At 38.3% G+C, this 72,089-nt stretch overlaps 1 protein-coding gene and 1 long non-coding RNA gene across 3 annotated transcripts; both read right to left on the minus strand.

Moving 5' to 3' along the window:
• Nucleotides 1-23,697: 23,697 nt before the first annotated feature.
• On the minus strand, nucleotides 23,698-39,859 carry LOC121382024. Of its 2 annotated transcripts, none has more exons than XR_005959102.1 (4): nucleotides 39,840-39,859; nucleotides 28,204-28,325; nucleotides 26,060-26,162; nucleotides 23,698-23,760 (listed from the first exon to the last, which is right to left on the minus strand). It is a non-coding gene; the product is annotated as an uncharacterized LOC121382024 (long non-coding RNA). The 2 variants fall into 2 exon arrangements; XR_005959101.1 differs by lacking the exon at nucleotides 39,840-39,859 and adding an exon at nucleotides 35,363-35,382.
• Nucleotides 39,860-40,310: 451 nt separating this feature from the next.
• Nucleotides 40,311-46,829, minus strand: LOC121381785. The gene is made up of 6 exons (XM_041511139.1): nucleotides 46,696-46,829; nucleotides 45,633-45,763; nucleotides 44,601-44,715; nucleotides 43,960-44,087; nucleotides 42,514-42,634; nucleotides 40,311-41,724 (listed from the first exon to the last, which is right to left on the minus strand). Exons 1-6 carry the CDS (start codon nucleotides 46,827-46,829, stop codon nucleotides 41,580-41,582), a joined length of 774 nt encoding a protein of 257 aa, XP_041367073.1. The 3' UTR covers nucleotides 40,311-41,579.
• Between the last annotated feature and the right edge of the window lie 25,260 nt (nucleotides 46,830-72,089).

Here is a 72,089-nt window from a genome sequence, read left to right on the forward strand (position 1 = left end):
AGAATACAAATACTTAGGAATTACTTTTACAAAATTAAACAACTTTCGAGTTACTATGAATAGACTTAAACAACAGGCTACCAAGGTCATGTACTTTGTGCTATCAAAATCAAAGGACAACTATCTATCAATCGAATGTAAACTTAAAATATTTGACTCAATGGTTGTGCCAGTTTTATTATATGGATGCGAAATATGGGGATATGAAAAAGTTGATATATTTAATTCTGTACAAATAAACTTTCTAAGACACATCATACCTGTTAAGAACGCAACACCAATATTTATGCTTTATGGAGAGTTAGGGAGAACGCCTATAGAAGAATGGTATGTTACTGGGCGCGACTGATATCAGGAAAACAATCAAAATTATCTACTCTTTTAAACAAAAGTATGTTAAATGACCACCTTACTAACGGAACTAACTATAACTGTATTAAAACTGTTAAAAACACACTGAATAACTTGGGAATGGGTGATATCTGGATAAGACAATCTTTCATATCAGTAAATTGTCTCTCACAACAAATTAAACAAAGACAATGCGATCAGTATTAACAAACATGTAAAAATAACATATCACTGTCATCGAGAGGCAACACTTATTGATTATACAAAGAACAAGTATTTTTCGAAAGCTATCTCAATAAACTACCAGAAAAACTGTGGACAGCACTCTTAAAATTTAGAACGTCTAACTATTACCTACCCTTTGAAATTGGACGTTGGAATAACATACTCATAGAAGATAGAATTTGCACATTATGTAATGTAATGGACATTGGCGACGAGTTCCATTATCTTTTTATTTGCCATTTGTTCCATAATTCAAGAGTCCAGTTGCTACACCCATATTATTATACGCGACCAAGTACTTATAAATTTAGAGAACTAATGAAGAATAAACGAATTAGTACCCTAAAGAAATTATCATATTTCATAAATATAATAACTAATTAATTCAAACGCCCTTGACTACAAACACCATCAAAACCAAACATATTTAACAAAATATTATCATTATCCACTGTACCATATACAAGTTTAACAATTTATTCGTTTATAAGTACTTGGATACCCGTATATCTGTATTAAATATCTGTAGTATTACATAATATATTGATGTGCGTGATTGTATGTGTTTGTATATGTGTTTGTGAATGTATTGTAATTAATGTAATTACTGTCAACCATCTTTTCACGTGTATATAACAAAATGTTTATGTATATATTCCTCCTATGCCGCTGTGTAACGGCCCGAGTGTAAATAAAGTCTTGTCTTGTCTTGTCTTGATACAATGCAATTTAATTGTTGCCACGGGTATTGCAGGCGTCTGAACGAGTACACCATGACAACTGCATATTTTATAGATACGTGTTTAATATGTATCTTATAAATAAGGATACTGTATCCATGAAAGACAGACTTGGGGAGAACACATACTGTTCACCTGCCTTGAAGTTCTCTCACAAAGAACAAACTCTACTGGAAGATCCGAGAGACAGTTTTGTAACATAAGCAATGTCAACTCTATCGGGAGACCTGTGTGTCATTCACCCTAGAGCTCTGACTTGTATATTATCTGTATCACCATGTTGTTAACTTATTAATCACGTTTCATGTTTGGAAAGTACAATACAAGATACTACATCATCAACTTGCGACTTCTCTTCCTTCATGTACATTCCAGTAAAACAAAACTAAGAACAATTACGCTGTGTTAATATCATGAACTAGTCCGTTCCCCCCTTATATGAGCAGAAATATCCGCATTGTAAAAATATTGCTTAAAACCAATAAACGCCGATAACTTGTTGATGAATGTATAAGAAAAGTACAGGCAACTATATGTAACTGGGTCAATCAAGTGTGGGATTTATTGTTCAACATTTGCATCACGGTTAACAGAAGTGCTGAGAAATGTCTTTCTTCACATTTAAAACAGAGGATAGCAGTTCAGTTTATCCGGTCTGTGTTACTGTCGTGTTGGGAATCGTATTTACACCAGTTCCATCGTCTGAACTGTAGGAACAATTATTGTTAACATTTTCATCGACAATCGATTATGAATTTTATAATCTATCATCACATCGGTACAGCCAAACCGATCAGTTTTCAGTTACAATAGATCACTGGAACTTCACTAGTTTACTGTACTAGGTACGCCACCGTAATGAATTTACAAACATATTGCTAATAGTGTATCCTTTAAATCTTATCTACAGACATCTACTGCATTTAAATACAAACAGTTTTTGTAAATACAAGATACCTGCATGTAGCCTTTCTATATAAACAGCAGATATAATATAGACATAAATGGTAGATTCAACTCTCTGTAATATCAATAGTGTAAAGAACAATTACCATTTCATCATCGTTTTAGAGTATTTATGAGACATATACATTAAACCAAAACAAATCATATCTCTGCACAACGCAGTCGAAAATATATTACGCAAAGTATTTAATAGATTATTGTTTCCATGATCCAGTATCAAGGAAAACTTTAGGAGATTCGTAACATGTAGAATTACTGCCACTCCCAAGAGCAGCTTAGAAAACCCACATTTCCTTACAATAAACCATCAATATATAAATTAAATCAACTACTGCCCATTGATAACACGACAGTTGATTAAACTGTGTGGATTTCTGATTAAGCTACCAAATACAAAACAGACCATCATACGTGAAAATGGAGTGTATACATGTGTAAATATTACATAAATGTAAGCTACACATTTGCTATTGATGTACAATACATTAATTTATATATATTTCTTAGTGTATATCGTACACGTTTGTGAACACCATTATAGTCTGTATATAATATGTTCATGTCGTGATCGAGATCGGGATGGACGTGCACGAATTTCAGTCGATTTAGGCACGTATGTTGGGGCCCATTTTGTAATAAACTACCCATTTTGTAATAAGTACCCATTTTGTAATTTAAAAAAAGACCCATTTTGTAATAAGTACCCATTTTGTAATAAGTACCCATTTTGTAATAATAAAAGGCCCCTTTTGTAACAAAACTAGGTGCCCATTTTGTAATAAAATTGGACCAATTTTGTAATAAAATGGGACCCATTTTGTAATCAAAAAATAGATACCCATTATGCGTGGACGTATAGACAGACATGGAATACCCCTTTTGATATACTGGGGTGATATTTAGCTCGCCTGATGTCCTTAGTTCGCAGGGTTGAACCTTCTCGGCGGACCTGATTACCGTTAGTTTTGTTTCATTCCAACCAGCGCCGCACGATTGGTATACCAAAGGCCGTGGCATGTATTGTGCTGTTTATAAATAGGAAAGTGCATATAAAATATCCCTTGCTGCTTTTTGCGGTACGATTAGCCCATGAAGTGGCGGAAGCGGGTTTCTTCTCTCATTATCTTTGTGGCCCGTAACCATGTGTCTAACCACATATAACAGTAAGCAAACGAGTTTAGTGCGTCGTTAAATAAAACATTTTTCTTGTTCCTTTGAAGTTTTTCGCCAATTCTGTAATATTTTCAGGATGTAAAATCTAAATAAAATTCCAATCCAAAATGCATTAAATAAAAGGGAATTGGCTGCCGCCACCACATCCACACTCAAAACCCAGGTTATATGTTTTTAAAGGTATACCCTTGTAGGTTGTATTTTCACCTCTTGTCAGCCTGAGTTAGGATGGGATTTTTATGACAACAAAACGAAAAAACAAAAACCCAGTTACCTTTCTAAATTATTTGTTCTAGCATATTAAAGGTTTGGATATAATTAGCCTAACTGAAAGGATAAAGAAAGTATAAGTTTCCTTCAAAACAATGGTAAAGGGTTGATTCTGAACAGGCAGTTAGAAACCAGGGAACCTGGGTGGGGGTGGTGGGGGGGGGGGGACAGGCTTCTTCTCTACTCCAGGAGCATATTAGTTACGTTACGTTCACGTAAAACGGGACCGCAAGTATTTTTCGGTACATGCAAGTACAAGACCAATCTAATTTTCTGACATTAATGGAGGAGTTGGTAATTGCTTTTGTCATGGGGATCCGATCCTCTGCAAGGATGGAACCAGGACCTGGTGGAGATAAAACTATAAAACAAATGTAATCAGCACATTTTGGTTTAACTAACGAACTAGTTGGTGGAGATATACAAATTGGACTCATTCATTCGTTTACCCCTTTCTTCTACCTTCCTAGAAATGTAACAATTGGAACAAAAATGTTGAAATCTGTCCATATACGGTTGCAACGATCATAACTACAAAAAAATACTCACAACTTTCTTTTAACCTTGTAATTGCGAATTATTGCGAGTTGGTTTTAATTTTCGTGGTTTTAATGTAAGACGCATGTGCAAGTAGATTAAGGTATATCATAATAATTACTCGTTAACTATTTAATTCAATTAAAATACGTATTCGTGATATTTCGTGCTATTTCAGCCATTACTAAATGTTGTATAAAACAAAAGAAGGCTTTAAATCACAGCCGATCAATTTATTAATTTAAACACTAGGAACATGTTGTCAAACTGAAAGTTGTAGGCCGAACTGGCAACTTATCCAAATACACAGGAAATTCCTCCTTATACCAGAAAAAGAGACAATACATAATAAAGAATTCGGTTTTTTAACTCAAAAAAAAAAAAAAAAGGAAAGAAACCAATTCAAAAGCCTTTCGGAAGAGCCATTGAAAAACGTTGCCATTGTAAAACTGATCAATGAATGTAAAAATAACGTGTATAAGGTTCGATCCTGCGAACGAAGGACATCAGGCGAGCTAAATATCACCCTAATATATCAAAAGGGGTATATCATGTCTGTCTATACGTCCACACATAATGGGTATCTACAGCGCCGTAACAAAAGTTTTCGCGATAATCCAAAATGGCCGACGTAAACACGGGTCAGTATGTAAATTTAAAAACAAAAATTCGGCTAGTAGAATTAATAACCATACCTCAATATTTGGTTACGTGTCCCTTGTTACGAATGCAAGCCATAATGCGACGTGGAAGTGAAACATATAAACTTCGAATGTATTTCACATTCAGATTTTCCCATATGTCAAGAACTGCAGTGAACAACTCTTCAGACGTTTTATGGTTAGGGCCTTGTTTTGCAGTATTTTGTTCATTCTTAACCAAATATTTTCCATTATGTTCAAGTCTGGTGACTGAGCAGGCCATGTCATACCACGAATATTATTTTCACGTTTATATGCCTCGATTAATCGAGCTCTATGACAAGGTACATTGTCATCCTGAAAACGATATGGTTTATCGATAAAATGTCGTGCTAAAACAGGCCAGAGATGATTGTCAAGTATTTCAGGATACTTTTCAGCATTATTGTTTCTATTAACCATACATAAAGTTCCGACACCATGCCATGTAATGCAGCCCCAGATCATAATCGACACCCTTCGTTGACTTGGAACAGACATGCATTGCTCGCCAAACAAAAACACGGTGGTTTTTGCCAATTACTATCTGAGATTCATTTTAAATATCACTTGACTCCACTGGTTATTAACATCCCACCATCTCCTGTCCAGTCACCAAGACAGTCGCTTTTTTTTTTGTTCACTTCACGGATACTCTTTTTTTTCGAATAACTCGCCTAAAAATCTTATTTTTGTGTAAAATTCTTTGAATTGTCACAGGATGAACTTTCACTCTCCTACCTTGATTAAAATCAGCAGTTGTATCTCTAAGAACTTTCCCGCGATTTTTTTTTTTGACACTCCGAAGTAAACATAATTCTCCTCTAATTGTGATCTTTCGTAGTCGACCAGTTCTTTTGGCGTTCTCAACACTGGTGGATAAGCGCTTCCATGTTACTGACGTCATTTTCGCGAACACTTTTGATACGGCGCTGTATTTTTATTACAAAATGGGTCCAATTTTATTACAAAATGGGCACCTACTTTTATTACAAAATGGACCCTTTTTTTATTACAAAATGGGTACTTATTACAAAATGGGTATTTTTTTATTACAAAATGTGTACTTATAAACACAGTTTTGGTTAGTTGGTATACATGTCTATCTTACGCCTATAAACTGGGGATCTAGCCTGGATGAGAGTTTAATCACATTTACTATATAACGAACCGGCAGTTTCTCGCTCAATAACAGTACCGTTTATTTATGTATTCATTTATTTATTTATTTATTTATTTGCCTATTTATTGAATTGGATGAATAATTCCATTTACCCAGACCGCAATTCCGTTAATTATTTATTTATTTATCTATTTATTTATTTGCCTATTTATTGAATTGGATGAATAATTGTAAATAGTTTGGGACATGGTAGGCCTACTTTGATAGGCAAGATGGATATCAAATCAGCTTTTAACACTTTCAAAATTTCCATCAGATATTTGTTGATAATATTAAATGTTTGCCAATAGGCTGTTTAGTATGTGCCTTGTTCTTCATATTTAGAATGAATATTTAAATTTCATTAACAAAAGGAAACTGATCGAATATTTATATGATTATTTATTTAGTGGTCGAAAAATACACAGAACCAATGGCGTAGCCAGCATGAGGCAGAAGAGGCGCTTGCTTCTTCTGAAATTTCCTCAGATTTATTTTATTTTTCCCATGACATTTTACAGGTCTGGGTTTTCCTCGGCGTTTTGTCCTCTCTGGCTACGCCCCATGTATGTATTCCATCAACGTAATAATATACTCTGTCAAAAAAGAAACGCAGAGGCAAAATATTCCGGTAACAACTGCACATTGTTCAGTGCTTTGTAACTACCACCGATAATGTATGTCATTCATGTGGAGAAGTCAGTCCATTGCAGTTTTGTGGGTAGCCGCTGGCTGACATGACATTATATACAATTGACCACGGCGCGGTTCTGTTGGCGGTGGCTGAGATCCGCATGGTGACGCTAGATCTCGCCATGTGGCAGTTTCTCGCTCAACAACAGTACCGTTTATCTATTTATTTATTTATTTATTTGGATTTTATTTGGATTTTATTTGAATTGGATTTTGCTATATTTTCATTGATGATTTATTTGCATATTTTCGACATCTGGTTCCAGTGTACACTGTTGCTCAATTTATCTATTTATTTATTTGTGTCCATTCATTTATGTTTGGGTTGCCCAAATGCCCTATTTTCGGGTGGTAACCTTTAATTAAGCCGTGGTATGGGCGTACATAGGATTTTGAAAAGGGGGGTTCCAAAATAGATTGCAGAGATATTGGGCATATATTTCTATGTTGAGTAAATATAATAATGTCAGATATCAATGTCAGATATATTAAATTATAAAAAAAAAGCGATTTCGGGGGGGGGGGGGGTTCGGTCGAACCCATCGACCCCCCCCCCCCCCCATGTACGCCCATGCGTGGCCAATTCAGCCAATAAACACATAAACACAATATTTTGAATTGTTATCTTTGATAATAACATTTAATCTTTCTATTAAATGAAGATATATATATATATATATATATATATATATATATATATATATATATATATATATATATATATATATATATATGTAACCGGATGTTTTCCTGTGTCTTTGGTATTGTCAGCTTGGGTTGTGTTCACCCTCAACTCAGTGTTCAGGCCAGGTAATCGTTCAGTAGTAAGCTCATCTATTGTTTCTTTTGTTACCTGGTGTTCTCTGGAGTCAGAGACTTTTAAACATTCAAGCAAGACAGGTGGTTTTCAGCATTGCAAGTTTTATAGTTGATCAAGTTCTGCACGGCACAGTTATTAACAGCACATGTAAATACAAACATATATTTTAAGATATAACCATGTGTTTTAAGTAGTAAACTAGATTAGTGTATGCATATTTTATGATAAGCCTTAAATTAGAACTTAGCATGTGTAAGCAGTTGATAAAACTTATTCTATAGCGAACGAGTTAAAGTATAGTGTTTAATAATGTTTATAATTATATAGGAATATTTGTCTTCTAAGACGAATATTTGATTAGGTTTGATAATACAAATAAGTAAATAACTAAATTAGTTATTAAACTACTTTATTAGTAAGTGTATATATGAATATATTCTATGTGTATATTGTATGTGCTCCTATTTATAAGTGGTATTTATTTGACAGGTTATCAGTGATGTAGCACAACCAGCATCATTATTCAAACGACCTGGCCCACAGTCGGTAGGTTAAATATTTACTTATATGTGATGTCGTAATTCTGTGTGTTATAGAATATACACACAGGTATTTATATAGTTTTATGACGTGCTTAGCACATGCTTATAGCAATGATGTGATAATTAAATTAACCTTTGAATTATAATTATATTTGATTTGAGTCTGAATTGAAATATATGTGTGTTAAATGTACATTAGTAATATAATATTGAAGTAAATTGTACTTAACCTGGAAAATGTAACTGATTTGATGTTCTTTTGTTATTCCAGGGTCGTTATAGAGATATATATTTGTGTACGAATGTTTTTATAAATATCGGGATCTTCACATCCCTCCAGGTGATCCCTGAATAAAGACCTTAAACCCCAGCTGAAGTCTTCTTTGCTATATATAGAACCTTCGGTAACATATATATATATATATATATATATATATATATGCGTTAATAAAGTTAAAAGAAAGACTGGTCAGCGCACTGGTCATTCGCTTTAACGTGTAGCTTAAAAACAGTCTATAGTTCGTCCCATCTTACTACAAAAAGGTTTATTTGTCAATAATTTCAGTTTCATTTGACTTAAGAAAAAATATATAAGTATTTTGGAAAAAAACTACAAAAAACCCACATTGTGTGCAATTTAGAAAACAATCGGCTCAGAGCTAAATAACTTGTAAATTCCATAGTATGAAAAAAGCGTTCCCTATGGGACGGACTATAGTAGCTTTCTCTGATATATAAGTGGCGTAGAAATGGTTTCATTTAAGAATTGAACGTGAAAATGTTTGAGTTTCATGCTAGTATGAAACGCAAAACCGCTTTACACACTGTATGAATGGCGTAGCATTATAATTCCAAACACATAACCATGTCATTAATGTAAAGCTCTTTGAAATAAAAAGTGAACTCTATTTTCCAACTATTTACTATTTTATTAACACGAAATTCATACTCAACATTAGCGGAATCCCTATGGTGGTTCGCCTTTTCCCGTCAATAGCCGAATGAGAGAATGACAATGTTACAATCATTAATACAATTCATATTAATTTGTTTGCATTAAATGTCAATACCAACTAGAAACATTTTGAATTCACTATAAACATATAACGTAAGTAATTTCAATAACTTTTAACCTGTAATAAAAATGTCTGAAGCGACCTATTTTGTATGGTATAATTTATATGTGAAGCGGTTGGTGTATGAATATTTAACTACGAACTGCATGGGCGCCATTTTTTGATTACTGTCCAGATTTACCAATTACGACGTTGAACTTACAGTTATCAAATTTTGAGTGCGTGAAAATTCAATATGTTGATAGATTTGACATGGGTAAAGTGGTTTCAATGTTTCCGGAAATGGATGAAACAGGTGTGTCGCGAGTTTCTGTGTTTACTGGCCTTGTAATTGTGGAAGTGGCGACAACACAGGATGGTTTTGGCGTGTGTGTGACTTCAAGTGGTGCGACACAAGTATTCGTGAGATTTAACGTGTTTAAATTAAAATCTCCAAAAAATTGTATAGGAACATCTGACATGTTACGATGTCTAACGCTGACACTTGGAAGTTTGACAGCAGACGATTACTGTTTGATGTCTAAAAATAGAATCTCAAGGAAATTCCTCGGGGATTCCTTTGTTGACATAATTTATAAAGTAGTTCCGGCTATAAGCCAAAAATAGCGCTAAACTGAGATTCATGGTGCTATGAATGTCAGTTTTTATCATCACGTGATACGAATTTGACCAATCCAAGGGTTTATAACAAAGGCATTTTTAGAGATTGGAATTATTGGTAAATAGCTAAACGAAATCGCTACAATATGACGTCACTTTGATAAATGATGTCATTTGGTAAGCCACGTCATTTTCACGATCTTTAAAGCTGCAGTGTCTGGAATATTTTTATTATTTAAGCATTTAGAATAGATGATCCAGTTCTGTTTGGTACATAAAAGGCCCACCACATCGCTATAGTGTCGTAATGCTCGCTTATCTACATTATCTAGATCAACTGCAAACCCAATGGCCAGCTTGTTTTTCTTTAATTAGCGGGACGCCAGTAGAACTGAGAATGTACGCGATTTGCGCAGGCGCTGAGCTTCTCACGTGATTTAACTGTCTTGATTGAGGGGTCGTCTCATACCTCCAAAACATATTTATATCTACAGAGGTATGGTACAATACCTTTCCAGGGGGCGGTGGAGGATTTGCCTTGAAATTTTGACAGTGACCAGCGGTTGGCATACGCGTTACATGAAAGGGGGTGTTAATAATTACGTAACGCTCTAGGGGTAGAGGAAGAGGGCGGTATGTTCGATATACGTAACATTTATGAAGACTATATGTTATTTCTATTAATTACGTAGACCTAAAAAGGTGGTGGGTTTTTTTTTTTTTTTAATGCGCGGTCGGTCTAGGATCGATCCCCATCGGCGGGATTGTTCCAGCCAGTGCGCCATGGTATGTGATATCCCCTCTGTGGGATGGTACATATAAATGATCCCTTGCTAAAAAAGGGGGTTGTAGACTGCGTTGAGCGAAGTTTATATGGGGCCATGTTCCCCCAGAAAATATATTTCAATTTTTAATTTTTTTTGGTCAGGGAAGGGTTTCGACCCCCAATACCCCCCCCCCCCCCTCCGCACATGCGCCCGTTTCCTCTCTTAGATTATATGTCAAAATTGCCAAAAGCAGATGATTATTAAATCAATATGCTCTAACACTGATGTCGTTAAACAAAACAAACTAACTTTACCCTTTCCAAACGAAATAATATTTATTTGAATTTGTCGATTTTACCACACGTAAAATTAAAAAGTGAAAACGGTCATTTTCTACTTTAGTATATTTTATTAAAAATATACGTATACATGATCAATGTGTTATACAAACTAAACTTTGAAAGTTCTACTAACAACTTATAAAATATTAATTCTTAAATAGGAAGGTACGATTGTCGATAGTACGTTGTCAAGATCAAAACCGGTTTTAACGAAAGAATAGTACGTATCCTCAACCGAACGTTCTTTGTACAGCGCAAGAATTCTCATTTCATTTTTTGAGACGAACCCTACAATTTCAAATTCGCAAACACACCTGTAAACTGAAATTGACAACAGGCTGTCGTTTGTGGTTTGTCGAGCAATGGCCGCACAGGCGACGAATCGAGCGTATACTTTTGACGTTCTCCGTTCATACCGGCTTCGGCGGCGTCGTGGTTAGGCCATCGGTCTACAGGCTGGTAGGTACTGGGTTCGGATCCCAGTCGAGGCATAGTTTTTTTAAAATCCAGATACCGACTCCAAACCCTGAGTGAGTGCTCTGCAAGGCTTAATGGGTAGGTGTAAACCACTTGCACCGACCAGTGATCCATAACTGGTTCAACAAAATCCATGGTTTGTGCTATCCTGCCTGTGGGAAGCGCAAATAAAAGATCCCTTGCTGCTAATCGGAAAGAGTAGCCCATGTAGTGGCGACAGCGGGTTTCCTCTCAAAATCTGTGTGGTCCTTAACCATATGTCTCACGCCATATAACCGTAAATAAAATGTGTTGAGTGCATCGTTAAATAAAACATTTCTTTCTTTCTCCGTTCATAGCGAACACACGAATTTTGTATTTCATATTTGTGCATATTATTATATGGTAACCAGACACTGTAACTTTAATCTGTTTATTTTCATGTCTTCTTTAGTTATTTTGGAAAAGAAAGAAAGGAATATTTTATTTAACGACGTACTCAACACATTTCATTCACGGTTATATGGCGTCAGACATAAGGTTAAGGACCACACAGATATTGAGAGAGTAAACCCGCTGTCGCCACTTCATGGGCTACTCTGAATTTATTTACAAAGAACATTTTAATAGAATGATTCGACAGACTATAGGTTCAATCACATTTTGACAGGACTAATAAAGGAAGGACATGTTTTATTTAACGACACACTCAACAGATTTGATTTACGTTTATATGGCGTCGGACATATGGTTAAGGACCAGACAGATATTGAGGGAGGAAACCCGCTGTCGCCACTTCATGGGCTACTCTTTTCGATTAGCAGCAAGGGATCTTTTATATGCACCATCTCACAGATAGGGTAGTGCATACCACGGCCTTTGATATACCAGTCGTGGTGTACTGACTGGAACTAGAAATAGCCCAATGGGCCCACCGACGGGGATTGATCTCAGACCGACCGCGCATCGGGCGAGTGCTTTACCACTGGGCTACGTCCCGCCCCTTAGTTATTTTGGAAGTCAACAGACTACATTGATTTATTAATCACCGGTTATTGGATGTCAAACATTTAGTAATTCTGACTCGTAGTCATCAGAGGAAACCCGCTACATTTTTCTTAGTGCAGAAAATGATCTTTTATATGCACTTTCGCATAGACAGGAAACCACATACCACTTTGTGGTACGCTAGTTGGAAGGAGAAAAAAAAGAATTCAGTTGAATGGATCCACTGAGGTGGTTCGATCCTGCGACGTAAGCACATCAGGCGAGCACTCAACCGACTGAGCTAAATCCCGCCCTAGATTATATATAATAACAGCACGTGTTTAAAGTGATTATCATTTATTGCAGTATACAAATGAGGCATGCTAAATAATATTTTAACACATGCAAATAAATGTTATACATGTATACACACACATGTATAATGTATGTATTATTATTATTATTATTATTATTATTATATTATAGACATACATACGTATACATAATATTTTATCTACATATTCTGTTATCAGAAAATAACATAAGGGCAGCAACATGAGTAACAAGTTTAACACAAAAATATATTTATACATAAGATAGCTATTCTATAATATTAGACACTTGTAAGTCGGAGGGGGCCAAGGCATCGGCGTATGTCACTAAGACATTCCAGTGTGTATCCAATATAAAAATAGAACAAGCATTCATTCGTACGCACACACGTAGTACACATAATTGTATTTAAACATATCGGGCCGAATTTACAAAGCCTGTTTTTCACTTACTCGCATGCAACTACATGGATGTTCAATGCTTAAACACAGCCTTTAAGAAAAACAGACTTGGTCAATTCCACCCATCGTCTTATAAAACAGACTTGGTCAATTCCACCCATCGTCTTATAAAACAGACTTGGTCAATTCCACCCATCGTCTTATAAAACAGACTTGGTCAATTCCACCCATCGTCTTATAAAACAGACGTGGTCAATTCCACCCATCGTCTTATAAAACAGACTTGGTCAATTCCACCCATCGTCTTATAAAACAGTTAAGCACAACACACAGCAGGCAGATATATTAAGAAAAACAAACTTGGTCAATTCGACCCATCGTCTTATAAAACAGTTAAGCACAACACACAGCAGGCAGATATATTAAGAACATTCAAAAGACTTTTTTTTTAATACGTGTATATTTACAGGAATATAATTTTGTTTATAAAGGCACAATTGCTGTCCGGAGTCAGGCCCCCGATCATATCGGAGGTTGGACTCGGAATGGGCGTATTCAAAACCCTAGTGGTATATGAGCACGTTAAACTAGTTACCTACCTACATGGGATGGGCGTGTTCGAAACCCTAGTGGTATATGAGCACGTTAAACTAGTTACCTACCTACATGGGATGGGCGTGTTCCAAACCCTAGTGGTATATGAGCACGTTAAACTAGTTACCTACCTACATGGGATGGGCGTGTTCAAAACCCTAGTGGTATATGAGCACGTTAAACTAGTTACCTACCTACATGGGATGGGCGTGTTCAAAACCCTAGTGGTATATGAGCACGTTAAACTAGTTACCTACCTACCTGCTTTTCAATGGTCTATTTCTCGTTCCACTCAATGCTATCTGTGGCATGGTGCATACAAAAGATCTCTTGCTACTAATGTAGCGGGTTTCCTCTCTAAGACTATTTTTCATAATTACTTTGTTTTATATTTAATGTTGACTTCGTCCATACATCTTCTCTTCCAGTATTGTACTGTATTGCCCGCAAATGTTTTATTTTTAACATCAGGCCTACGCCTTCGGTCAAAAATGACATTTGCGGGATCAAACAGACAATGACACCCGCAAATCTGAAAAATCCATATGGTTATCTGAAAAGAGGAAACCCGCTACATTTTTCCTAATGGAGCAAGCGATGTTTTATATGCATTTTCCCCATAGACAGGAAATCACATACCACGGCATGTTACCACTTGTGGTGCAAGCAAGCACCGCAAGCGAACACACAACCGACTGAGCTAAATCCCGCCACCCTCGCTGCAATTGCTTTGACTATACTTTTCAAATCATATATGGAGGGGAGTATTTTCTTCTTCCTTTGAAAAAAAAACATGTTTTGTTTAATGACACCACTAGAGCACATTGATTTATTAATCATCGGCTATTGGAATTCAAACATTTGATAATTTTACATAGTCTTAGAGAGGACACCTGCTACATTTTTCTATTAATACCAGGATATATTTTTATGCACCATCCCACAGACAAGACAGCACATACCACGGGCTTTGATATACCAGTCGAGGTGCACTGACTGAAACGAGAAATAGCCCAATGAGCCAACGACAGGGATTGGTCCAACACCGACCGCGCATCAGGTAAGCGCTTTACCACTGGACTACGTTCTGTCCCCACCCCCCACCCCCCCTTTGAAGTGCAAATCACTAGGGTGTGTTTCTAACAGGTGATTGCAAAAAGCCACTGTATGATACAGACTCGCATCAATACGTCACACCAAGACTCTGTCTCGAGGATCTATTAGTGAATTGGTTGGAAATGCAGCATCGATCATCGATTGTAATCGGTTGACACCAGCCGATCAAGTTTCCAATTACACAATCGGTTGGAATGGTATGGCTACGCAAGTTTTCAGAGATCGCTACACAGTTTTAAAATATTAAACAGTTAATTGCTAATCAATTTTCAACTGACCAGAAATGTCGAACTAATCACGATTTTTAAAACTAAATGTTCCCCGAGTTCTTGTCGTGTTCTCCGGGATCAACTCTCAAAAAAAAGAGGTTTATTTTACCTGCAATAACTTTAATAGCTGTTTTCTTTATGTACACAAATGCAAAACAAACCCCAACCTCAACATATATACATTAATTACAGCATCTAAATTGAAGAATCAATTATTACAGTAAAAAAAAAATTCCGCACAAAACCGATTATGGCTTTTTATAATCGATCATCAGATTGGTCGAGAAAACCGATCGATTTTCGATTATAATCGATCACTTGAACATCACTAGCTTCGTTAGACATTAGGACAACCACAACATACAAAAGGTGCAAACATTAATATGAGAGGTACCAAACAATATTTTTAATATTGCGGGAAAGAATAAATGCACCAAATAACAACCACGGCAATCGGCAATGCCGTGGAGTTTTTAATTCTCCACGGCTCTTTTTTGTCTTGAACTATTTTTTTACCTTTTCTAATTTCAACGGCATGTTTTTCATGGGGCTTTATTTTTGCCGTGGACATTTTCTTAATTGCAGGGATTGAATAAAGTAGTCTCAAACCAATTACAAATATTTTAAATTGTTGAAATTTGACAAAGATGATGACATCACTATAATTGTGATAAGCGTCCATGTTTGTGAATGACCAATAAATAATTTCTTGAAATTTGAAAACAATTTATTTTTCATTATATTATGTACCTCGGGTACACTGGCGTAGCCAAGACTTTATATTGGGGGCCAACCAATATGGGGGACCCACATTTTGTATATATGATTTTATAAAATTTAATCGTTTTCTTGTTGTATATTTTGATTTTCACGAGTCACCCCCCCCCCCCCCCCCCCCCCCCCCCCCCCCCCCACCCCCCCCCCCCCCCCCCCCCCCCCCCCTACCCCCCACCCCGGCCTACGCTCTGCTCGTGCGATGTATGGACAAAAACCATTTCCCGTGAGTATACCGTATATGGATGGAGGCCTGACTCGACCCGAAGCAGAGTCTCGGAGTGTCTCGGAGAAACCGAGACCTGTTTTGAATAGAGGCCTACCTAACACAGATAATAGTTCGTTCATATAATAATTGTATTCTTCAATACCACACTGTCTATAAACAAAAGAATGTGAGATAGGCGATCCACTTTGTTATACTTTAAATAAAATACCGGTATTTTTAGATCATTTTGCATTAAAAACAAATAATAGAAGCCTGACTTGAATAGAGGCCGAGTATCAGAGCGACGGATAGAAGTCTAGACCTCTTTTTAAGAATTTTAGAAGTTTAGCCCTCCATTCAAGGATTTTCGAAGCCTATGCCTTCATTCAAGGATTTCCAAATCCTAGGCCTCCATTCAAGGATTTTCGAAGCCTATGCCTCCATTCAAGGATTTCCAAATCCTAGGCCTCCATTCAAGGATTTTCGAACCCTGGGCCTCTATTCAAGGGTATTCGAACACAGGGCATCTAAGGATTTTCGAAGCCTAGGCCTCTAAGGATTCTCGGAGCCTGGGCCTCTATTTAAGGATTTTCAAATCCTAGGCCTCTAAGGATTTTCGAAGCCTAGGCCTCTATTCAAGGATTTTCGGTACCATTAAGTTTAATTTGTTATATATTAACTTGAGCGTCGTCTTCGGACATAGTTGATCAAAGGTTATTCATTAAGAACATTGTTGTTATTACGTTGACAGCAACCACAATGGATGCAGCAGACAGTGGTTCCCCGGCTGTGTCTGGAAGTTAATCAGTAGACAGAATTGTTACAGCAAAATATTATCTTCATATCAAAAATATACACTGAACAATTAAGAAAGGCTTTTCTTAATAACAATTTTTCATGACAAAATTGAAATTAAACTCCAGTAAATTGACTGTCAAAATGGGCCTAAAGTCTTCACATGATTTTGATAATGATAATAACTGAATAATTCTTTAAAAAACCCAAACAATTTAATTAGAAAATAACTACGTAGGATATCGGCTTTATCCTGCGAAGGTAAGAATGGGAAATTCCGCGAGGTTTGCATCAATAAAACATTGGTAAGAGTGTAAAGTAATATACCCGTATCTTTTGTTGTTTGATATATTTTAACAATTTTAACACAATTTCAGTTTCATATAATAAATAGTTAATCAACATTAATACATAATTACATACATGTTTCATCTTGAAAATAGTTAAACAATATCGACACTGGCGCGTGTGTAGATGGGGTACGGTTTTGGGGTGTCGAACGGACCGCCCCCCCCCCCCCCCCCCCCCCCCCCCTCGCTCCAATCGAATTTTCTTGTCACTGTTTTGATGAGAATGTTTGGTATAGTTTCGGTGCCCGTATGTCCCGAACACCCTCCCCACCCCCACACACCCTAAACCTTCCCTCGACTCTAGATGCCTCTCTGCACGATTTCCTGCACACGCCCATGTGACCCTCATGATTTAGCTTCATCTAACATGGGTTGGTTCACGATAGTGTGAAACAGTGGGGCGCAATTTATGCTGAATATAATTAACATGACAAACATTTCAGTTCAAATTCGACTTAAATGTAAAGTGTTTTCCATATATGATTACATGGTAGGCAGGCGGGATACATTTTCTCATTATGCACAGGGTTGACTTTTAATCAAAGAGTCGTAGTAAAATAAGCATTCTGATAGTACTGTCAATGCAAAGCAATACATGTCCCCAACCGGGTCCAACAAAATTGGGTATCTCCTAAGTTCAAGGGCTATAACTCTGGCAAAGATGGTTATATATTGAGAGGCATAAATAACGCAATGGGTATTTCGCTGATATTTTCTTATAGAAATATTATGTCATCAGTATTAGACATGCAGACAAATGACATACAGGTAACAACTGTAACTGAAAGAAGATATTGTTCAAATCGGGATTTTTTTTATAATATGTGGTTTTAAACAAAAAACAACTGTGGTTTTTTGGCAATAAAACCGCAATTCTTTAACATTACTTACAATGGCACATTAACAAAAGACAGAACTTTTATATGGAGACGAGAGCAGGCATTCACATGCAAAAATATTTTCATATGCAATGCTGTATTGTTGTAATAAACACACCAGTTATTGTTGTAATAAACACACCATGTATTGTTGTAATAAACACACCAGTTATTGTTGTAATAAACACACCAGTTATTGTTGTAATAAACACACCATGTATTGTAATAAACACACCAGTTATGCTTTTTGCTAAAAAATCATTTTATTTAAAAAAAATCTGATTTGAACAAAATCCTCTTTTACTTACAATTATTACCAATGTGTTATTTGTCCACACACTTAATATATGTGATTTGATATTTCTATAAAAGATTATTCAGTGAAATACCCATTGCGTTATTTATGCCTCTCAGTATATTGTCATCAAATTCAAACTTGATCTATAACAGTACATTGCATACACAACATTTCAGCTAAGTACCTTGAGGCATTCCGAAAAAGAAATATCCGGGGAAAACAATTCGTATCTCCTAAGTACAAAAGAGTTAAAAATGGGTAAATACCCATGAAGGTAAAACTTCTATAACAGTACTTGATTCAGCTATATACTAAATTTCAGATCAATATCTGCAGGCACTGTGGAAAAATGTCTGGAAAACTATATGTGGGACAGATGGATGGACGGACGGACGGACAAACAGATAAACAGAAGAATATATACGAAACCTATAGGGGAATAAAAACAAAAGTCCCAGAATAACGTGGGAAAGAAATAAATATACTTATCTTCCTCCGCGGTGTCCCTTTCTCGTGAGTGGGCTACCCTTCCGTGTGAGATTTCTCGTTGGAGGGCTGATACTGGTGGGTGAGAAACTTGAGAAGGCGGCACAGTGCTAGTTGTGCCATATCGTAACAAACAACAGACATAACGGGGCATAGGCCAAGGAGGAAAAGGTGGGCTAATAATTTAGCTACAAGTTAAGGGGACAAATAGAGGAGGTCGAAGTGAGATAGAAAATGGTCAAGAGGTAAGAATAATTAACAAAGGGGAAAAACAACAAAATGAACGAAAGAACAATGAAGATAAGAAAGAGAAACATCTAGAAAAAAAGGATGGTAGCGAGATATATTATTAACCTGTCAAAATAGATCCTCGCCGGAGAATTCTACTATACTACTTTATAATCTTATTATCATATGATTATCTCGTCATACATAAAATTATCTCTGTATTCATCTGAAGTCAAATAATATTATCCCACGATCTGTTATCTAATGATGATAATCTCTCTCACTCATCAGCCTAACATAATCTGTCTCTCTCTCTCTCTCTCTGTCTCTCTCTCTCTATCTCTCTCTCATAGTCTCTAGACAGCTTATCTCTCTCTACGTATTCTCTGCCTCATAGACCGCTCATACTCGTTCCATAGTATTGAATACTCTGCCTAATATCAACCTATCTAATCCTATCTCCCTCTTATCAGGATCTCTCACTCTATCTGCTCTATCCTATCTCTCTGTCTGTCTCTATATATCCCTCTCTATATCTCTCTATCACTATATCTCAGCTAGTCTGTGATGTAGCTCGCTATCGATCGTCTAATCATCTCTCTCTCATCTCATCTCGATGCTCATCTCTCGCGCGCTCTCTCTATCTTTCTCTCTCTCATAGCTCTTATCTCTAACACACAATTACAATCTGCTGTGTACGCCAAGCATCTCTGTCTCTTTTTCTGCAAGAGGGCGGGACGTGAATAGCCCAGTGGTATAAAGCAAGCGTTCGCTCAAGCATGCGACGGTACGGTGTCTGGATCGACTCCCCGGCGGTGGGCACCATTGGGCTCTATTCCTTGAATGCTCTAACTCAGAAAAAAGGAGTAGCCCAACCCGTAAGCTAGAATGAAGCAAAGTAGCGGGTTTCCTATGTCAATATCGGTGTGGTCATTCCACCATATGTCTGATCCATCATAACCGTAGAAACTAAAATGTTGTTGGGTGCGTCGTTTAAATAAAACATTTCTTTCTTTCTTTCCTTTCTCTCAACACACAAACTCTCTCTAGCTCTCATCCTTGCTCTCTGTATCTCTTTCTCTCTATGTGTCTCCCCTCTCCCTCCCCCAACCCTCGGTGATCTCTGCCCTGTCGGCAATCTCGCTAAAGAATACCCCTGTCTAAAGCGATCACTTCCTTTACCATCTTAAGTGGCTGTATAACCCAAGTTTCGCTGTTATTAATGTGTAAGGCTTACCAGGCGTGCACGTGGTATGCATCATGGACTCGAGGGGTTCGAAATGGTGTGCGGTATGCTCACTTTGTGCAATTGGTTCGGACACCGGTTCCGGAATTGTCATTCTCTGACGGCACGTCCATCGCCCGTTTGCAGATATCTACGAACATAAGTTCAAACACAGTTATCACATATACAGAGACAGGGACAGACATTACAAAGGCAAAGCGAGGGAGAGAGAGAAAGGAGGAAAAAGGGATGAGGAGAAAAAAAAAAAAGAGGAGAAAGAGGAAAGGAGGGGTTGAGGGAGAGAGAGAGGAGTTTAGGGAAAGAAAGATGGAGGAGAGAGCTGATTAAGGAGAGGGAAGAGGAGAAGAGAGTAAGGGAAGGGGGGGAGGAATGGGGAGAGAGGAAAGAGAGAAGACAAAGAGGAGAGCCCAGAGAGGACAGAGAGAGAGAGACAGAAAGAAGAGAGAGCATAGAGAGGAGCAGAAGGAGAGAGCGAGAGAGAGTCCGGAGACGAGAAAGTAGAAAGAGAAGACCAGAGGAGAAAGAGGTTAGAGAGAGAGACAACAGAGAGGAACCCCCACACAGCGAGGGGAGAGATGATTGAGAGTGAAGGAGAGAGAGAGATGGAGACGAAGGGAGATGAGAGAGAGACGGAGAGGGGGGGGGGGATGGGGGGATGGGATACAGAGAGTAGAACTAACATCGGAATACAACTAATGGGGGGTTAAAAAGCTGGAAGTTCCCTGCACCCCCAGTACCCATCATCCAATGAGCATGGCGGGGGTTGCTATCGTCATGTTGTAGGTTGACGTGACAAGTCAAGCAGGTCGGCGCAGTGGACCAAAACTGCGGAAACAAGATTAAAATCATAGACAGAGGCAATATTTCACGCAAACCGTTTCTTCTGTTGGGGTGGTGTGTAGGGGCTGGGTGTTATGAAGAAGGTTGGGTGGTGTAAAGGAGTTGGGGTTATGAAAGGTGTGTTTTTTTGTTACAAGTTGGGTTTTTTTTTAAGGAGGGGTTAAATAATATGAAGGAGTTGGGTGTTATGAATGAGTTCGGTTTTTATGAAGGGATTGGGTTATATGAAAGAGATGGATTTTAAGGACGAATTGAATGTTTTCAGGAGTTTGGTGTTATGAAGGAGTTGGAGGGGTTCATGAATGGGATATTATGAAGGAGTCGGGTATTATGAAGGAGTCGGTATTATGAAGGAGTTGGGTGATATGAAGGAGTTAGTTCACTGTTGTTTTGATGGAGTAAATTTTATGAACGAGTTTGGGGTTTTAAGGAATTGGGTGTTATGAGGGAGTTACGCATAAATTGGGTTATATAAAGGAGTTGAATGTGATGAACGACTTGAGTTTTTCAGGAGTTGGTGATATGAAGGTGTTAGGTAACATGAAGGAGCTATGTGCTATGAAGGGGTTGGGTGTTATAAAGGTGTTAGGTAACATGAAGGGGCTATATCTTATGAAGGGGTTGGGTGATATGAAGGTGTTAGGTAACATGAAGGAGCTATGTGTTATGAAGGAGTTGAGTGTTATAAAGGTGTTAGGTAACATGAAGGAGCTATGTGTTATGAAGGAGTTGAGTGTTATAAAGGTGTTAGGTAACATGAAGGAGCTATGTGTGATGAAGGAGTTGAGTGTTATAAAGGTGTTAGGCAACATGAAGGAGCTATGTGTTATGAAGGAGTTGAGTGTTATAAAGGTGTTAGGTAACATAAAGGGGCTATATCGTATGAAGGGTTGGGTGTTATAAAGGTGTTAGGTAACATGAAGGAGCTATGTGTTTTGAAGGGGTTAGGTGTTATAAAGGTGTTAGGTAATATGAAGGAGCTATGTGTTATGAAGGGGTTAGGTGTTATAAAGGTGTTAGGTAATATGAAGGAGCTATGTGTTTTGAAGGGGTTAGGTGTTATAAAGGTGTTAGGTTACATATGAAGGAGCGTATGTGTTTATGAAGGGGTTAGGTGTTAAAAGGTGTTAGGTAAGAATATGAAGGAAAAGCTGGTGGGGTATGAAGGGGGGGTTAGGGTGGTATGTATGAAGGTGTTAGGTAATATTGAAGGGGAGCTATGTGTTTGATGAAGGGGTTAGGTGTTATAAAAGTGTTAGGTAACACGAAGGAGTTTACTTGTGTTATGAAGGGGTTTAGGTGATATGAAGTTTTTAGGTAATATGAAGAGGAGCTGTGTTTATGAGGTGTAGATAGTAGGTATGAAGGAAGCTATGTATTATTGAAGGATGTGTGGATGATAGCATAAAGGTGTTTAGGTAAACATGAAGATAGCTATGTATTATTGAATGGGGTTAGGTTAGATGAAAGTTTTTAGGTAAATATGAAGGAGCTGTTATGAGCGGTGTTAGGGATAGTATGAAGGAGCTATGTATTAGAAGGAGTTGGATGATATAAAGGTGTTTAGGGTAGTATGAGAGGAGCTTATGTATTATGAAGGGAGTGCGGTGATATCAAAGGTTTGGTAGGTAGTATGAAGGAGCTAGGTGTTATGAGGGTGTTAGGTAGTATGAAGGAGCTATGTATTATGAAGGAGTGCTTAGTAGGTTAGTGGTGATATAAAGGGGTTAGGGTAGAGTATGAAGGAGCTATGTATATGAAGGAGTGCGGTTAATATAAAGGTGTTAGGTAGGTATTGAAGGAGGCTATGTGTAGGACAGGGGTGTTAGTGAAGTATGAAGGAAGCTATGATTTATGAAAGGACGTGCGGTGAGTATAAAGGTATTAGGTAGTATGAAGGAGCTAATGTATTATGAAGGAGTGCGTGTTGATATAAAGGTGTTAGATAGTATGAAGGAGCTATGTATTATTGAAAAGGGAGTGCGGTGGGATTAAAGTAAAAGGTGTTGAGGGTAGTATGAAGGGAGTGCGGTGATATAAAGGTGTTAGGTAGTATGAAGGAGATATGTGTTATGAGGTGTTAGGTAGTATGAAGGAGCTATGTGTTATGAGGTGTTAGGTAGTATGAAGGAGCTATGTATTATGAAGGAGTGCGGTGATATAAAGGTGTTAGGTAATATGAAGGAACTATATGTTATGAAGGTGTTTCGGTGATATAAAGGTGTTAGGTAATATGAAGGAACTATGTGTTATGAAGGCGTTCGGTGATATGAAGGTGTTAGGTAGTATGAAGGAGCTATGTGTTATGAAGGAGTTGTGTGATGGAGGAGCTACACGTAATGACGAAGTTTGGTTTTATTAAGGAGTGTGCTATAAAGGAGCTCGGTGTTTTGAAGGAGCCGATCCTATCTACGGACGTACTGTTTCTACAGTTGTAGCGTGATGCCCACTAGGCACCAAATCTTTGAAAGGAAAATACTCTTTTCAAGGCTCAGGTCAGGGTTACCACGCAGTAACAGCGTGGTCAACACATTCGAAAATAATGTTATTCCAGAACTCTGAAAAATAACAAATAGGCATAGTGTATGGAAATATATTAATTATACAACCGTGATCGTTTTACAAGTGTTTCAAGGTTTCTAGTTGTAAAATATTTGTAATAACCTGTTTTAAAGTTTACATTAGAAGAAGCATAAAATTGTGGCCGGTTTGGACATCATTATAACTTTGAATGATTCTAGTCTCATTAAACCTCAATTCAGGGGCAACACACACTGCATGATACAATTTAGTTTTAGATACAAAATAAAGTAAATAAAACTTGTTTTATTTAACGACACCACTAGAGCACGTTGATTTATTAATCATCGGCTATTTATCATTTTGACATATAGTCTCAGAGAGGAAACTCGCTACATGTATCCATTAGTAGCAAGGGATCTTTTATATGTACCATCCCACAGACAGGATAGGATTGATATACCAATCGTGGGGCACTGGCTGGGACGAGAAATAGCTCAATTAGCCCACCGACGGGGATCGATCCCAAATCGACCGCGCATCAAGTGAGCGCTTTATCACTGGGCTACGTCCCGCCCTTTCTAGATACAGGAAGCAGCCTTGTTTTTTACGCCATGGTTATGGAACTTGGACCTCTCTTTCAATACTGCATAGGCTAACAGTCAAATAACGCCATCTTCATTTCTACTTATTTTCGTGGCTATATCCAGTTATGATTCAACCACGCTGTCCTGGACCCACATCTAAATTGTTTAATTGTCCGTGGTTAATGATAGATGAAAATGGTGTAGTGGCCTTACACCTACCCACTGAGTCGTAAAATTCGCTGTGGGTGGGAGCCGGTTCCCGGATACGAACCCAGTACCTACCAGCCTTAAGCCCGATGGCTTAATTTACTTCACCACCATCGAGGCTGGTACAGTGAATTAGTTCTAATTCCAACAAAATAAAATAAATAAATGGAGCGCTTAGTGGAAGAAGGAAGGCAATGTTTTATTTAACGACGCACTCAACACATTTTATTTACGGTTATACGGCGTCGGACAAATGATTACCGTCCACGCAGATATTGAGAGAGGAAACCCGCTGTTACCACTTCATGGGTTACTCTTCTCGATTAGCAGCAAGGTATCTTTTATATGTACCATCCCATAGAAAGAATAGCACATTCCACGGCCTTTGATGTACCATTCGTGGTGCACTGGCTGGAGCGAGAAATAGCTCAATGGGCCCACTGACGGGGATCGATCCCAAACCGACCGGTGCTTTACCATTGGGCTACATCTCGCCTTTGCGCTCAGTGGAATTACATTCACGATTAAAAGTTTGCTTTGTTTAACGACACGACTAGAGCACATTTTAGTAATCACCGGCTACTGGATGTCAAACATTTTATAATTCTGACATAGTCTTAGAAAGGAAACCCGCTACATGTTTTTCTATTAGTAGCATATTTTATATGTACCATCCAATAGACAGGATATCACATCCACGGCATTTAATATACCACTTGTGGTGCACTGTCGAGAACCAGAAATAGCCCAATGGGAACACCGACTGGGATCGAGCCTAGACCGACCGCGCATCAGGCGAGCGCTTTACCACGTAGCTTCGTACCGCCCCAAACAAAAAAATATGCATTACAATGAAAATTTATAATGACACAGCTTGTCGTTTAATAGGTTGTAAATATTTATAAAAACAAGGTTTTAAACTTCTATCTTAGAAGAAGAAAAGTGGCTCTTTGACCGACCGCGTATCAGGCGAACGTTTAATCAATGGGTTACGTCCGCCCTTAGATTGACGCTTACAATTAATACCACAAGTCCTGACATTGGTAATAAACGTGACAATGTTTGTTGGCCAATAAATAAAATGTATGCATTTTTATTTAATCTAGTACGACTGTGTCAAGTATCTGTAAAACAAAAGTGTTACAATTCTGAGCAAAACTAGAGGTGTTGTAAAACAAACATCAGAAAACTAAAACATCAGAAAATGAGCCATGAAAGGTACCATTTTCATCAGTTAATACTTATAGTACTAATATTTATGGGTCATAGTGTGGTTGATATATTGCATATAGCACTGGCGTAGGAAGCGGTGGGGGGTGGGGGTGGGGGTGGGGGTGAGGGCATGGCCAGACACTTTTCTTGATCCAGTATATATATATATATATATATATATATATATATATATATATATGTGTGTGTGTGTGTGTGTGTGTGTGTGCGCCCCCCCCCCCCCCCCCACCTCCCCACTTTTTGGCACCTTCCTACCCATCTGTATAGTTTTATGGGATTTTATTCGGTATAGTACAACCAGCGAAATACACACGAGCACATGGAGGACATTTCGCTATTCATGCCCGTCGTGATGTTGCCTATCAGATTCCGGTTGCACTGGATCACCACCGAACAATCCATCATCTTCTGAAATTCTGAAAACAGAACGAGCCATGCATTGCCAAATTATTACATTGAAGCGGAACTGATTTTCGAAGTTATATATTAAGCTGAATATGTATTGAATATGTAATATTTGTACACAAGTATCACACAAAATGTTTGTTTTGAAAGTAGTTATCTTGTTCATGTGGCCTCAATAACTGAATAAATATCTTGTCAGGTCACGTCACGTCACGTCACGTCACGTCATGCCATGTAATGTCATGTCATGTCATTCCATGTTATATCATGCCATGACATGTCTTGTCTTGTCTTGTCATGTCTTGTCTGATCATGTCTTGTAATGTCTTGTCTTGTCTTGTTTTGTCATGTCATGTCTTGTCTTGTCTGTTTTGTCATGTCATGCCATGTCTTGTATTGTCTTGTTTTGTCATGCCATGTCTTGTCTTGTCTTGTCATGTCTTGTCTGGCCATGTCTTGCAATGTCTTGCCTTGTCTTGTCTTGTCTTGACATGTCTTGTCTGGTCGTGTCTTGTAATGTCTTGTCTTGTCTTGTCATGTCTTGTCTGATCATGTCTTGTAATGTCTTGTCTTGTCTTGTTTTGTCATGTCATGTCTTGTCTTGTCTGTTTTGTCATGTAATGCCATGCCATGTCTTGTCTTGTCTTGTTTTGTCTTGTCTTGTCTTGTCATGTCTTGTCTGGTCATGTCTTGTAATGCCTTGTAATGCCTTGTCTTGTCATGTCATGTCATGTCATGTCATGTCATGTCATGTCATGTCATATCTTGTCTTGTCTTGTTTTGTCATGTCATGTCTTGTCTTGTCTTGTCATGTCTGGTCTTGTCTGGTCTTGTCTTAATACCAGGATGATGATGTTGGTGTCAAATGAAAGCTATGATAGTGTAGACCTTGACGGAGAAAGGTGACAGACATTTGATGTGTTCTTGTGAAAAATATTTTCTTATTTTTTTATTGGAATATTTTATGGGAACCCGCAAGGGGAATTGGGTTATGATCACTTAATGGTGACTGAGTCATTGATTCTTAGTGGATATCCGACGTTAAAGCATGTCAAGTGGTCCAGTAGATCATAAGTTTGATTTGATACACATGTATATAATGGATGCCAGTGACGCATGTGTGGGTAATTTGGTACAGATTATGGCCTAACGTCAACAAAACCATGACGTTTATTAGGGTACCCTCAAACACTGCTGACAAATGAGTAGTGGACCCCAAGTGTTTTTACTGTTACACATGCTCAGACAATAGTAGCGCCTCTAAAACATAATGTAGTAGAATTGTGGCGGGTGGAGTCCACGAGTATCCTATGTAGCCCATGGCCTATAGACAAGACAAAAACAAAATTATCTCACGACTGCAAACGGTCACATCAAAACACGCCTTAAACTTGTTTATTACCCCAGCAGGCACTTATAACGGGGAAAATAACAATCTCACTGAGAAATTATCATGCACTGGTCTAACGAAAATTTACTATTGGATGATTTGACGCTTACAAACAATGACCTTGTCGGTGCTAAATATGACTCATGTAGTTTAAAGAGTTACGGCTGTCTGTTTTTGGTGTTAGATTTATAACAAAATGTCATTTTAATGCAATTCATTATAGATTTTGTACCAGAATAAAGAAAACTTTTGTTTTTGAAAACAATGCGTAAAGTGGTTTATATCGTTTCTATATGTGCATATGTGTGTCGAAAATAAAGGTTTTTAGAGAAAAAATAACTCGGCACCAGTTATTATCAAATTTATGTCCCTCGTGAAATAATATGAAAATTATTTCACTCGGGACACAAATTTGATAATATCTGGTAACTCGTTTATTATCTCCTATTTAACCACTGAGGCTGACGACTTTGAGAAAAAAACAAACATATAACGTTCTTTGCCGATGATCTAATGAAAGCAATATTTTCGTCTAGACTAGAATAACTACAGTAATGGATAGTTAAATATGCACTTAGATATAATTTTTTGGAGTTTTTAACATTCAACAGTTTAATTTTTTTAAACAGAAGACAAATTAGTATTTTTTAACAAAATTGTACCTGGATCGCAATATTGCGCATACTGTCTTTTCAACATCTTCAGGCTTTCTGTTGGTTTACCAATGTACCTGTGACAGTCCTGCGGTATCATAGCAACGCACTTCGTATAGCTGGACAATGAACTGAAATTAAAATAGTGAACCAAATATAAAAGCCACTTTCTGTGTAAACAATAAAGTTTGTTTAGTTTAACGACACCACTAGAGCTCATTGATTAATTAGTCATCGGTTATTGGATGTCAAACATTTGGTAATTCTGAAACGTAGTCATCAGAGGGAACCCGCTACATGTTTTCCTAATGCAGAAAGGGACCTTTCATATGCACTTTCCCACAGACAGGAAAACACATACCACGCCTTTGACCAGTTGTGGTGCACTGGTCGGAACGAGAAAAAAACCCAATTAGTTGAATAGATCAACCGAGGTGGTTCGATCCTACGACGCAAGCACCTCAAGCAAGCATGGGCGTCGATAGATGGGGGACAGGGGGGACGCGTTCCCCTCACTTTTCAACGCCGGGGGACAATCTATATAACTGTCCCCCCCCCCACACTTTTTCGTGTAGCAAAAGGTAAACAACAACAACAACAGCAACAACAAAAAACAACAAACAAAAAATCAATTTAATTACTGTATTAATTATCTATTTAAAATGACAAGTAGTCATCCCTTTTATCATAGTTTTGTACGAACGCCATTGTTGACTACGTCGACGTAAGAAACAGCCTTCAAACTTTGTTATACATTCAGGCGCGCGGTAGTTTGTCTCTGTGGTTTTCATATTTGTATTCGCGTGATGTGATTCGCATTTTCATTGTCATTTGTGTCTAGACGTACATCATCTAGTGAGTTAATCTGCCTCTTTGCGATGGATATTAGAACATTCTTCCCCGTCACCCAACACAGAGAAGAAACAAAAGCAAGTTTCAACGTTGACGTTATCGGTGAAGATGTTGAACTTGAAACAGCGAGAATTGACACAACTAAGCCACATATACCTACGTTACCGTCGCTGCCGTACCAGCCTAGTGATGTCAGCTGCATACCAGTTCAACGGCTCGCTAAACGAACACTGTTTTCAAAGCTCGTGGTTTGATAGTTTCCCTTGGCTCCACTTTGACGTCAGCATTGAAAGAGTTCTGTGCTTTACCTGCTCTAAAGCAGCATGCCTCAATTTGGCTGGCACGGCGCGCTGTTCTGAGGACACATTCGTTTCCAAGGGTTTTTGTAATTGGAAGAAGGCAATTGAGAAATTTAAAAACCACGAAAAGAAATCTTCACACTTGATATCACACAGCAACTTGCAATTCCGATCTTCCAACAATGACATTGACACTCAGTTAAATACGTTCCATCTGGAAGAGTACAAGAAAGCGCGCACTGCTCTACTGAAGATTGTCGCAGCAGGGATTGGCAATACGCGGCAAAGAGGCAAGTGACGGCAACTTCGCTAACTTGTTAGAACTGCGGAGCGACGACGACGACGTACTGAAGAGATGGTTAACGCGCAAAACCTCCTACACCAGCAGCACGGTGTAGAACGAAATACTGAAGTTCATGGCACACATGGTTCTGAGAAAGATATGCAAGAACATTGGCTATTTTGCAGTAATTGTTGACGGCACTCAAGACGTGCAAGGTTCTGAACAGGAAGCTATATGTGTGCGATATGTAGACGATGTCTATGCTATTCACGAAGACTTCGTCGGTCTATACACTGTATCTGAGACGACTGGTGCCAGCCTGAGCAACATACTGCAAGACACATTACTCAGACTTAACCTTCCCATCACTCGCCTGAGAGCGCAAACGTATGATGGAGCCAGCAATGTCAGGAAAATACCAGAGTTGCCAGGCATTAATCAAAACCGTCCAACCACTGGCGCACTATACTCACTGCGGTGCACACATCACGCACCTCATCTGTGCCAAGGCCATTGAACGTGCACCATTCCTCCGTGATGCCCTGAATGCGGTGCGTGAAGTTGACGGGTTCTACAACTCAAGTGGCAAATTCAAGAAACTTTATCTTGACCAGCATGCCACGAACGACAGCCCTGCGCCGTCAGGCCTGAAGCCACTCTGTCCGACACGCTGGCTTTCACGTGGAGTCGCCGTTAGAGCCGTTCTCGACAACTTACGCAGACGTGCTAGGAGCACTGGAAGAGGCGGCATCTACGTTTGGCAGCAGCACAGCAGCAAGGGCTAATGTTATCCACAACCTGCTGTCTTCCGCGAAATGTGTACGTGGCCTAATTGCATCTCTATCGGTGATCGAGTGCCTCGAAAAATTCAACACAACATTACAGGGAGAGCAGACAACCGTTGCTGGGATGCTCACTGCAGTGACTATTGTCAGCAACAACTTCCTTCTACTTCGACGTCATTGACAAGGAGTTCTACAAGATGTTTCAGAGTGCTACTGAAAAGATCCGACAACTAGACATCGAGCCGCTCTCCTTGTCGCGCCAGCGGAAGATTCCTCGACGATACGATGATGGAGATGCATCACACGCCTACACCAGCGTAGAGGATTGTTTCCGTGCATAGTTTGTGCAATACTGTGGCCAACATTGAGGCTTACTTTAAGCATACTGACTTGACCCCGTACAAGCAGTTGTCTAACATGCTGATCACTGAAGTTGTAGACAAAACGGTCGTTTCTCGATACCCAGAACTGTCTGATTCACTACAGCAGGAATTAGCATTCTTCTGCAGACAGTATGAGCACTCCAGTGTGGGCAGGTACGACGTATATTTCGTGACATGGTGCCTGAGGTGAGAAAGCTATTCCCACAAGTTGGCACTCTGCTGCGTCTTCTTCTACTGTCACCAGCCAGTTCGTGTTCTGCCGAGCGTTCGTTTAGCGCTCTTCGTCGATTGAAAACGTGGCTTCGGAGCACGATGACCCAGCAGCGACTTAACCACATGATGGTATGTCACCTGCACAGAACTCGACTTGCTGAGTGCTCCCCAAGAGATATCACAACTGAGTTCGTGGATGGATCAAGCGACACACGACGTACTGTTTTTGGTCGGTTTTAAAACGTAGACAACTATTTTGTTAAACTGTCAGACATCAACGTTTTGATTTGCAATTTGGATTTGTTTTCTTGAATTAAAAGTTTAACCACTAATGTGTAGCTTTTTTATTTTCATTCACATTCCTTTATCACACACACACACACACACACACACACACATGCGTGTCCCCCCCCCCCCCCCCCCCCCCCACCACCACACACACACGTCTAAAGCCGGATTGATGCCCATGCAAGCGAGCACTCAACCGACTGACATTTCTTAATAAATGCGCTGATATCGTGTTCTAGATCGACTAGTTGCCGGCTTGACCTTTTAGTTATAATTAAAAAGAATTAAATTGTTGAACTCTTTGTCTAATCGTTATAGTTAATACATGTGCCTTGTACAATCTGCACTAACCTTAATGGACGAGGGGCGGGACATAGCCCAGTGGTAAAGCGCACGCTCCCCGCGCGGTCGGTCTAGGATCGATCCCCGTCGGTGGGCCCATTGGGCTATTTCTCGTTCCAACCAGTGCACCACGACTGAGATATCAAAGGACGTGGTATGTACTACCCTGTCTGTGGGATGGTGCATATAAAAGATCCCTTGCTGCTAATCGAAAAGAGTAGCCCATGAAATGCCGACAGCGGGTTTCCTCTCTCAATATCTGTGTGGTCTTTAACCATATGTCCGACGCCATATAACCGTAAATAAAATGTGTTGAGTACGTCGTTAAATAAAACATTTCTTTTTATGGACGCAGGCTATTATGTACTGAAAGTAGATTAATAATTACTTCTAGGTAAAAAACCGGCCTCGGTGGGCAATGGTTAAGTCATCGGACTACAGGCTGGTAGGTACATAAAAGCATAAAATAAGTTGAAATCAATCAATGTAGGTAAAAACAAAGATGCACTGTCATCATTGCAAAACCGGTTTCTAATTCTAATGTTAAATCTCCTTAAAGGGACATTCCTGAGTTTGATAAAACAGCAACTTGATATTTTACTTCTTTAATTAGTTAATTAATTAAAGGGACATTCCTGAGTTTGTTGCAACTTTTAAGATGTTATCGACGACCAGAGACTTTTTAACGATTACATATCAAATATATTTTTCTGCATAAAATATTAGTGGCTGTATATTAAACGTGTTTCTGATCATTCTGATATTTGCACTCGGTTAAATTTCATTTTATTTCCTAAAATATTATTTTTTCGTACGTACTAAATTATTTGAAGACAAAATCCAGTTTGGGCTTCTTACAAATATTAAGACAACCAGAAATGCATTGAATATAGAGACACTGATATTCTAAACAAGAAAATCTATTTAATATGTAAGTTTAATCGTAGAAATAATTATTTTATTAGTCGGAAACATCTTACAATGCAGCAAATTCAGGAATGTCCCTTTAAAATTAGCTTTTAGTAACGTACAACTTCAATGTACATTTTGTTTCGTTTTGAGGTGATTATTCATTATTGTTATGAAAACGGAACGCACCATGCATAAGAGCAATAATTAATACCAATATCATCAAAAAAAAATTAAAATTATACTTAAGTTGATTTCCACCCAGCTCTGCACATACTCAGACACAATTTTCTAAGGAAGAGTGTTACAAGCATAAGCGTATGAGACAGGTACGTGTTGGAGCAAAACCTCAAATTCGGGCAAAAATTATACAAATATTCGGGCAAAATGTGCTAACCTCAGACTTTTTCACCATGTATTTCCATCATTCTACCCTCAAAATTAGTTGTACTCCATGTTAAAATGCGCAATGATTCTTTTGCAACCCTATATAGCTTTTTGGTAGTAATGTTAAAATTAATAAATGTTGTTATGCAGATTCGGGCATTTTCATTTAATTCGGGCAAAAGCCAACCTGCCCACCCCCCTCCCCTTACAAAAATGGGAGCCTGTACGCCTATGGTTAGGAACATCTATAGTATTGCAAATATTACATCTTCCTGCTAAAACATAAATTATATTATATACATTAGTTAAGCACTGGATTACAGTGGTGTGGGGAGGGGGGGGGGGGGGGCTTCCTTGGATTCGCGTCTGATAGTTTTAGTACTACGAAAGCTGCAGGCTGCTAGATTTTAACCGGTCCTAAAAACATAGTTGTATAGTTATTTTCCAAAACTTGATTCTTTCAATAATTTAAAATAAATAGTAAAGACAATTACGGAAGATTTTGTTTCACAATTAATTTTTATTGTCCCCATACGTAACGTTAAGATATTAGTGGTCTTATATAAATCCCCGCTCCCCATTTCCATCTTGGCTGTTTCGCTTGTATCTGTCGGTTGGTATATCTGTTTGTCTCTGTGTCTGTTTATCGATCAGTCCACTTGTCTGTCGATCTGTCTGTCTGTATCTCTGTCTATGTCTATGTATATATGTGTCCGTATGACTGAATGAAACGGCTATTGGGTGTCAAACTTAAAGTGAGGAAACAACCTTCCTGAAAACTGAGAAAACATCTGTCATGCGCAGAATTCATTTCCTAGTGACCTGATAACACATAGCAACACCACGGAGGTGTTATCAGGCAGTCAAATAAGCTATACCTGTTACCCTGTGTTGGCGTGTGATGTTTTCTGTAACTATCACTTAGCTATATATCCCTGTCTGTCTGTCTCTATATATGTCTCTATGTCCGTCTCTATGTCTCTATGTATATATGCATCTGTATGTCTGTGTTTGGTGTTTTCTATGTCTATAACTTACCTACATATCTCTGTATGTCTGTCTCTATGTATGTCTGTCTGTCTGTCTCTATATATGTCTGTCTTTCTCTATGCATATCTGTGACTGTATGTTTGTGTGTGGTGTTTTCTGTGTCTGTCACTTATCTACATATCCCTGTATGTCTGTCTGTATCTATGTCCGTATGTTTGTCTCTATGTCTGTCTGTGTCTGTATGTCTATGTGTGGTTTTTTCTGTGTCTGTCACTTACCTACATATCCCTGTCTGGCTGACTGTTTCTATGTCTGTCTGTCTGTCTCTATGTCTGTCTTTATCTATGTATGTGTGTCTTTATCTATGTATATATGTGTCTGTATGTCTGTGTGTGGTGTTTTCTGTGTCTGTCACTTACCTACATATCCCTGTCTATCTGTCTGTATCTATGTCTGTTTGTCTCTATGTCTGTCTGTGTCTGTATATCTGTGTGTGGTTATGTATTGTCTGTTTACCGGCCTCGGTCGCGTCGTGGTTAGGCCACCGGTCTACAGGCTGGTATGTACTGGGTTCGGATCCCAGTCGAGGCATGGGATTTTTAATCCAGATACCGACTCCAAACCCTGAGTGAGTGTTCCGCAAGGCTCAATGGGTAGGTGTAAACCACTTGCACCGACCAGTGATCCATACCTGGTTCAACAAAGGCCATGGTTTGTGCTATCCTGCCTGTGGGAAGCGCAAATAAAAGATCCCTTGCTGCTAATCAGAAAGAGTAGCCCATGTAGTGACGACAGCGGGTTTCCTCTCAAAATCTGTGTGGTCCTTAACCATATGTCTAACGCCATATAACCGTAAATAAAATGTGTTGAGTGCGTCGTTAAATAAAACATTTCTTACTTTTTGTTTTCTTGTCTGTTACTTACCTACATTTCTCTGTCTGTTTGTATCTATATCTGTCTTCTGTCTTTATATATATCTGTTTCTGTATGTATGTCTGTGTGTGGTGTTATCTGTGTCTGTCACTTACCTACATGTCTGTCTGTCTGTCTCTATGTATATATGTCGCTGTATGTATGTTTGTGGAGTGTCCTATGTCTGTCACTTACCTACATATCTCTGTCTGTCTTTATGTCTGTCTGTCTGCATCTATGTATATATGTGTATGTCTGTGTGTGGTGTTTTCTGTATCTGTCACTTACCTACATATCTCTGTATGTCTCTATATCTGCATGTCTGTCTCTATGTATATCTGTGTATGTATGTCTGTGTGTGGTGTTTTCTGTCTATCACTTACCTACATATCTCTGTATGTCTCTATGTCTGTCTGTCTCTATGTCTATCTGTGTATGGTGTTTTCTATGTCTATCACTTACCTACATATCTCTGTCTGTCTCTATGTCTATCTGTGTGTGGTGTTTTCTATGTCTATTACTTACCTACATATCTCTGTCTGTCTCTATGTCTATCGGTGTGTAGTGTTTTCTGTGTCTATCACTTACCTGCATCTCTGTATGTCTTTATGTCTGTCTGTGTGTAGTGTTTTCTGTGTCTATCACTTACCTACATATATCTGTATGTCTCCATGTCTATCTGTGTGTAGTGTTTTCTGTGTCTATCACTTACCTACATCTCTGTATGTCTCTATGTCTGTCTGTGTGTAGTGTTTTCTGTCTATCACTTACCTACATCTCTGTATTTCTCCATGTCTATCTGTGTGTGGTGTTTTCTGTGTCTATCACTTACCTACATATATCTGTATGTCTCCATGTCTATCTGTGTGTAGTGTTTTCTGTCTATCACTTACCTGCATCTCTGTATGTCTTTATGTCTGTCTGTGTGTAGTGTTTTCTGTGTCTATCACTTACCTACATATATCTGTATGTCTCCATGTCTATCTGTGTGTAGTGTTTTCTGTGTCTATCACTTACCTACATCTCTGTATGTCTCTATGTCTGTCTGTGTGTAGTGTTTTCTGTCTATCACTTACCTACATCTCTGTATTTCTCCATGTCTATCTGTGTGTGGTGTTTTCTGTGTCTATCACTTACCTACATATATCTGTATGTCTCCATGTCTATCTGTGTGTAGTGTTTTCTGTCTATCACTTACCTACATCTCTGTATGTCTCTATGTCTGTCTGTGTGTAGTGTTTTCTGTGTCTATCACTTACCTACATCTCTGTATGTCTCTATGTCTGTCTGTGTGTAGTGTTTTCTGTCTATCACTTACCTACATATCTCTGTCTGTCTCTATGTCTATCTATGTGTAGTGTTTTCTGTCTATCACTTACCTACATCTCTGTATGTCTCCATGTCTATCTGTGTGTGGTGTTTTCTGTGTCTATCACTTACCTACATATATCTGTATGTCTCCATGTCTATCTGTGTGTAGTGTTTTCTGTCTATCACTTACCTACATCTCTGTATGTCTCTATGTCTGTCTGTGTGTAGTGTTTTCTGTGTCTATCACTTACCTACATCTCTGTATGTCTCTATGTCTGTCTGTGTGTAGTGTTTTCTGTCTATCACTTACCTACATATCTCTGTCTGTCTCTATGTCTATCTGTGTGTAGTGTTTTCTGTCTATCACTTACCTACATCTCTGTATGTCTCCATGTCTATCTGTGTGTGGTGTTTTCTGTGTCTATCACTTACCTACATATATCTGTATGTCTCCATGTCTATCTGTGTGTGTAGTGTTTTCTGTCTATCACTTACCTACATCTCTGTATGTCTCTATGTCTGTCTGTGTGTAGTGTTTTCTGTGTCTATCACTTACCTACATCTCTGTATGTCTCTATGTCTGTCTGTGTGTAGTGTTTTCTGTCTATCACTTACCTACATATCTCTGTCTGTCTCTATGTCTATCGGTGTGTAGTGTTTTCTGTCTATCACTTACCTACATCTCTGTATGTCTCCATGTCTATCTGTGTGTGGTGTTTTCTGTGTCTATCACTTACCTACATATATCTGTATGTCTCCATGTCTATCTGTGTGTAGTGTTTTCTGTGTCTATCACTTACCTACATCTCTGTATGTCTCTATGTCTGTCTGTGTGTAGTGTTTTCTGTCTATCACTTACCTACATCTCTGTATTTCTCCATGTCTATCTGTGTGTAGTGTTTTCTGTGTCTATCACTTACCTACATATCTCTGTCTGTTTCTATGTATATCTGTGTGTAGTGTTTTTTGTGTCTATCACTTACCTACATATCTCTGTCTGTCTCTATGTCTATCTGTGTGTAGTGGTTTCTGTCTATCACTTACCTACATCTCTGTATGTCTCCATGTCTATCTGTGTGTGGTGTTTTCTGTGTCTATCACTTACCTACATATCTCTGTATGTATCTGTTTCTATCTGTGTGTGGTGTTTTCTGTGTCTATCACTTACCTACATATCTCTGTATGTATCTGTTTCTATCTGTGTGTGGTGTTTTCTGTGTCTATCACTTACCTACATATCTCTGTATGTCTCTATGTCTATCCGTGTGTAGTGTTTTCTATGTCTATCACTTAACTACATATCTCTGTATGTCTCTATGTCTATCTGTGTGTAGTGTTTTCTGTATATCACTTACCTACATCTCTGTATGTCTCCATGTCTATCTGTGTGTAGTGTTTTCTGTGTCTATCACTTACCTACATATCTCTGTATGTCTCTATGTCTGTCTGTCTCTATGTCTATCTGTGTTTGGTATTTTCTGTGTCTATCACTTACCTACATATCTCTGTATGTCTCCATGTCTATCTGTGTGTGGTGTTTTCTATGTCTATCACTTAACTACATATCTCTGTATGTCTCTATGTCTATCTGTGTGTAGTGTTTTCTGTCTATCACTTACCTACATCTCTGTATTTCTCCATGTCTATCTGTGTGTAGTGTTTTCTATGTCTATCACTTACCTACATATCTCTGTATGTCTCTATGTCTATCTGTGTGTAGTGTTTTCTGTGTCTATCACTTACCTACATATCTCTGTCTGTCTCTATGTCTATCTTAGTGTGGTGTTTTCTATGTCTATCACTTACCTACATATCTCTGTCTGTCTCTATGTCTATCTTAGTGTGGTGTTTTCTATGTCTATCACTTACCTACATATCTCTGTATGTCTCCATGTCTATCTGTGTGTAGTGTTTTCTATGTCTATCACTTACCTACATATCTCTGTATGTCTCCATGTCTATCTGTGTGTGGTGTTTTCTATGTCTATCGCTTACCTACATATCTCTGTATGTCTCCATATCTATCTGTGTGTAGTGTTTTCTATGTCTATCACTTACCTACATATCTCTGTCTGTCTCTATGTATATCTGCCCCTGCGTGTGCTGTAACCTCACCGTGGTGCAGGGGTGTAACATTCTCTTTGAGAATGGCCAATACAGCAAAAAAAGTTTTGAGTAAAATTCAGTATCCGTAAAATTCTGTGATATTTGTGTTTTTGTACAGTTCTTTACACTGTTTTTGTTTAAGTCTTGAATTTTTATACTGATGTTGATTATCACTTTATTTATTTGCATTACCATAGTTTGACACCCAATAGCTAATGTATTTTTCGTGCTGGGGTGTCGTTAAACATTAATTAATTCATTCATTCATTCTATGTCTATCTGTGTGTGGTGTTTGCTGTGTCTATCACTTACCTACATATTTCTGTTTGTCTCTATGTCTGTCTGTCTGTCTATGTATATCTGTGTCGGTATGTCTGTGTGTGGTGTTTTCTATGTCTATCACTTACCTACATATCTCTGTATGTCTCTTTGTCTGTCTGTCTATGTATATCTGTGTCGGTATGTTTGTGTGTGTGTTTTCTATGTCTATCACTTACCTACATATCTCTGTATGTCTCTTTGTCTGTCTGTCTATGTATATCTGTGTCGGTATGTTTGTGTGTGTGTTTTCTATGTCTATCACTTACCTACATATCTCTGTATGTCTCTTTGTCTGTCTGTCTATGTATATCTGTGTCGGTATGTTTGTGTGTGTGTTTTCTATGTCTATCACTTACCTACATATCTCTGTATGTCTCTTTGTCTGTCTGTCTATGTATATCTGTGTCGGTATGTTTGTTGTGTGTGTGTGTATTTCTATGTCTATCACTTACCTACATATCTCTGTATGTCTCTTTGTCTGTCTGTCTATGTATATCTGTGTCGGTATGTTTGTGTGTGTGTTTTCTATGTCTATCACTTACCTACATATCTCTGTATGTCTCTTTGTCTGTCTGTCTATGTATATCTGTGTCGGTATGTTTGTGTGTGTGTTTTCTATGTCTATCACTTACCTACATATCTCTGTATGTCTCTTTGTCTGTCTGTCTATGTATATCTGTGTCGGTATGTTTGTGTGTGTGTTTTCTATGTCTATCACTTACCTCTATGTCTCTTTGTCTGTCCTATGTATATCTGTGTCGGTATGTTTGTGTGTGTGTTTTCTATGTCTATCACTTACCTACATATCTCTGTATGTCTCTTTGTCTGTCTGTCTATGTATATCTGTGTCGGTATGTTTGTGTGTGTGTTTTCTATGTCTATCACTTACCTACATATCTCTGTATGTCTCTTTGTCTGTCTGTCTATGTATATCTGTGTCGGTATGTTTGTGTGTGTGTTTTCTATGTCTATCACTTACCTACATATCTCTGTATGTCTCTTTGTCTGTCTGTCTATGTATATCTGTGTCGGTATGTTTGTGTGTGTTTTCTATGTCTATCACTTACCTACATATAACTGTCATCGTTTTCTATGTGTGTATCTCTGTCTGTCTCTTTGTCTATGTATATCTGTGTCGGTATGTTTGTGTGTGTGTTTTCTATGTCTATCACTTACCTACATATCTCTGTATGTCTCTGTCTGTCTGTCTATGTATATCTGTGTCGGTATGTTTGTGTGTGTGTTTTCTATGTCTATCACTTACCTACATATCTCTGTCTGTCTCTTTGTCTGTCTGTCTGTATATCTGTGTCGGTATGTTTGTGTGTGTGTTTTCTATGTCTATCACTTACCTACATATCTCTGTATCTGTCTATGTATATCTGTGTCGGTATGTTTGTGTGTGTGTTTTCTATGTCTATCACTTACCTTATCTCTGTATGTCTCTTTGTCTGTCTGTTTGTATATGTCGGTATGTTTGTGTGTGTGTTTTCTATGTCTATCACTTACCTACAGCTGTCTGACGCCCTGGTTAATGAACGAATCGGTTATGTCCGTATGTCACGTCGTGTACGTATGTAGGCATTCGTGAGCTTTACCGTTCTCTGAAAGGGAAAATACCATTTTACGATCTACATTAATCTGAGAGGTTGTTTTATAGTATGTTTTGCTTTTTCAACGACACCACTAGAGCACATTGGTTTATTAATCATCGGTTATTGAAATATATTCTCAGAAAGGAAACCCGCTACATTTATCAATTAGTAGCAAAGGATATTTTGTATGCACCATACATTAGACAGGATAGCACATACCATGGTCTTTGATATATCAGTCGTGGTCACTGGCTGGAACGACCTGTCTGTCTGACAGGGATATGTAGGTAAGTGATAGACAGACACAGAAAGCACCACACACAGACATACAGAGACAGATATACCAAGAGACAGACAGACATAGAGACAGACATAGAGACAGACGGGGGTCGATCCCATACTGGCCGCGCATCAGGCAAGCACTTTACCACTGAGCTACCTGTATGTCCCGCCCAGATCAATGTTTAATACACTGTTTTTAAAGATACTATAACCTGTGACTGTGTGCTTAATGTTATGAGAAAAAACCCTCCGTGACATTGGTGCTAACTGTAGAATAAACTGCATTGCATATCTGTGAAAAAAATGACAATCAAGAAATAGTAACTGGGGCGGGGGGGAGGGGGAGTGGGGGGGGGGGGGTAATTGTACCTGCTCAGTTAGGGAAAGTTCTTAATCATCGACTATTGGCTGTCAAACATTTGTTTAATACAATGTTTTTTAAAGATACGAGCACGTTTCTTTTCAAATGGTCGTGTTCTTGTCAACCCAGAGTGAATTTGAATTGCTGAGTGGCACTGTTTTTTTACGCTACACATTAAACCTAATGACTACTTCGGGAACCAGTCAAAACAGTTTGCAAACGTTTAGCAAAAAGCGGCTGGCTGAACGTAGTCCTGATATGGCCATTTTGGTTAAACATGAAACACATACGCCAGCCTTGCGAACGTTTTTTCTGCTCGGTCTGGCTGAACTCAGCCCTATTTGACGGGTCTCTGTGGTAAGTTCAACCAACCGTTAGTTGCTAACGATTTTTACGACTGGCTTTTACGCTACACATTAAACCAATTACCACTTCTGGAACGGCTCACTGAATATGAGCTATCCCCAAGTTCAGCCAACGAACGTTTTGCTAACATTCGTGAACTATTTTATTGGTTCCAGACGTGGCCATTTAGTTTAATATGAAGCGGATAAACCAGTCTAGTGGACGTTTTTCAGCTCGGTCGGGTTGAACTCAGCCCTGGTGTGGTCATTTGGTATTTACGCTAAGCGCATACATCTGACTTGCGAACATTTTTTTCTGTTCGGTCTGGCTGAACTCGGCCCTGATGTGGTCATTTGGTATTTACGCTAAACGCATACATCTGTCTTGCGAACGTTTTTCTTTCTGTTCGGTCTGGCTGAACTCAGCCCTGGTTTCTACCTGGCCCACACGCCACACGGTGTTGTGACCGCAGTGTTTCGATGTTCACCAGGGCGTGCGCCACGTACTGACTGCATGTCGTGTCCTGTCGAAGATTCTCTATACACGTCGTGTATTGGCCGAGAGCCCTGGAAAAAATTAAATATATATTTGTAAATAGATATTAAACGTCAGACATCAGTTGTTAGTTTTTTAAATTTATGCTTTTATCTGGGCTTTTGTAACGAATTTGCTGCACACTGTACCGTTGTAACGAATATGTTCATGATGTTTCTGCTTTGTGGAATGTGTTTCAGATTGTTCTGTTCTAACGAACATGTTCCACATTTTGCCTTTGTAACGAACATGTTCCATATTTTGCTTTTGTAACGAACATGTGCCACATTTTGTCGTTATAACGAACATGTTTCGGATTCTGTCTTTGCTACGAGTACGTTCAGACTTTTCCGTTTATAACGAATGTGTTCTACATCGCTATGACGTAATAATACAGGTGACGCGATTCAGGACCCATATTCACAAAACATCGTACGTCTAGTCTTACACGTAAACGTAAATCTACGGCAGACGTAAGTGCTAGTCGTACACATAACTTTACACCTTTTTGTGAATATGGGTCCAGAACTGTGAATTACTAAATGTTGAATTAAAATGTTATTTTAGAAGTGTTATAGGATAAATATAATGTGCTATTCATGTTTTTAATATGCATGTATATAAAATATCAAACTCGTCTAGTTAATCGCTATTTGTTTCGGTATGTAGACTCGGTTGATATTTTTTCATAATAAAAGACACTCGTGACGAATCTTTTATATATAATACAATACAATGCAGTGCAGTGCAGTGCAATGCAGTACAATACAATACAATACAATACAATACAATACAATACAATACAATACAATATTACTCACTGACACATCGTAGGCATATCAGAAGCGTTCACAGCGATAGAGAATGTATCTTTAAAACTGTCTAAACACTGCATTGTTCGGTTCATGCAGCTTGCAATAGTCTGTCCTTCTTTAATTGTATCTGCAAAATGAAAACATACTCTCATATAGTTCACTATAGAAATATGTCATGTGTGGTCCAGTGATTTGTAGCTACTTATCACAAATCCATAGCACGTGCAACTTCGAGAATGAACCTTTAAATCATTTATTTGGTAAAATTAAAGTACATTAATAACTGATTTGGAAATACTCTTTTATAAATATTATGAATTAATTAATAGAAAAACAATTTACAATCAAATCATTTGTACGGTTTAAAATAAGTAACTGGTCAGTTTAAAATAAGTAGCTGGTTGTTAGAAAGCGTAAAATTATATAGAACCATATACCAGTTATTTTCTCAAGTTATTTATAACAATAACTGGTATATAGTTTTCTATATTTACATATTATTTACAACTTCCTGCTTAAATGATCAATTTTGGCAAACCAGATTATATGAAACGAATAAGCATGTATATATTTCAATTACAAGCGTCAGTAACACCAATGAAAGTAAATTCAATAGACACTACTTGGATAGCGAACAACCAACAGACAACAACATTAATTACTTGGACAGCGGAACAACGTTATTACCTCCCTTATTCCATTTTGCGTGAAGAGTAAAATGAAAGTCGTAACCGGCCTCTGTGGAGTCGTGGTTAAGCTATCGGGCATAAGGCTGGTCGATACTGAGTTCGCTGCCCGGTACCGGCTCTCACCTAGAGCGAGTTTTAACGAATCGATGGGTAGGTGTAAGACCACTACACCCTCTTCTCTCTCACTAACTACTAACAACTAACTCACTGTCCTGGGACAGACAACCCAGATAGTTGAGGTGTGTGCTCAGGACAGCGTGCTTGAATCTTAATTGGATATAGGCACGGAAATAAGTTCAAAAGTCGTAACGTACGCTTACATGTAATCAACCCAAGATGTGTAGTTTATGTAATAACATTCATTGGACACATGTATACAAAACCGATAGGAAGACGTTTTACACCGTGCACAAAATTAAATAACAGAGAATAACACATATACACTTAGATCTCTCGAATAACTCGCCAACAGGTATATTTTACAATAAACATTAATATTTCTTCCATGCGCGAATCTAGGATTTTTAGGGGGCGAGAGACTGTATCGAGACGCAATTCAGACGGGGACTCAAGAGCCCCACCCCCTCTATTTTCGGTCAAACAAAAACAACAACGGGTTTTGGAACCCCTCTATTAAAAAAAATCCTGGACCGCACCTGGTATCACCATTGAAATGTAGCACGGAGGCAATTAACCGTGAAACTGCGACCAACCTAAAGTTCTAAGTCGTAAATGGAAGGGGTTTTTTTTATTGCAAACTGACCTGCCTGGCAGGAAGGACCATATTTGGACATGAGAATGGCCACTGTCCGCATTGCCTGTTGAGACAGCTGGCCGCAGTTGGGCAATGTGATCATGTTCTCAACACACGAGGAGTAATTGTTCAGAGATCTGTAAAAAAGAAATAATAATAATAGTAAAAAAGGCACAGTAAACAGATTCTAAAACATATTTTATGTGTGTTATGGGGGAATCCGATAAATGTATTTTTTTCAATGTTTTAGGAAAGTATAATTTTGTACCACTGAGGTGCAAACGTTTACATAGTTTTGCGATTAATCTGATAAGGCAAGAATCTACTCAAAAAGTTTTTATTTTTTAAGATCGGCCTCGGTTGTGTCGTGGTTAAATCATCGGACATCATGCTGGTAGGTATTGGGTTCGCAGCCCGGTATCGGCTCCCACCCAGAGCGAGGTTTAACGACTCAGTGGGTACGTGTAAGACCACTGCACCCTCTTCTCTCTCCCTAACCACTAACAACTAACCCACTGTCGTGGACAGACAGCCCAGATAGCTGAGATGTGTGCCCAGGACAGCATGTTTGAACCTTAATTGCTTTTCTTCGGGAAAGGTTGCATTTTAGGGCGATTGTTCAGGAGTTTTCTCTTTGTTTAAAAACTTACATGCATGCTTTTTGAATATCGAACGATGCCATGGCGACGTTGAAGGTGCTGTTGAGTTGCTCGTTGCACACCATGTATTGGCCTCCACAGTTGGAGACGCTGCCCATGCCGGACACTGCAACAGTGAAAAACACTCGACATGTGTCTGGCAAATTGGTTGGTTTGTTACCTGGTGCATTATAATAAACCTATTTACCGATGAAATTCAAGGCCTTCAAGAAGCTGTCAAAACATTATGTGTTGATTCCAAATTGTTCGATGTGTATACATCCTCTGAATTGTTACATGAATACTTATGTACACACAAGGAGAGATAGACAGATAAACATACAGACAGACACTCAGGTAGACAGGCGAACAGACATATATATAACGACCGAGAGAGAGAGAGAGAGAGAGAGAGAGAGAGAGAGAGAGAGAGAGAGAGAGAGAGAGAGAGAGAGAGAGAGAGAGAGAGAGAGAGAGAGAGAGAGAGAGAGAGAGACAGAACAGAGAGAGAGACAGACAGAGAGAGAGAGAGAGAGAGAGAGAGAGAGAGAGAGAGAGAGAGAGAGAGAGAGAGAGAGAGAGAGAGAGAGAGAGAGAGAGAGAGAGACAGACAGACAGACAGACAGACAGACAGAGAAAGAGAGATAGAGAGAGAAATTGAGAGAGAAATTGAGAGAGAGAGACAGGCAGGTCGAAAATACAGATACAAATAGAAAGACAAAAATACAATTATGAAGGGTCTACGGGAATAAGCTATCATGTCATAGTTTTAGTAATTTGATATTATTGACTTTAAAGTTTAAATTTTGCAATCGTAGAATATTTATACCTAAGCAAGCTTGATTTACCAACACCTCTTAATGGTTTACCATAATTACAGGGTGGGTTTTTTTTATTGCGTCATTGTGACCTTTATAGTTTGAACATCACAGGACCCTTGAAATAATTTCGGCTTTGAACACTACCATCATAACGTATCCATCAAACTATTGTTTTTCGTTCTTCAAACGTTTAATAAGGAAAGCACATCAAATGTATTAATACCCCCTTGGCAGAACTGGTTGTATTTCTGCTGGGCGGCGGATAGCGTGCTTTGATGGAGCATCTGATAGTTCGTGTTCAGAGTGCAGCTAGCTTCAACCCGCTGCAGACACTGTATGTGTTTCGTGATGGCCCTGAAATTAGAACATAAAAACTGATGACAATGGAAGGAAGGAAGGAAATGTTTTATTTAACGCCGCACTCAACACATTTTATTTACGGTTATATGACGTCAGACATATGGTTAAGGACCACACAGATATAGAGAGAGGAAACCCGCTGTCGCCACTTCATGGGCTACTCTTTTCGATTAGCAGCAAGGGATTTTTTTATATGCACCATCCCATAGACAGGGTAGTACATACCACGGCTTTTGGTATACCACGATGCACTGGCTGGAACGAGAAATAGCCCAATGGGCCCACCAACGGGGATCGATCCCACATCGACCGTGCATCGAGCGAGCGCTGTACCACTGGGCTACGTCCCACGCCCCTGATGACAATGGTTACTGCAGTACAAGCCATCTTGTGTGACAACATCCACCGGTTTAAGAGGGATCTTTTGATGTCCATTTTACATTTTTAATTTTAACACAAAATCCACCGATTTAAAAGGGTTTTTTAACGTCAATTTTGCAATTTAATTTTAACACAAAATCCACAGATTTAAAAGGTTTCTTTTTAACGTCCATTTTGCAATTTAATTTTAACACAAAATCAACAGATTTAAAAGGTTTCTTTTTAACGTTCAGTTTGTATTTTTTTTTAATTCTAACATAACATCCATCGATTTAATAAGGTTATTTTAATGTCTGTTTTGCATATAACTTTATTCATTTGTACACTGTAAAGACACATTTCAGACTTCCACAGCCCAGTCTTCGTGACTTAGTGAGATTAATCCCTCCGCCAATAGTCCGGTAGATGTCGTGTCTATATTTTAAGTTCTACGAGATGATAGAGGTGTACCCCTTATTCGTGTTGATAATTTCCCTTTCTCGACCACGCTCTTTGAGGTTCTACCCTCCTGCTCCCGCCCTGCCCTGCCCCTTCGTGCTACTTACGCACAGCTCATGGCAGCTGCCAAGGTCGTGTCCCCCATCAGGGCGGCCTGCATGTCGAGATTAAACTGCTGGGTGCAGCTCTCGATACATCCCAGGGCAGACGGAGATAGCAACAGCAACACTGAATAACACATAGTAAACATAAGAGTTAAAGGTGCATCATCCACAACGAAACGATGTTTGGTACTTCTATTTAAAAGAAGAAGTTTGTTAAATTTAGTAGTAGTAGTAGAAGTAGTAGTAGTAGTAGTAGTAGTAGTAGTAGTAGTAGTAGTAGTAGTAGTAGAAGAAGAAGAAGAAGGCGTAGAAGAAGACGTAAAGAAGAAGTTAGAAGTTTGTTTTGTTTAACGACACCACTAGAGCACATTGATTTATTAATCATCGAATATTGGGTGTCGAACATTTGGTAATTTTGACATATAGTCTTAGAGAGGAACCCCGCTATAGTTCCATTAGTAGTGAGGGATCTTTTATATGCACCATCCCACAGACAGGATAGCACATACCGCGGCCTTTGATTTACCAGTCGTAGTGCACTGGCAGGAACGAGAAATAGCCCAATGGACCCACCAACGAGTATCGATCCCAAATCGATCGCGCATCCGTCTAGCGCTTTACCACTGGGCTACGCCCTGCCCACTTCTATTTAAAGTCTTAGTGCATTTTCCTTAGAATATTCATTTAAGTACATCGAGGCGCGTGTACACGGGTGCAATTTAGAACACTTTATATTCGAATAAGTTGGGTGTTTTGTGTGTTATTGTTGTTGTTGTTGTTTTCTTGTTGTGGAGAACTAGACGTCGTTGTAGGTACACACAGACATAAATGCGACGGAATCATCACATTTTAATGACTATTATATGGTGGTAAGTGGTTACGGCTTACAGAGACAGGTAAAGAGAAAACCCGCTGACGTCACTCCATGGGTTACTCTTTTCAATTGGCAGCAAGGGATATTTTATATGCTTCATCCCACAGACAGGAAAGTGTATACCACAGCCTTTGCTACATCAGTTGTGAAGCACTGACTGGAATGGGAAATAGCCAAATGAACCCACCGACGGTACTACCTGCAGGAGGACCAACTACGTTTAGAAGACGACGAAGAAGAAGTAGACGAAGAAGAAGAAGAAGAAGAAGAAGAAGAAGAAGAAGAAGAAGAAGAAGAAGAAGAAGAAGACGTTGAAGAGGAAGACGAAGAAGAAGACGAAGAAGAAGAAGAAGACGTAGTAGAAGAAGAAGAAGACTTGGAAGAAGAAGAAGAAGAAGAAGAAGAAGAAGAAGAAGAAGAAGAAGAAGAAGAAGAAGAAGAAGAAGAAGAAGAAGAAGACGAAGACGAAGAAGACGTAGAAGAAGAAGAAGAAGAAGAAGAAGAAGAAGAAGAAGAAGAAGAAGAAGAAGAAGAAGAAGAAGAAGAAGGAGAAGACGAAGACGAAGACGAAGAAGTAGACTTAGAAAAAAGAAAGAAGAAAAGAAAAAAGACGAAAGAAGGGGGAAGAAATAGAAGGAAAGAAGAAGAACAAGAAGAAGAAGAAGACTTAGAAGAAGACGAAGAAGAAGAAGAACATACAACTAAAAAAAAAAAACAGCAGAGGTCTGAAGAAGATGGGCACCGGTTGAAAAACGAAGGGAAGAAGGAGATCCGAGGCTGGGGGAAGAAGAAGAAAAGAAAAGGACAGCCCTTCACCTGAATAAATAAGTATCTGTCTTAGTCGGAATTTAATACAGCAAGGTAAACTAAAACCACTAATTAACGATTATGGTTTTAATTGAGTTACTTGAGTTCATTCTAGAAATTATGACAACGATGTGGATGGCTCGTCAATATAACATATGTAAAAGAAGATTGCAGGTTTTACCTGAGGGTGCCTCGTACGAGAATAGCCGATGGAATCGTAATGCTATTCTTGTGGCTATTCTCGTACATGGCAATCATATCGTGTGGCGTGAGCTTTAACCAAGTGAACCTCGCCGGGTTAGTACCTGTTGCTGGAGAGTTACGTGACATGAATTTTGTTGTCATATTTTTCATTTCATTTCAACATATGTTCGTGCTTTATATCCAATTAAGGATAAAGCACGCTGTCCTGGCCACAAACCTCAGCTATCTGGGTTATCTGTCCAGGACAGTGCGTTAGTTGTTAATTTGTTAGTGGGTTAGTGAGAGAGAAGAGGGTGTAGTGGTCTTACACCTACCCACTGAGCCCTTAAGAACTGGCTCTGGGTTGGAGCCGATACCGGGCTGCGAACCCTGTACCTACCAGTCTGTAGTCCGATGGCTTACCCACGAAGCCACCGAGGCCGGTTTTGTTGTCAAACAGTCTTCGTTTACGTCACCATTAAATTCTTGTAATACTTTGTGGTTTCAATGTATTAGGTTATGTCGTGACATGTACAATCAATGTAGTTCTTGTTAAAGGTGGAGAAGATCGCATTAAACAAAACATAAATCCAGACAAAAACTGTTTTGCCACGTTTTAGTCAAATATCAGTACATGACACTGGGTATGTTTTAATTTTAATTTTATATAAACAAAAAAATAAATTTAAATAAGCATTGCTCTTTGACTATGTGGTTAAAACTGAACAGCTTAACTCCCTTGAAGACGATAAAATAAATAAATGTTTGTTTTGTTTAATGACAACACTAGAGCACATCGATTTATTGGATGTCAAACATTTGATAATTTTGACATACAGTCTTAGAGAGGAAACCCGCTAATTTGTCCATTAGTAGCAAGGGGTCTTTTAATGGACCAAAAAAATAGACGATAGCCCACACCAGTGAGGCGGTGCACTGGCTGAAAAAAGAGAAAGGAGAAAACCCAAGAAAGGGGGAGAAGACGGGAATCAGTCACAGAAAGAAAAGAAAGACGATGTCATTAGTGTGTTGGAAAGATCCTCTTTCAAAAAGGGTAGATAGTGTAAGGTCAACCAACTGAAAGTTACATCACAAACAAGAAAAGAAAGGAATCAAAAAAAAAAAAGGAAATAAAATCAACAAACGGGGTGGGGGACCAACAAGGGAAAGGAAAAACGTGAAAGAAGTGAAAACAAAAGTTGAGAAGAGGAGAGGAGATCGGCTATTGGATGTAAACATATGGTCATTTTGAAAACAGAAGAATAGAGAAGAAACCTGAAACAAAGTTTCATTAGTAGCAAGGGATCTTTTATATGGAAAGAGGGGGGACAGAATAGGACAAGAACAAGGGGGAAGATATACCAGTCGTGGTGCACTGGAAGAAACAAGAAATAGGGAATAGGGGGAACCAAGAGAAGCGTTTTGAGGGAGAATAGAAGAAGAAGAAGAAGAAGAAGAAGAAAAGAAGAGAAGGGAGAAGACTTAGAAGAAGGGACGAAGAAGAGAAAGAAGACTTAGAAGAAGACGTAGGAAGGAAGAGAAGAAGAGGAAGAAAAGAAGAAGAGAAGAAGAAGAAGACGAAGAAGAAAGAGAGAGAAAGAAGAAAGAAGGGGAAGAAAGAAGAAGAAGAAGAAGAAAGAAGAAGAGAAGGAAGAAGAAGGAGAAGAAGAAGAGAAAGAAGAAGAAAGAAGAAGAAAAGAAGAAGAAGAAGAAAAAAGGAGAAGAAGAAGAAAGAAGAAGAAGGGAAGAAAAAAGAAGAAGAAGAAAAAGAAGAAGAAGAAGAAGAGAAGAAGAAGAAAAGAGCAGAAAAGAAGAAAAAAGAAGAAGAAGAAGAAGAAGAAGAAGAAGAAGAAGAGAAAGAAAGAAGAAGAAGAAGGGAAGAAGAAGAAAGAAGAAGAAGGGAAGAAAAAGGGAGAAGAAAAAGAAGAAAAGAAGGGGAAGAAGAAGAAGAAGAAGAAGAAGAAGAAGACTTAGAAGAAGAAGAAAGAAGAAGAAGAAAGAAAAGAGAGAAAGGAAGAAAAAAAAGAGAAGAAGAAGAAGAAGAAGGGAAGAAGAAGAAGAAGAAGAGAAGAAAGAAAAAGAAGAAGAAGAAGAAGAAAGAAAAAAGAAAAGAGAAAGAGGAAGAGAAGGAAGAAGAAAGAAGAAGAAGAAAGAGGGAGAAGAAAGGAAGAAGAAGAAAAAAAAAGAAGGAAGGGAAGAAGGGAAGAAGAAGAAGAAGAAGAAGAGGAAGAAGAGAAGAAAAAAGAAGAAGAAGAAAGAAAAGAAGAAGAAGAGGAAGAAGAAGAAGAAGAAAGAAGAAGAAAAAAAGACGAGAAAAAAAGAAGAAGAAGAAGAAGAAGAAAAAAGAAGAAAGAAGAAGAAGAAAGAAGAAGAAAGAAGAAGGAGAAGAAGAAGAAGAAAAGAAAGAAAGACGAAGAAGAAGAAGAAGAAGAAGAAAGAAGAGGGGGAAAGAAGGAGAAGAAAAAAAGAAGAAGAAGAAGAAGAAAGAGAAGAAGAAAAAAAGAAGAAGAAAAAGAAAGAGAAAAGAAGAGGAAGAAGAAGAAAGGAGAAGAGAAGGGAAAAGAAGAGAAAAAGGAGAAGGAAGAAGAAGAAGAAGAGAAGAAGAAGAAAGAAGAAAAGAAAGAAAAGAAGAAGAAGAAGAAGGAAGAGAAGAAGAAGAAGAAGAGAAGAGAGAAAAAGAAGAAGAAAGAGAAGAAAAGAAGAAAAGAAAAAAAGAAGAAGAAGAAGAAGAAGAAGGAGAAGAGAAGAAGAAGAAAAGAAGAGAAGAAAAGAGGAAAAAGAGAGAAGAAGAAAAAAGGAAAAGAAAAGAAGAAGAAGAAGAAGAAAAGAAAGAAGAAGGAGAAAAGAGGAAGAAGAAGAAGGAGAAGAATAAGAGGAAGAAAAGAAGAAGAAGAAGAGGGAAGAAGAAAAGAGAAAGAAGAAAAAGAAGAAAAAAGAAGAAAAGAAAAGGGGAGGAGAAAGAAGAAGAGGGGAAGAAAAAAGAAGGGGAAGAAGAAGAAAAAAAAGAAGAGAAGAAGAAGAGGAGAAGAAAGAAGAAAGGAAAGAAGAAGAAAGAAGAAGGAGGAGAGGGAAGAAGAAGGAGATAGAAGAAGAAGAAAGGGAAGAAGAAGAAAGAAGAAGAAAAAAGAGGAGAAGAGAAGAGAAGAAGAAGGGGAGAAAGAAGGGAAGTGGAAAGGGGAAGAGGAAGAAGAGGAAGAGAAAGAAAAAGAAGAAGAAAAGGAAGAAGAAGAAGGAAAAAGAGAAGAAAAGAAGAAGAAGAAGAAAGAGAAAAAGAAGAAGAAGAAAAAAGAAAAAGAAGAAGAAGAAGGATAAGAAGAAGAAGAGAAAGAAGAAGAAGAAGAGAGAAGAAGAAGAAGAAGAAAAGAGAATAAGAAAGAGAAGAAGAAGAAGAAGAAGAAGAGAATAAGAAGAAAAAAGAGAAGAAGAAAATAAGAAGAAGAAGAGAGAAGAAGAAGAAAAAATAAGGAAAGAGAAAAAAGAGAGAAAAGGAAGAAGAAAAGGAAGAAGAAGAAGAAGAAAGAAAAGGGAAGAAGAGAGGAAGAAGAAGAAGAAGAAAAGAAGAAGAAGAAGAAGGGAAGAGAAGAAAAGAAGAAGAAGAAGAAGAAGAAAGAAGAGAGAAGAAGAAGAAGAGAAGAAGAAGAAGAAGAAGAAGAAGAAGAAGAAAAGGAAGATAAAAGAGGAAGAAGAGAAGAAGAAGAAATAAAGAAGAAGGAAGAAAGTGTTAGAAGAAAAGAGAAAGAGAGGAGAAAAAGAAGAAGAAGAAAGAAGAAGAAGAAGAAGAAGAAGAAGAGAAGGAAAGAAGAAGAAGGGGAAAGAAGAAGAAGAAGAAGAAAAAGAAAGGGAAGAAAGAAGAGGGGGGAAGAAGAAGGAGAGAAAGAAGAAGAAGAGACGGGACTAAGAAGAAGAAGAAGAATAAGAAGAAGAAAGAAGAAGAAGAAAAGAATAAGAAGAAAGAAGAAGAAGAAGAAGAGGAAGAAGAAGAGGGGAAGAGAAGAGAGAAAAAGAAGAAGAAGAAGAAGAAAGAAAAAAGAAGAGAAGAAAGAGGAAGGAGGAAGGGGAAGAAGAAAAGAAAAAAGAAAAAAAGAAAAAAGAAGAAGATAAAAGGAGAAGAAGGAAGGGAAGAAGAATAAAGAAAAGAGAAAGATAAGAAGAAATAAGAAGAAGAAAAGAAGAAGAAGAAAGAAGAGAAAGAAAGAAAAGTGGGAATAATAAGAAGAAGAAGAAAAGGGAAAGGGAAAGAAGAAAGGGAAAGAAAGAAGAAGAAGAAGAAGAGAAGAAGAAGAAGAAGAAAAAAGACAGGAAGAAGAAGAATAAGAAGAAGAAGAAGAAGAAGAAGAAGAAGAAGACTGAAAAAGAAAGAAGAAGAAAAATAAGAAGAAGAAGGGAGAAGAAGAAAAGAAGAAAGAAGAGGGGAAGAAGAAGAAGAAGAAGAAGAAGAAGAAGAGGAGACTTTTAAGAAGAAGAATAAGAGAAAAAAAGAAAAGAAGAGAAGAAAGAAGAAAAGAAGAAGAAGAAGGGAGGGGAAGAAGGAATAAAGGAAGAAAGGAAAGGGAAGAAGAAAAAGAAGAAAAAAGAAGAAGAATAATAAGAAGAAGAAGAAGAAGGAAAGGGGAAGAAAGAAGAAAGAGAAGAAGAAGAAGAAGAAGAAAGAAGAAGAAGAAAAAGGAAGATAAGAAGAAGAAGAAGAAAGAAGGGAGAAAAGAAAGAAAAAGAAAAAGAAGAAGAAAAGAAGAAGAAGAAGAAAAAGAGAAGGAAAATAAGACTTAGAAGAAGAAGAAGAAGAAAAGAAGAAAAAGAAGAAGAAGAGAAATAAGAAGAAGAAGAAAAGAATAAGAAGAAGATAAGAAGAAGAAGAAGAAGAAGAAGAAGAAGAAAGAAGGGAAAAAAAAGAAGAAAAAAGAAGAAGAGAATAAAAGAAGAAGAAGAAAGAAGAAGGAGAAGAAAAGAAGAAGAAGAAAAGGAAGAAAGAGGGAGGAAGAGTAAGAAGGAAGGAAAAGGAAAGAGAAAGAAAGAAGAATAAGACGAAAAAGAAGAATAAGAAGACGAGGAGGAAAAAAGAAGAAGAAATAAGAGAAGAAAGAAGGGAATAAAAAAGAAAGAGAAGAAAGGAGGAAGGGTAAGAAGAGAGAGGAGAAGAAGGACTGAGAGGAGAAGAAGAAGAGAGGGGGAAGAAGAAAGAAATAAGAATAAGAAGGAAGAAAGAAGAGAGGAAGAAGAAGAATAAGAAGAAGGGGAAGAAGAAGAGGGAGAGGAAGGGGAAGGGAAAAGAATAAGAATAAGAAGAATAAAGGGAATAATAGAGAAGAAGAAATAAGAAGAAGAAGAAGAGATAAGAAGAGGGAAAAGGGGAAGAAAGAAACAAGAAGAGAAGAAGAAGAAGAAAAATAAGGGGAATAAAAGAAGAAGAAGAGAGGGAAGATAAGAAAGGGAAATAGAAAAATAAGAAAAGAAGAAGAAGAAGAAAAGAAGATAAAAAAGAAGAAAGAAGAAGGGAAATAAGAAAGAAGGGAAGAAGAAGGAGAAGAGAAGAAAAAAGAAGGGGAAAAAGAAGGGAAGAATAAGAAAGAATAAGAGATAAGAAGAAGAGGGGAAGAAATAAGAAGAAGGAAGAAGAAGAAGAAGAAGAAGAAGAAGAAGAAATAAGAAGAATAAAAAAGAAGAAGAAGATGAGGGGAGAAGAAGAATAAAAATAAGAAGAAGAATACTTATACGAAAAAGAAGAAGAAGAAAAGAAGAGAGAGAAGAAGAAGAGGATACTAAGACGAGATAAAGAAGAAGAAGAAAGGGAAGAATAAGAAGGAAGAAGAAGAAGAAGAAGAAGAAATAAGAAGACTAAGAAGAAGAAGAAGAAGAAGAAGAATACTAAGAAGACGAAGAAGAAGAAGAATAAGAAGAAGAATAAGAATAATAAGAAGAAAGGAGAAGAAAAAGAAGAAGAAGAAGAAGAAGAAGAAGAATACTTTAAGAGAAGACGAATAAGAAGAAGAAGAAGAAGAAAGAGAAGAAGAAGAAGAAGAGAAGAAGAAGAAGAAAAGAAGAAGAAGAAGAAGAAAAGAAGAAGAAGAAGAGAAGAAGAAGAAGAAGAGAGAAGAAGAGAAGAAGAGACTTAGAAGAAGAAGAAGACGAGAAGAAGACTTAGAAGAAGAAGAAGAAGAAGAAGAAGACTTAGAAGAAAGATCAGAAGAGAAGAAGACTTAGAAGAAGAGAAGAGAAGAAGACTTAGAAGAAGAAATAATAAGAAGAAGAAAGGGAAATAAGAAGAAGAAGAAGAAGAAGAAAGAGAAGAAGAAGACTAAGACGAAGAAGAATAAGAGAAGAAGAATAAGAAAAAGAAGAAGAAGAAGAAGAAGACGAAGAGAAGAATTATAAGAAGAAGAAGAAGAATAGGAGGGAAGAAGACTAGAAAGAAGAAGAGAGAAGAAGAAGAATAAGAATATAAGAAGAAGAAGACTTAGAGAGAAAAGACTAAGAAGAAGATAGGAGAGAAGAAGAAGAAGACTAAGAATGGGGAAAAAGAGAAGAAGAAGAAAGAGAAGAAGAAAGAAGAAGAAGAAGAAGAAGAAGAAGAAGAAGAAGAAGAAAAGAAGAAAGAAAAGAAGAAGAAGAAGAGAAGAAGAAGATAAGAAGAAGAAGAAGAAGAATAAGAAGACTAAGAAGAAGAAGAAGAAGAAGAAAGAAGAAGATAAGAAGAAGAAGAATGAAAGAAGAGGAAGAAGAGAATAAGGGGAAGAAGGAGAAGAAGAAGAAGAATAAGATACTAAGAAGAAGAAGAAGAAGAAGAAGAAGAAGAAGAAGAAGAAGAAGAAGAAGAAGAAGAAGAAGAAGAAGAAGAAGAAGAAGAAGAAGAAGAAGAAGAAGAAGAAGACTAAGAAGAAGAAAGACTTAGAAGAAGAAGAAGAAGAAGAAGACTTAGAAGAAGAAGAAGAAGAAGAAGAAGACGAAGAAGAAGAAGAAGAAGAAGACTTAGAAGAAGAAGAAGAAGAAGAAGAAGAAGAAGAAGAAGAAGAAGAAGAAGAAGAAGAAGAAGAAGAAGAAGAAGAAGAAGAGGAAGAAGAGAGAAGAAGAAGAAGAAGAAAGAAGAAGAAGAAGAAGACGAAGAAGAAGAAGAAGAAGAAGAAGAAGAAGACGAAGAAGAAGAAGACGAAGAAGAAGAAGAAGAAGAAGAAGAAGAAGAAGAAGAAGAAGAAGAAGACTTAGAAGAAGAAGAAGAAGAAGAAGAAGACGTAGAAGAAGAAGAAGAAGAAGAAGAAGAAGAAAGAAGAAGAAGAAGAAGAAACTAATAATAAGACTTAGAAGAATAAGAATAATAAGATAATAAGAAGAAGAGAATAAGAAGAAGAAGAAGAAGAAGAAGAAGACTACAAGAATAACAACAAGAAGAACAAGAAGAAGAAGAAGACGTAGAAGAAGAAGAAGAAGAAGAAGAAGAAGAACGTAAGAAGAAGACGTAGAAGAAGAAGAAGAAGAAGAAGACGAAGAAGAAAGTAGCAGCAGTAGTAATAGTAGTATCATTGTCACGCGCCTGAGATCATCATCATCATCATCATCACATTATTCTACTTTTTCTTCATCACTTAACCGTCACCTTCGTCCATCAAACACCCTCCTGACTGTTGACGTTTAACACAGTCATGTCATCACTGGCGCAAACAAAAGTTTAGTGGGTAATACCTATGCTTGTTTTATTTTTATTTTCGTCAGGTGAATGTCCCAGTAACATGGTGGATTAATGCGCTATGACAGTGTTGAGTAAATACTTCCGTCCCATACACTCAATTACTGTCAAGCATGCTCCGACATCTCCGGAAATCTTTACATCATCGTGTATGTCATTCGCCATCGTGGCACCATAATGTGACCGTAGTAGGCCATAGTGGATCCATAACAGACTGTAGATCCACAGTAAATTCATAACAGATTCATAGTAGACTGTGGTATAGCCACAGTAGATCCATAACAGATGCATATAATATGGATAGTAGATCTATGATCAATCCTTCGTAGACCCTAGTGAATCCATAGCAGATCCGTAGTAGATGTATAGGAGATCTATAGTAGATCCATATTGGATCCATAGTAGTTTCACAGTGAATCCATAGTAGCTTCATAGTAGATTCATAGTAGAGTCATAGTAGACCATAGTATATCCACAGTACATTTATAGTAGTAGGCCATAGTAGTTTCATTATATATTCATAGTGAACAACAGTAGATATATAGTAGAATGATAGTAGATCCAGAGAAGAACATAGTAGATCCATAACAGATTCATAGCTGACGACAGTAGATTTATAGTACATTTATTGCAGACCATAGCAGATGCATAGTAGACTAGACTATAACAGATCCATAATAGACCCATAGTGGATCACAGAAGATCCATAGTTACTGTAGATGCATAGCAGATTCATAGCAAATCCATAGTAGATCATAGTAGATCATAGTAAATGCATAGCAAATCCATAGTAGATCCATAGTAGATCATAGTAGATCATAGTAAATGCATACCATCCTTTGCATGTTAACTTGACATTCCTCACTTAGATGCCTTTGTAACATGATTTCGCCTATTTTAGCGAGTATTAGCTACATATTAGTTACATTATTTTGCTTAAAATATATAAAAGAATAAATCAGTATTAAAACTGCCCAGATGAATAAGTAAATGTCCCAACGTTTCGGCTGAACAATACAACCTTTGTCAGAAGAATGACAATAAAATACTGCTCTATGATTAAAAAAAATAATAATATAAAGAAAACGAAAACGAAACCCAGACTGGTGAAGTGTGCTATCACAATATAAGATAAAATCAAAAGATAAATTTAAGGACCTAATTGACAGTCATTGGGAGAGTTTGAGCTCATACAAAGGGGAAGTTAAAGCTAACCAAAGCCGCTTGACAGCTGTGTTGGCAGTATTCATGACGGGTATCACCGGTGGAGCAGGATATACTCATCTTTCGTGCACACCTGATATCATCACTGTTATAAATTATAACAGTAATTCGTGAGTGCATGCCATCACAGCTATATGTATTCTAACGAAGGATAATATTAACTACCAGTAAATGATCACTTATTTCTGTCATATTTTAATGTACTTTTTAAGTCAGTGACAAACACATTGTGCTCATGCTCATTAAAGTGAGGTACCACATGGGGGGGGGGGGGGGGGGGGGGGTGCTTTTTCCAATCTATTGCAGACAATGTTGTGGCCGTGACCCACATATTGCATATGACACGTAGAACAAGGCAATGGATATGTCACAACATCAGACTGACAGTTAAAGGGGTGTTCAATGGATACAAACTGCATGGAAGGTAAAACAGGAATGTTTTATTTAACGACACACTCGAACACATTTTAATTACATTATATATGGCGTCTAACATATGGACCACGCGGGTAATGAGAGAGAACCCCGCTGCCACCACGCCGTGGGCTACTCATTTCGATTTCGGTATTATATATATACGCTGCATCTAACACACAGGATAGTACATATCACGGTCTTTATTACACCAGTTGTGGAGCACTGGCTGGAACGACAAATAGCCCAAAGAGAAATTTAGCAGTGGGGGATCTAGACTATGGCGAGCGAAGTGTATAGGGGATCGAGACATGCTTCTCCGGAAAATACATTGAGAAAAAAAAGAAAAAAAAACATTTGTATGGTCTCATTAGTAACAGTTTGGGATCTTTTCATAGTTTCGCATGGTTTACATCTGGATCAAGATTTTACAGCCCCACAGGTTATATTACATCTGTCACTATTATATTGGGGTTGTTTAAGTTTGTTCTTTTTCAGAATGTTTTCTGTACTGGGATGTTTCCTTTCAGCAATAAAACATTTATGACATTTTGTGAACACATTTTTATTTATGATTATATTATGGCGTTGTACAAATGGTTACGGTTCACACAGATAATGAGACAGGATTTTCAATTAGTAGAAAAGTTAAAAAAGAGTCTTTTATATGCACCATGCATCACACAGACAGGACAGTACATGCCATGGGCTTTGATACACCAGTTGTGGAGCACTGACTGGGATGTGAAATAGCTCAATAGACCCACCAACGGCGATCGATCCCAGACCGATCACGCAACAGGCGAGATATTTATCTCTGGGTTACGTCTCACCTTACAAACACATTGACTGGATAAAGGGATATACAATTACTGATATAGCAATGAAAATGTAGTGTTCTATTCCATAAAATAGTTCTGTTGGTTATGCTTAATTTACATTTGGCCTGCGATGGGTCTACGGAGCCCGTATCCTGCCCGTATCCCCCTTTCCGTGCGGAGGCAGGAGGCGGCTGTGAGATTTTCGTACGGATTCACGGGCGCCGCGGCCTCTACGATTTTGTTTAGAGAGAAGTTATACAAATTTGAAAAAATCGTAAGCCCGTAGCCCGTAGACATGTCGTAGGTGGCATTGCACAATCCCCGCACGGGCACCGCGCGGAGGCCGCGCGCGCTGATCGTGCAGAAAACGCATGATTTTAGGTGGACATTGGGGCCAAAAAAATCGTACGGAGATTGTAGGCTCTTGGGACAATCGCACGGCCCTCGCACGGAAGCCGCACGGGCTCCGTACGATTTCCGTGCGGTGACTGCACGGCAACTGCACTGAAATTGCACGATTTCCGTACAATCTCCGCGCAGCCTCTGTATGGCTTTGCCCCGGCCTGCCCTGGGAGGGCCCGTACAAGAAATCGCACGGTGCTCGTACACAATGTGAACACATACGCCGTAGCCCGTAGCCACCTACGATGCCTCAAAAATCGTACGGAAAATCGTAGACCCATTTATCGCACGGCGCCCGGGGCAAATGTGAGCCAGGCTTTAGTCATGTTACAATGGCTACAAAACTAACAATGTCCCTTTAAGATGAAGTAAAACGGGCTTTCAAGAAACCATTCGCAATTCGTCAACGTCGCAGTTAGTCACGTTTAGTGGAGTGTGTTTCAGACCCGTCATACCTTTACGACAGTTACAAGACTGGGGAGAATGTCATACCTATACGACAGTTATAAGACTGGTGATAGTGTCATACCTTTACGACAGTTACAAGACTGGGGAGAATGTCATACCTATACGACAGTTATAAGACTGGTGATAGTGTCATACCTTTACGACAGTTACAAGACTGGGGGGGGGGGGGGTGTCGGTGTTATTTCAAGTGGCCCTCATGAAGATACTTTCAGCAATGATCCTAAGATGGGATGATGCGTGGGAAGTAACCTGCTTCATACCTACCACATAGATACTATAATTGAACACTTAAAACGTAATATCTAGCACCTGCATAATATAATTAAAAGTTAACTTGATACCTACCACCTAGATACTACAATTAAACATTTAACGTAATGCCTAGCACCTGCATGACATAATTAATTATTTAACTTGATACCTACCACCTAGATACTACAATTAAACATTTAACGTAATACCTAGCACCTGCATGACATAATTAATTATTTAACTTGATACCTACCACCTAGATACTACAATTAAACATTTAACGTAATGCCTAGCACCTGCATGACATAATTAATTATTTAACTTAATACCTACCACCTAGATACTACAATTAAACATTTAACGTAATACCTAGCATCTGCATGACATAATTAATTATTTAACTTGATACCTACCACCTAGATACTACAATTAAACATTTAACGTAATGCCTATCACCTGCATGACATAATTAATTATTTAACTTGATACCTACCACCTAGATACTACAATTAAACATTTAACGTAATACCTAGCACCTGCATAATATAATTAATTATTTAACTTGATACCTACCACCTAGACAATATAAATAAATATTTTGCTTAAAATTATAGTATAACAATATGATTAAATATTTAACTTGATACCCACCATCTATATAATATAATAAAATATTTAACGTAATATAATAACTTAATTAAATATTTAACCTACAACCTAGATAATACAATACAATATATAGCGTAATGCCTAGCACCTACATAATATAATTAAATATTCAACCTGATACCTACGACCTAGGGATATTTTACTTTCCCACACACAGGACAACTCTACTGACTGAGTCAAATTTCGTCTTTTCTGCAACAACAACATCTAGCCATGAAAGGAACTATCTAATAGTTGCATATTATTCCATGTCCACTCTGCTCTCTGGGTAATTTGTCAAAAGACAATGGTTAATAGTATACGGTGAAAAAGAAAACCGGGTAAATAGATTTGTTACAAATCCGTTGGCGAGAACATCATTCGTTATTTTTGATAACACATACATGTTAACACATATGTGTGTGTTAATATTTTAAAGACATACGAGTGGCTGCTCCTAGGTGGTGACCAGGTCACCAACGCTATACCATCCAATGAAACAATAAAGAACGGTCGAATCGTGACGTGCAAGTTAATCTGAAATTGACTTGTCTGTGACGTACTAGTTAAATATAAGCGAAAGGGCCGTAAACAAGTTTTCGTTAGAAAAGGCATTTAAATTTATTTTTAAACTTTTTTTTCAGGATATGAAAGAAATAGAATACAACATTCGATTCCGTTAGATACCATTTATCTTACAATTCATTAATTAAAAACGTATCCAAATCGCTTTCGGCAATTAGATACGTTTTAAAACAACTCGTTGTAAGATGAATGGTATCTAACGGCCACTCATGTAGTATTCTCGATATAACATATTCTGTATAACATACAGTCCAGGGTATATAATTATGTACAATTAAACAATGTCAAGTCATTTCTATCAAACAGAGCACCAGTTGTTTTTACCTTGTATTTGTGCATCTCGAACTATGACACGGAAGTCCTTGATTAATTTAGTACAAGACGGCCTCTATAGCTTAGCCCTTGTCTCAACTCAGGCACAGTCGTAGTTAATACGGAACTGACAGAGCTAATTAATCACACTGTTTCGTACAACTTTACGCCAGGATTATGTTATTTATATGACACCTGTAAAACCATTAGCTGCCACTAGAGGCAGCGTGCAAGCCAGCAGTCGTACTATATTTTGTACGACGTCCTTGTCGAGTCACGTTTTATGCAAGCATACATACACAAACAGACACACACACTAACAGAATCACACACATACACACACACGCACGCGCGCGCGCTTTCTTGCATCTTTAAACAGCAAACACTATCCGTTTCAGGAAACAGGGAATTGGCATATAACTATGTACTATATACAGATTGAACCACATACCAGTTGCCTTACCATGTTATTTATTGCACGAGTTTATAATGCGCAAGAGACCACGTAATGATTGAGTGGTATAAATATTGCGTATTGTGAACAACTGGTATATGGTTCTGTATTTATTACATATGACCTTTCTATATTATGATTAATAAAAGTTTCATTATATAATACAACTTACTTCGTCTGAAAAGTTGGTTGAATTTTATGGAATTGATGGAACGTTGAGCGTCCCGGTTAGGAACATGACGTCATTCGGGTGACACATACTACGCATGCGAGATTTTGTATCACACATTATTATGTTCAATAAAATATTTGTTGTATTGCAGTCAGAATTGTCTTTATTACTGTAGTAAGATTAAAGGGACATTCTTGAGTTTGCTGCAATTTTTAAGATGTTAGTGACAAACAGAGATTTTTTAACGATTGTCATTACATATAAAAATATATTTTTATGCATAAAATAACGTGTTTCTGGTCGTTCTAATATTTGTACTAGATTACATTTCATTTTATTTCCTAAAATATTTTTTTTCGTACGTACGAAATTATTTGAAAACAAAATCCAGTTTGGGCTTCTTACAATTATTAAGACGGCCAGAAACACATTGACATTGATATTCTAAACAAGAAAATATATTTAATATGTAAGTTCAATCGTAAACATATTTTATTTTGCGGAAACATCTTACAATACAGCAAACTCAGGAATGTGCCTTTAAATGGCAATGTAATAAAATGCCAGATCTCATATAGAAACATATTATTATTATCATCCCTCTCATAAGGATTTTTTACCCCCCAAAATATGGAAATAAAAACGTTTCATAACAAATTACCATAAAATTGTATAGATTAAAGACTAATAAAGGGTGAAGACAAAATGCTGGAACAGCCAAGATATATTTATGAATGACGCTTAGGAATAATTACAATGAAAAGAAAAACGCATTTAGTTGGCGCTAAATAATATCAGCCATACAAATTAAATGAAATGTTTTATTTAATGACGCACTCAACCCATTTTATTTACGGTTATATGACGTCAGACATATGATCAGCCATAGAATAACTTTAAGTAGTTATTTTTAAAAAAAACATTAAGAAGCTAATAATAAATAATAATATGAATTAAATATCGTATGCCAAAAAAAAACCACCAAGAAATTTAATGCAAATCTCCCGTTCTGACCTTTCAGTACACAGTAAATGATGATGTCGTCTGTTACATTTAACTCAATTTACGATTGTGTTGTCAAATGTCTTTGTTCTAGATTTATTAGTTAGCCGTGGGCTTAGCAAGAAATATATTCCTAAACATAGTGATAAATATGTTTTCCTGCTGCTGAATGTCTTCATATTCTCTATTTTCGGATTATCACCATCCCCTCCCATAATATATGAGTTTCCGCCATAATGTTTGCCTTCTTAATCGGGAGTGCGTGTCTTTATCATTTTCCTTTTTACATTAGATGTCCATGCTTATATCTAGTTAAAGCTCAAGCACTCTGAACTGGGCACTTGTCTTAGCTAAGGGCGGAATGTAGCCCAATGGTACAGCGTTCGCTCGATGCGCGGTCGGTATGGGATCGATCTCCGTCGGTGGGCCCATTGGGCTATTTCTCGTTCCAGCCAGTGCACCACGACTGGTATATCAAAGGCCGTGGTATGTACTATCCTGTCTGTGGAATGGTGCATATAAAAGATCCCTTGCTGCTAATCGGAAAGAGTAGCCCATGAAATGGCAACAGTTGGGTTCCTATCTCAATACCTGTGTGGTCTTTAACCATATGTTTGACGCCATATAACTGTAAATAAAATGTGTTGAGTGCGTCGTTAAATAAAACATGTATTTGTCTTAGCTATCTAGGGTTGGGGTTAAAGTGACAGACCCTAGTTTTTAAACACTACGACGCACGTTTCACTATAAAAGCCGTTTTTGATCATTAAAATTAGAAGTTATTTATATTTTATCGTTTAGATGATCTATTTTCGTACATCCGGACTGCTTCTGGCCATGCAGGTTTTTGTGATATCCCGAAATACATTTTTCATAATTCTAAAAAGGCACGTTCGTCTGAGAAGTATTTGTTATCGAGACAAGCTATTTTAGATGTTATATCCCGTTTAGAGCTCACAGACTTCAGAATATTATAACTTGATCCAGATATGTTACATGCTTGTAGATTAACCAAACTTAGTGTTCCTTTTCACGGGCTAAAGATAGGGTCTGCGCATTTAATGGCTAGTTGTGAATAGTGAGAGTAATTTAAAGTTTGTTTTGTTTAACAACACAACTAGAGCACATTGACTTATTCATCATCGGCTAATGGATGTCAGACATTTGCAGTTGGTAATTCTGACATATAGTTTTCAGAGAAAACCCAATGGATCTTTTACATGCACATTCCCACAGACATGACAGCACATACCGACTAAGCTAGATCCCGCCCCTGGTCAGTGAGAGAGAAACATATCAATATGTTTACGAATAACAGATTGGAAAAAAACACACTGTTTAGAATATTATCTTTATAGACGTCGTGCAACATTCTGTGGGTAGGCGGAATAGTCTAAGTCATAAGATAAGTTACCGTCGTTTATCACACACACACACACACACACACACACACACACACACACACACATATACAGACACATACACACACACATACACACACACAGACACACACATACAGACACATACATACACACACACACAGACACACACACACACACATACACACACACACACAGACACACACAGAGACAGACACACACACACACATACACACACACATACACACACACATACACACACACACATACACACACACATACACACACACATACATACACACACACACACATACACACACACATACATACACACACACACATACATACACACACTCATACACACACACACATACACACACACACATACACACATACACACACATACACACACATACACACACACACATACATACATATATATATATATATATATATATATATATATATATATATATATATATATAATACAGTATTCTTCCGGGTGTGGCTGGTATAGTGCTCTACCTCTTGAGGAGCCAGTATATATATATATACCCCTGCGAGTGCTGTAACTTCACCGTGGTGCAGGGGTGTAACATTCTCTTTAAGAACAAAATTGAAGTTTTGAGTAAAATTCAGTATCCGTAAAATTCTGTGATATTGGTGTTTTTGCACGGTTCTTTACACTGTTTTTGTTTAAGTCTTGAATTTTTATACTGATGTTGATCATCACTTTATTTATTTGCATTACCATAGTTTGACACCCAATAGCCGATGCATTTTCCGTGCAGGGGTGTCGTTAAACATTCATTCATTCATTCATTCAATACATTTTGTTACAACTTAAAGTTTCACGCTATGAACTATCATCAGGTAACGCGTAACTGCCCTATCGTTACGTCATGAAGCAGTGACGTCACAACAGGTGCAGTGGGTACGGGCTATTCCTTTTCGGCTTGTGGGTGGGTGTCGGCATTTGGATATAAGTTCATTTCTCTTGTTCAGCGAGTTGGTCCCTATAGCTTTCAGTACTTCCAGCTTTTCCTCAATGCATAGATTGCACTGCCCCGTGCTTCTCTTGAAGGTGTTCACTTTCCTTATTACGCGCCACGTTATTGTGTACTCAGCGTTTTTTCTTTTTAGTTCCCAAATGTATTTCGACAGCTCGGTTTCCTTTTCATACTTGCTGTGCATGAAGGACTTCTTGTGGTTGGCATACCTTTCTTTGAAAGATCCCCCTGTGAGGCCTATGTATGTCTTGCTTGGTGTGTTAGTGGAGAAGAAACTTACAGGATGGTCCAGTCCATTTTCGTCTTCCTGGAACAGCACAGCTCCAGCTCCCACGTCACTGGCATCCACAGCTAGCTTGAAAGGCATTCGGTAGTCTGGCGCTGCCATCACGGGAGATGAGGAGCGCATCTGCTTGAGACGGTTGAATGACTTCTCGCAGTCATCTGACCACTGGAACTTCGTTTCCTTCTTTTTCAGTGTCGCACGTTTTCCAGGTTCTCTCCGATAGGCATGCTGTCGAATCGGTGTAGCGTTGGGTTCCAAGCGTACATCCTGGCTTAAGGTGTTGGTAACCGTTGGAAGGTCCTGACAAATCGAAACATTGTCTTGTATCAACGTAGTCAACTTTTCTGGCTGGGGGCTCTATTCTGATAAAATCTGGCTGTTGGTTAATTTGATCTCTGCAGTCTTGACGTCATCACAGGAAATTGAGTGACTCTCAATTTGGACCGGTAACTCTGGAACCATCGGCAGTCTGTCAAAATAACCTTTTAGCAAATTGATGTGACAATACCTACTTTTCCTAACCCTATCAGGAGTGTTTATCACATACCCTGTCTCATTAACCCGTTTGAGCACAACATAGGGCCCAAAATACCTGTTCTGTAATGAACCCCGTTTAATGGTAAGGTACAGCAGCACCTTATCCCCTGGTTTAAATTCCCGACTCCTAGCCTTCCTATCAAACACCGATTTTATTTTGCTCTGAGCATGGCTCGGTTGCTTCCTAGCTAGTTCGGTCGCCTGCCACCTCCTATCTCTAACTCTCTTATTCATTAATACTCGCTCAGTTAACAATGTAGTGCGAGCTGCCAACAATTTTGGATCAGCCCCCTGCTCTAGAATTAACTCTTGTCTATTACAAGGTAAGTCCCCTCTATCAAACACAACTGGTTCATTTACCCTCTGCAGGAGGTCAACAGGTTACACCACATTTAGTTCCTCAGTTGACTTATCTACCATTTTACTGATAACCTCATCCACTCCAATTTCATGGCTCACACACGTATCAGATAAATCACAATTTTCCTCTGGGTCTCGTGCTACCCTTCCGGCCATAGCCCTAGTCATTACACACGCAGGATAACTAATCTCATCAACCTCACACTCTTCTATGGGTAAATGGCTGTCTTCAGTTAACAATTTGTCACCTTGCGGCTGGCAACACCGACTAGTCAAATCGTTACCCAACAAAACTCCTATGTTTTCAACAGGCAAGTCCTTCACAACACCCATAATGACTGTTCCCGTCACAAACTTCGAACACAAGAAAGCGTTATGTAACCGGACAACCATATTTTCTCTAGTAACCGAGGTTAAGGCCAAACTACGTCCTGTATCTGAATTCTTAATACCAGCTAAACGATCTGACGTTATAAGCGAATGGCTACACCCTGTATCCCGATAGATTGATATTGCCTTAGGACTCAACTCTTGTTTCACATCACAAACCATACCAGTGGACACATACGGGTTTACTTTCTCTGCCATGGGACTAACCATTAACTCTCTCGCTAACGGAGCTGACCTCACTAAGCCGACCACTTGCACATTATCGCGTTTCCTTTTAAAACAGTCCCCGACAAGATGGTTATCCTTTTTACAGTAACTGCAATGTGGACGGAAATTTCGTGCATTGGCTGATAATGCAGGTTTATCCTTACTTTGCCCGCCAGGTGCATTCCTTGCCTGACTAGCTGACCAACTAGATGACTCTTCCCGATAGTTACTTTCCCGGGAAAAACCTGGCTGAAATTTATTCTTATCACCCTGTTGTATAGAGCTACCGTGTACTGCCTGAGCTTTGTGTATTAACACGTATCAAACACAACTGGTTCATTTCCACTCTGCGGGAGATCAACAGGTTCCACCACATTTAATTCCTCAGTTGACTTATCTACCATTTTACTGATAACCTCATCCACTCCAATTTCATGGCTCACACACGTATCAGACAAATCACAAATATCCTCTGGTTCTCGTGCTACCCTACTGGCCATAGCCCCAGTCTTTACACACGCAGGATATCTAATCTCATCAACCTCACTCTCTTCTATTGGTAAAGTGCTGTCTTTAATTAACAATTGGTCACATTTCGGCTGACAACACTGACTAGTCAAATCATTACCCAACAAAACTCCTATGTTTTCAACAGGCAAGTCCTTCACAATACCCATAATGACTGGTCCCGTCACAAACTTCGAACACAAGAAAACATTATGTAACCGGACAACCATATTTTCTCCAGTAACTGAGGTTAAGGCCAAACTACGTCCTGTATCTGAATTCTCAATACCAGCTAAACACTCAGACGTGATCAGCGACTGACTACACCCGGTATCTCGATAGATTGATATTGCCTTAGGACTCAATTCTTGTTTCACATCACAAACCATACCAGTGGACACATACGGGTTTACTTTCTCTGCCATGGGACTAACCATTAACTCTCTCGCTAACGGAGCTGACCTCACTAAACCGACCACTTGCACATTATCGCGTTTCCTTTTAAAACAGTCCCCTACAAGGTGGTTATCCTTTTTACAGTAACTGCAATGTGGACGAAAAGTTCGTGCATTGGCTGATAATGCAGGCTTATCCTTACTTTGCCCACCGGGTGCATTCCTTGTCTGACTAGCTGACCAACTAGATGACTCTCCCCGATAGTTACTTTCCCGGGAAAAACCTGGCTGAAATTTCTTCTTATCACCCTATTGTAAAGAGCTACCCTGTACTGCCTGAGCTTTGTGTATTAACACGTAATCATCTGCCACTATGCCTGCCTCCTTTATCTTTTTGACATCACGATCCTCTAAATGAATACGTAAGCTAACTGGTAATCCATTTTTAATGTCCTGTAAGATCAACAACTCCCGTAACTCGGTATATGACTCTACCTGATGAGAAACCACCCATTTATCAACATCCCTGCCTTCTTAGCCACAAACTCACTATAAGACTGACCCTGCGTTTTTCTCAACTCGCTATACCGTAAACGATAATCCTCAGGTCGTAATTCATACGCCCTCAACACTGCAGCCTTAACTAAGTCGTACTGACTTGCTCGCTCATCACTCATTGAATTATAAGCTACACTAGCCTTCCCCTTAAACTTAGACACGGCTAACAATGTCCACTTAGACTGCGGCCAATTTAGCTGCTTAGCGGCCCGTTCAAAAAGTTGGAAGAACATATTTACCTCCTGGTCATCAAATACAGGCACTGATCTATAAGCCTCCGACATGTTAAAACCATTTCCTGCCTCACGTCTAACTTCTTCAGTATTCAACTTTAACTCATGTTCTACTTTTAATTTTGCTAACTGGAATTCTCTATCCCTATCTCTCTCTTCTCTATCTCTATCTTCTCTTTCTCTCTCCCTCTCTCTATCCCTCTCTTCTCTTTCTCTATCCCTCTCTCTATCTAATGCACGTTCTTCTCTTTCGTACTCAAGCTTTTTAAAAGCTAACTGTTGTTCCATACTCAAGTCACTTATCTCTATCTCTGGAACAATCTCACTTTCTTCCTTAACAGGACTATCACCAAAAACTTCCTGGATAATAATTGTCCTTATATCTCCTAATGTTTTAGCTGAAGTTAAATCAATTTCCCGCTCACTTGCGATTTCAACTAACTCGGCCTTACGTGCTCGCTTAATCTCCACTACACTGAGCGTATCCAGCAAATTCTTATCCATGTTTAGATATGACGCACTTATTATTAATTAATTTTCAAGTGAACAACGTTGCTACTTCTAGTAAATTTGTAAAAATAATTTATAAAGCCCCCATTTACAAACAATACGTTTTTAAATATGCATGTCCCGTTTCAGATCCGGGACGAGCGCCCCAATTTTCACTCCTGTCACGGGGATCCTATAATACCCGTAACTGAATGAAACACGATTATCAAAATATCTCTCCTAACTGTATATCTATTAGATCTCTCTGTAACGGGCTGTTATACCCTAGTGTGACTCGTCTAGGTATGATCAGAGATACGATCTTATATAAAGTATATGTAATATAGCACGTTTAGTTCACTAGAAAACACAACAAAAACACAATACACTTTGGAATCTGTATTAACCTACGCTGACAAATGTACTGCCGCAGTAGTTAATTAACAACAACAAATAATAACAACCCAGAACTGATCACTTAATTAGTTAATCTCTAGGTGTCTAGTTTACACAATATGCTAATCACTTCACCGTGACACAACACCCACACGTGTGATAATTGAGAAACGCTTCCAGGGGAACTTAATTAATAAAGAATTACAACTCTATTCCTAACTGGTTAATTTTTCATTAACCCTTACTACTCATTCAGTAACGTGTGATAATTGAGAAACGCTTCCAGGGGAACTTATTTAATAAAGGAATTACAACTCTATTCCTAACTGGTTAATTTTTAATTAACCCTTACTACTCATTCAGTAACCTTGTAACACAGAATTAATACTGGTACCTATCACAATAAAGACAATAACCTACAGTTTACCTAGGTCCTCTAGGATGACTGGCTAAGCTTTAATAATTATTTAGACAGTGAGCCTACAGCTTACTGCGTCAGATGACCGACAGCACCGTCTAAATAATATTGGTATAATACAGTATTAAAATATTTAAAGTCACATCAATCACATCAAGGTTATACACAGAGCAGAAAATATATAATTACCAGTCCGGACGGACAGCGATCCCTGGAAGCCTTCCTATGTTTCTCCCTGATATCTCTAAAACCCTAGCTATTTATCATAAAACCGAATATCGCCTGGGGGTACATCGCGGCCCTCCCCCTATCAAGTGATATTTCCACAGCGACCATGACGGAAATTTTCTCTTAGATGGCCAGATTCACTGACGCCTAGTCGCCAAGATCACGGTTGTAAAAACCGCACTCGCGGAGGTATTACGTAACTACTGGCCACCTGGGCTTAAATGCATATTGGAACTGCACACGGCCCTCTAAAACAATTAATATCGCCACAGGCGAAAACAAAATTAAGAGCATGTTCCGTCACAGTACGTGTACCGTGTGTTATGATATCATTTCATATCATATCGCATAAGGTATCATGTTATGCCATGTCAAGTCATGTCATATGACCGTGTGATGTAGTGTGATGTGATATGGTATGGTGTGATGTGGTGTGGTGTGGTGTGATGTGGTGTCGTGTGATGTGATATAATGTGCTGTGGTGTAGTGTGATGTGATATAGTGTGGTATGGTGTAGTGTGATGTGGGGTTGTGTGATGTGATATGGTATGGTGTGGTGTGGTGGTGTGGTGTGCTGTGGTGTGCTGTGGTGTACTGTAGTGTAGTGTACTGTAGTGTAATATTTTATTACATTACATTATAAACTATACAGAAAGAGTCCTAAAGATTCGGGGAAAATTTGCCGTATGAAGAAAGAACCAAGTCGGTGTTGCCTTACCAGTATTAGTAACTCGATGTTACCGACTTTCTTTAGACATACTACAAATACAGGTTCTCTTTAACATTAAAGACAAGTTATTGTTGTCGCTCGCTGTGTGCTCACTGTGAAGCGGTCTCACTCGAGATTGAGTAATGCTTTGTGTCTTACCAAAGCCAGCCTTACACGGTGCGGGTATTTTGCTGCGGTTCGACAAGATGTTGTAAGATACGATACGATGTCCTAAGGAATCGTACCGAGTAAAGATACGGCTGTAGATGATACGATGCTATCTTGTAGAGCCGAGGATTTAAAGCAACATAATCTTGAGATTCAGAAATAAGCCTAGAAAGGCTGACCTTCTTTTCCAGTGGGCATGTGAAAACTCATCGCAACTGAACATGGTTATAAGGAGACACTGTTTAGGCCTTCGTTCAAAATCCTATGCCAAAATTCATCTTTTGTTCACATTGTTAAAATAGTCTAATCATCTCTTCCGTCTCTTATTTATTTTGGGACTATCTTTATAAAATGCTCCAAATTATATAAACGTTTGACCAAGCAGTAATTTTTTCTTTGGTCAGTTATCGGGGTTTTTCAGGTTTTCTTTTCACTGAGTGTTATTCCAAATTGTTTGTAGCGCACCAAGAATAGACCCACTCCCTCCCCCTCCACCACTGTTTTGGTTTCAAACGCTGACTCTAAGTTTATACCCACAACGAGGGTGTTTGAACCTTAAATGGATGTAAGCACGTTAAATCAGTAAAAGAAGAAGAAGAATTGAAACATATGGAATACTTTTCAAGCAAATAACCCAGCATTCTAACGATACCGGAAACATAAAGACAATACGTATGTAGATGATTTTATTCACGATGATTGAACTAAAAATAATGACAAATCGAAAAATAAAAATGTCATGTGCAGACGGCACTTCCTCGTAATCTGGTGACATTATCGGGTTAGTAACTTAGCAGTATTAGGGTTGTTTGGGTTATTGGGTTACAGGAGAGA

The sequence above is a fragment of the Gigantopelta aegis genome, chromosome 9, assembly GCF_016097555.1.
Source record: "Gigantopelta aegis isolate Gae_Host chromosome 9, Gae_host_genome, whole genome shotgun sequence".
Classification (NCBI taxonomy): Eukaryota; Metazoa; Mollusca; class Gastropoda; order Neomphalida; family Peltospiridae; genus Gigantopelta; species Gigantopelta aegis.

What these genes read in the sequence shown, in the direction of transcription:
- LOC121381785 (XM_041511139.1), bottom strand. Translation starts at nt 46,829, where the DNA reads ATGTGTTATTCAGTGTTGCTGTTGCTATCTCCGTCTGCCCTGGGATGT. An exon ending in GCAGCTGCCATGAGCTGTGC is followed by an intron (nt 45,764 to 46,695) that starts GTAAGTAGCACG and finishes TTCTAATTTCAG; the next exon opens with GGCCATCACGAAACACATAC. An exon ending in CAACCAGTTCTGCCAAGGGG is followed by an intron (nt 44,716 to 45,632) that starts GTATTAATACAT and finishes TCACTGTTGCAG; the next exon opens with TGTCCGGCATGGGCAGCGTC.